This window comes from Ambystoma mexicanum, chromosome 3p, assembly GCF_040938575.1.
Source record: "Ambystoma mexicanum isolate Mex_15411 chromosome 3p, UKY_AmexF1_1, whole genome shotgun sequence".
NCBI classification, from domain to species: domain Eukaryota; kingdom Metazoa; phylum Chordata; class Amphibia; order Caudata; family Ambystomatidae; genus Ambystoma; species Ambystoma mexicanum.
This window is the reverse complement of record NC_090925.1, coordinates 573375775-573447863: the sequence shown is the minus strand read 5'-3', so window position 1 is coordinate 573447863 and position 72089 is coordinate 573375775. Positions and strand designations below refer to the sequence as shown.

The 72089-nt window shown below is 43.9% G+C and overlaps 1 protein-coding gene across 1 annotated transcript; it reads right to left on the bottom strand.

The window, feature by feature from the left end:
- Window positions 1-33087: 33087 nt before the first annotated feature.
- On the bottom strand, window positions 33088-60058 carry LOC138579927 (signal-regulatory protein beta-1-like). Its single transcript, XM_069650149.1, has 3 exons — window positions 59956-60058; window positions 58631-58939; window positions 33088-33449 (listed from the first exon to the last, which is right to left on the bottom strand). Exons 1-3 carry the CDS (start codon window positions 60056-60058, stop codon window positions 33088-33090), a joined length of 774 nt encoding a protein of 257 aa, XP_069506250.1.
- Window positions 60059-72089: the final 12031 nt, after the last annotated feature.

The following is a 72089-nucleotide window of genomic DNA, read 5'->3' as shown; positions in this document are numbered from 1 at the left end:
AGTTTTTCCACAATTTTCTCTATGAACGTTGGCAAAGCAAATGTCAATTTGTTGTTCTCGCCCAAATGCATATGGCTCCACCATTCTTCTGGAATATAAGTGGTACATTTTTCCATTTCTTTCATCATGCATCTCGTTCTAGCTTCTCTTATTTGTGGACAGTATAGAGTCAGATGTTTCAGTGACTCTTCCGCACCATGACAGAACCTGCATAGTTTGTTGGACTCGCAGTTTTGCTTTCTCCGGTACAAGGTTTCCTTTGTTACACATGCCTTTAGTCTGAATTTAAGAAAAATAGATCTCCTTCTTTTGCACGGGAACTGAGACATGTACTTTGGGAGGACATTCCATTTTTTTGCTTCAGGTGGGTTATTTTTCATCCTTGTATGTTGTTTTCTCCTGTCACATGTGTCAATCCAGTTCTGTTCACATTTTTTTTTTACCCATACTGTGTTTTGTAGTAGTGTTTCTTTATCTTCATTTAGTTGCTTAAGGGTTGTCTCACAGGAGGATCTCCAGCTGATTAAGAGATCTTCACTACAAAGCTTCTATTTTTTTTCTCTTAATGTATGAAATTGGGCGATGTTATCTGCTCCAGATATTTTTCTATATAAGGTTAAAGAATTCCATATTACAGTCAGGTTGATAGAAGACAGGCTCATTTCATACCGCTTACAGGCTGTTGGAAAGCCTTTGGCCAATTGGAGTATTCTTCGCCATATCACATTTTCACATCTCAACCATAATTCATGGTTACACCCAAAGAGAGTTTCAGCTCCAAAAGCCAGCGCCAGAATGATTTTAGTTCTATAGAAACGTACCACTGGGATCATTGTGAATTTGCCATTTTTTCTATGTAATTTGGCAGCTTGAGCAGGAAATTGGTTGCATTTCAAAACCAGCTTCTTGCTCATAGGTTCGTCGTTAATACTTGCACTGATCGTAATGCCTAAATATTTAGCCTCTGCAACCACTTTCAAAACATCATTTCCCAGCTTCCAGTCAAATTTCTAGCTGGCTTTTGTCTTGCTGGCCCGCTCCTGTTTTTTTAAGACTCAACTCTCTGTTTTGTTTATATTGATCTCCAGTTTGTTCTTTTCAATATAGACTTTGAGAGCATTAATCTTCCTCTGCAGGCCAATGCCTGTTTGATCTAAAATTGCGATGTCATCTGCATATATGATCGTATTTATGGGTTCAATTTTGCAAACATTAGAGGTAGTTAGCTCATATCAACAGCTTACAGTCAGTATTCATTAAATCAATGCTGTAAATAATACATTTTCAGTCATCTTTTAATATTCAAAAATTTTAGAAAAAATACATTTCAAATTTTAAAAAGTAATGGGTCAAATCAATTTACTTGACACAGTAAAACATTAAAACACTGTCTTAAAAAACAGACAATTTAGTCGTGACACGTACATTTATATAATCTGATAATAAATATCTAGTTGGCTATTGGTGAGTTTAATGATCTTTGCAGGGAATTTATTTTTGCCTTACACTGATCATGAGCCCCTGTTAGGGGGTAGTTATTTCATCTAACTAGTGGATGCTAAACTAGATGGAGAAAACTCGACATGTTTCAGTTCTCTAATCTTTCTCGGAACTTTCTTCAGGAGTAGTGTCACTGTATCTAAATAATTAATTACAGTAAAAACATCAGCAGGAAGTGCTACAGATGCGTGTATCATTCGATAATGATTCCTGTTGGTGGTGTTAAATAGCAAACTTGAATGTTCTTTCTGCAGCTGGTGATATGGAACAGGAAAACAAAAGGAGAGAGGTATAAATACTCTTAGTTCTTTTAAGATAATTTCATTTAATCGGACATGTCTAGGTTGGTTGATTACCTAGTTTTGTCTGGGTGAGTGGCTCTTTAAGAGGTGGATTCCTGAGTATAGCAGGACTTTTATACCCTTGGTCTGTTCATGGCTCTTTAATGAGTTTTAAACAACCTGCAAAAAGAATTTGCATAATTTAGTTTGGCATATTGACACAGGAGTTTGGCTCATATGATGCATTGGATGAAGATAGTGCTATCTTGGCTTACCTCTTGTTGGGAGGCTCTATGTTCTTATGGGGTTGTTCCTTATATGCTCATGATCTAGATTAGTATCGAGCGGTCGGTAGTATGTCTTTTTCTAGATGGGAGGGTGGCTAACCTCCGGGTTAAGCCTAAAAGGAACCATAGGTAAAATCTAGTTTTAGACGGATATACTTAGGCTGTAGATAAACCTTCATATTAAGGTTAGCGTTTTAATTAGCTTACCTTATACAGCATGTCGCTATCGTAGGCTGTCGTCTATCTTTATGGTTTATTTCCCGGTGCCTCTTGGTCATATAGAGGTCTTGTAATGGTCAGCGTAAATTGGTAACTTATGTGGAACTAGAGGGAATACAATAAACGTATATATACATCTTTATAACCTCGGTAAAAGAACGGCATAGTTTGTATTTATCTGCGGTTTTATCCACATCAGTTACGTTTGCTCTACATTTACTGCTGTTAGTTTATCCCGCGATTGGGGGGCTTACCTTCATTTTTAGTCTTTTTGTTTGTGTCCTCCAGCTTCCTTCAACAGTCAGCCTGGCGCCGTACTGATCTAAATCGAGGTCGCCATCTTGAGTGGGGGGTATAATAAAGCATACATAGTCCGTTTTTTGTTGTTATTGGATCTAGCTGGTCGAGCGAGGCTGTTAACTGTACCTGTAGCTAGCACTGAAACATTTCCATAACCATAATCTAGTAGTTTGTCCTTTACTTATGTGGCTATACCATCAATTTTAATGCAATTGAGTTCCACATTAATAAACCACATCTCTTACAAATAGAGGTGGTTTATCAATGCTGTTTATTAATTTTCGATCTATTGAGAGTAGAAAATGCACTTATTAGACTCTAGTCAAGATTTGCTTGTAGAGCGCTATAATAATAGTGCACTCATTTTTCAAGCTTGATTTTTCTTCTCTTGTCTTAAAAGAGCTGTAGAGTGAGGCAGAAGTTAAGAATACATTCTGTCTTCACTAGTTTGCTAGCTGTTCATGGATGTCTTGCACATATCAAGGCTGTAGGGTATAGCTTGATTAAGATGTAGCATAGTGAGAGGCATATTAAAAAAGGGATCTAGTTGACTGTCTGCATGTTTATTCAATAGACCTTCAAGATTAGTATTCATTTTCAGATTTTATGTCACTCAATGGATTCATTTAACCCTCTCTGATCGCTTTTAGTTTGAAAAATCAGTGTCTGTACTTTTTCTGACAATTTGATCTTTTTTGTTATGTCATTGCCTTTTATGATTAGCAGTACTGTCCATTTCAAGTCTTTACTTGAATGGTTCTGTTCTAGAAAGTGTTTCACCATGGGTGCTAGAAGGGTTTTGTTACGTATACAGCTCCTATGTTCTATAATTCAAGTTTTAATTTTTTTAATTGTTTTTCCGATGTAATTAAGACCACATGGACAGGTTATCATATAGATAACGAATTCTGAGTTGCAATTAGAAAATTGCAATTGTTTCCAAGGTGTTGATAGAGCTATTTCGATTTCTTTGGATTGTTTAGTGAATTTACACACTGAACAGAGTCCACAGGGGTAGTGGCCGGAAACCGGACTCAATCCCCAGGTTTTAGTTAAATGTTCGGGCTCTGGTTGTTTGCCTCTAAATTTACTACTACTCACCCTCTTACCTATAGTAGTTGACCTTCTATAGGCAAAGAGCGGGCAAGGAAGTTTGTGGGTAGATTGTTCAAAAATCTTCCATTGTTTTCGCACTATGTTGGTTATGGATAGGCTTAAGTTGGTGAATGTATTCACACTCACTATTCTTGTGTCTGCTTGTTTTTTAGTTTTGTCCTCAATTAAGGCTTCTCGGTTATTATTATATGCTCTTTTGGCTGCCTTTTTTATAAGTTTTTTAGGATATTGTTTTTCTCTTAGCTTTTTGGAGAGTGTTCCTGCTTCTTCCTCATAGGCTTCTCTAGTGCTACTGTTTCTAGTTAGTCGTAAAAATTGGCCATATGGCAAGTTGTCTTTCAGGTGTTTCACGTGGTGGCTGTGATAATGTAGGAGGAAGTTTTTATCTGTGGCCTTATGGTAAGGTCTGACTAGGTCTGACACTCACCCAGACAAGACTAGGTAATTAACCAACCTAGCCCGGTCCGATAAAATGAAATTATCTTAAAAGAATTAAGAGTATTTATACCTCTCTCTTTTTGTTTTTCTGTTCCATATCCACAGCTGCAGAAAGAACATTCAAGTTTGCTATTTAACACCACCAACAGGAATCATTATTGAATGATACTCGCATCTGTAGCACTTCCTGCTGATGTTTTTACTGTAATTAATTATTTAGATACAGTGACACTACTCCTGAAGAAAGTTCAGAGAAAGATTAGAGAACTGAAACATGTCGAGTTTTCTCCATCTAGTTTAGCATCCACTAGTTTGATGAAATAACTATCCCCTAACAGGGGCTCACGATCAGTGTAAGGCAGAAATAAATTCCCTGCAAAGATCATTAAACTCACCAATAGCCAACTAGATATTTGTTATCAGATTATATAAATGTACGTGTCACGACTAAATTGTTTGTTTTTTAAGACAGTGTGTTAACGTTTTACTGTGTCAAGTAAATGGGATTGACCCATTACTTTTTTAAATTTGAAATGTACTTTTTCTAAAATTTTTGAATATTAAAAGATGACTGAAAATGTATTATTTACAGCATTGATTTAATGAATACTGACTGTAAGCTGTTGATATGAGTTAACTACCTCTAATGTTTGCAATATTGAACCCCCCCCGATAAAAGGTAGAGCTACTACCTTGGTAGTACTATTGGGTTTCCTCCATAGATGCGTATTTATGGGTTCTCCATTAATCCTTGCTGGGTATGAGTTTACACTGTCCAGAGCTTCACCAACGTCTGAAAAGAAGAAATTGAAAAGTGTTGCACCCAACAGGCACCCCTGTATGACACAGAGTGAAGTTATAATTGGGTGTGTTGTATGTCTGCACTGATCTAAACGGACTTGAATGGATGTCCCAGAATAGAGAGCCTGCATTGCTGCCAGTAGGCTCGGAGGGCTTCCCTTGTTAATCATTTTTTACCACAACAGCTCCATCGAAGGCATGAGCCAAGTCAATAAATGCCACATAAATAGATGTTTTTTTCTTAATTGCCTCCATTTTCAGGGTGTTCAAGATAAATAAGTTAAGGCTACAACCCACACCTTTTACAAAGCCCATTTGTCTCAGGTCCACCACACCAGCATGTTAAATCTAGCTGTCATGTTTTTCAAAAGCTGTGTGATGAACAATTTTCCTACTACATCTAGTAGTGCAATGGGCTTGTAATTGTTCAGTTCTACTCGCGAACCTCTCTTGAAAATGGGGACTATTATGGCTTGTTTCCAAGTTGTCAGTACTCTTCCTTCCTTCAGTATCATTCGAAGAGTTTGAAGCAGAAGTCAGTCCATTCTTCTGGATTTTGTTTCAGAATGTAATTTGTCAGGCCGTCAGATCCAGGAGCACGGGAGGCACTTAATTTCTTGATGGTACTGTATATTGCATCTCTTTCCATTTTGATGGTCCACGGAGAGTGTTCTTTCATAACTAGATCATTAGAGGATTCAGATTTCTGGAAGAGCATGGTATAATGTGCAGTCCACACATCCTCAGTTACCATGTTGCACATGGTCATGGTCTGTGGTCTTTCCAGCTTATTAAGTGTCACCCAAAAATCTCTTGAGTTTTGCTTTGCTAGACAGGACATCATGTCTTCCGCATCGTGTTGCTCGAGTATATGTCTGTACCACTTTAGCCAATTTTTGCACTGCATTTTTCTTTTCCTTATTTTGTTGTCTTTCTCACCTCTTGTCATGACCGAAGATTCTAGAGTCCTCAGCTCTTTTCGTAGCATCCTTTCCTTTTTTACCACTTCCGGATCATATACATGTTTGTTCACCACATTTTTCTTACTTTGTTGCTTTTGAGTTTTGTATATTTGCAGCATTCCATTATATTCAATCGGCATGTGGTCGTTGGTTAATCCTGGCCTATCTAGTAAAGCTGTTATGTTTATTATTTTGTTTGCATTCATTCTCAGGCAATTTCCACCTGGTTCTACTTCAATCACTTGCTTTCACTTTGTTCTTTCTTTTTGGGGTTCTGTTTTAAAAGTGATTGATACTAGATTACGATCACTTAACGCTGTTTTTGTGACCTTCATTTTGTAGACGTTCAACATAATTTTTTGCGAAATGACTATGTAATCCAAGATGGACTTTTGAATGCCTCGTTCCCATGTCACTTGTGCCGGTATGTCTCCTAACATCCTAACGTCTTTCTGTTCAGGATTTCCATACTTCTAACTTCTAGTTCTTTTTCTATTGTTTTCTTTATGTTCTCCTTTCGTTTGGTCTTTTGCTGCACCTTATCTTGCGTTAGAAGTTCCATGTTGAAATCCCCGCACAATATGATAAGGCATTTTTTTTTTCTGTTATAACGTCCATGAGTTCACATGGGTGGTCAATGAATACCAAATCTCCCACAACTTTGTGATGCAAATATATTTGTATCACATGCATCCGGCTATCTGACATTTCTGTGTTCTCATTCTTAAGGATGGTTGTCATTTGAACAGATGCAGATGGATGAAAATAGTCAATTGTACGCCATCCGCTACTTCTTTTCACCATTGTGAGCATGCCCGACATGGGACGACCACGCTCTTGACAGATGGCCGGGTTGAGGGCTATGTCAAAACCATCTACAAGTGGAAGCTCACCCAACCATGTCTCTTGAAAACAAATTATATCAAGAGATTGTAAGAGTTTATTGGATTTTAAGGTGAGATGAGAAAAGCCTTGCGTGTTCCATGAACCTAGGGAGTTATCACAGGGCTCGGATCAAAGAGTAGGCTTTCTTTTTTTACATGCAGGGCCTCGGCAACCCAGCCCCAGCTATCATCAGGCATTGGTCTTCTTGCCAGATCCTCAGTGGTTTTCGCTATTTTTTTTTTCCGTCTTGAGTCTTTATAGTAATTCTGAAAGGTTTTTATTCCGTCACAATCGCCATCATTTTTTCTGTGATCAAACTCATCCAAATCATCTTTTAGATGGATTTTACTTTCAGATGTTTCCTTCAAAACCTGCATAGAAGCAGGAGAGCATTGTTGGGGGGCGTCAGAGTTGTTTGATACATCTGGGAGGTTTCTTTTAGCGCTATCTTTCACTTTGATCTCTTTTATGGTGAATACAAGAAAGAGTAGTGCTTCAATGTTTTTCACGATAAGCTCATAGACAATTCTCAAAAGTATATGTAAAACTACTCTATCCAAAGTGTGATCTGAAATAAATTTAACTGTTTTAATGTCGATAGATTTGATGGACTTCATTGAAGGTAAGTGATTCAACAGCTGCATAACGTTGTAACGATTTAGAATTAGTCCGTCTTCCTTTGGCACAGTTCTCTCCAGCAGTAGCCTCAATCCTGACTTCAGATGATCTGGTTTCTTACAACCGGCTTTATTGGTGTTTTTTAATCTGTTATCCTGGCATCCAAGTTCTTGGCCTGCACTTGTTTGTGATTTTGTGCAGGATCCGTCATCGGGTACTGGTGTTTTTTAATAGCTGTTTGTTTTATTCTTTGATCACCTTCTTTGCTAAACACATATCTTATTTCATCTTGCTTCAATACTTCAATAGTCCTCTCTCTTTTGTCTTCAATCATCAAAAAATCATCACAAATATTTGGCCTTCCATCTTCCGGATCCCTATCTTTTTGCTTCTTTAGTTCAGATGAGAATTTAGCAACAGTTCTTTTCCATTCTTTGTCGACTCCTCAGAGCCCTTCTTTCTGGGTAGAGGATTCCTCTTCATCATCAGAATCAGAAGTAGAAGCTCTAGTGTCACCATCACTTATGTTATCCTTTTCACTTTCGTCATCACCATCACTTATATCATATGCAGACATGTTTAGTAACTCCTCCATTATTTTCACCTCTGCTTTGTCTTCAGCAGGCAATTTCTTTGAGGTAATCAAACTGACCTTCTTGATCACCTCTATTACAGGCCTGCTATTTGCCACCTTTAGATCTTTTTCCGGCATTATAGAATTCATTGTTTGTATTGTAATGTTTGGAGCTTTCAGGTTTCTCAGGAATTTACAGGAATTCTTCACATTTGGATTTTTCGGTTTGCTCATGTTCTTGGTTTTTTTCTTATTTTTCAAAGGTTCTTTCAATTTCTTTTCACCCACAGAGCTGTTACTGGCATCAGGCATTTTTTTTTCATTTCCAAAAATTGCATAGCTTTCTTTTAGAGCATCTTTTGGTAATTCCTGTGCTTCATGTTCAGCAGTTTTTTTCAATCAGGGACCTGTCGGGTGATTCTGAGTCCACATCAATCTGGGGACAAACAGTCACTTGGCCATTGTTACTTGTAGGTGCCACCTCAAGTAGCTCTGTGACTTTAGCAGGATCATAATACATTCCATCGGGATCTTTGGATGTTGAGGGGACAGCAACGTTGGCTGTGATTTGTGAGGTGACTCTTGGTTTTGGCATCTTGTTGTTGTCTTTCTTAGCTTGCTCAAACAGAGACGCATCAGGGTTCCCGGAACCAACTTGGGTTCTCTCCGGGTGCTTGTCAGCCAGTTTTGCCTGATCTTTAGAGGGTGGGAGGGTTTCTTTGACATCTTCAATCCTCTGTTGTGGATTATGGTCTTTAGTCAAGTCTCCTTGAGGGTCGCCATTAGTTGTATTTCCATTATGATATTTTTTCAGAATTGATAGCGCTTCCTTAGCCACTGCAGCTAATAATTTCCTATATTCTCCTGTTTTTTTTTTTAATGCATCTTTCAGGATATTAGCTGTCAGCTCATCTTTGTTTTTGTCTTTTTGGATTTGAACTTTCAGTTCATTAAGAACCATCTCGAGATTTACCATTTTGGTGTTAAGAAGCGCAATAAGTGTATTTTGATCTCTATAGTTCTCATTAAATTGATCATACATTTTTGTCAAAGGAGTTATGGCAGTGGCCGACAGCAGATTCGGCCATAATTCATTCACTACAGCTTCGGTCACATCTTTAATCAATTTCTTTTGTATCAAGCCTCTAATTCTTTGGGTAGAATTGTAAGAGGGTCTGGCAGGATTAACTTTGAGGAAGAGTTATCCAAAGTTGTGTCCAAGATAGGTTTTCCGGGTTTCAGACCTTGTCTCATATGTATGGCATCATTAGGCTTCTGGCGGCGATGGCCGGTCATCCCAAGGCTTATCCTTGGGGGGCTTCTCAATTCACTCTGGGAATTTTGATCTAATCTTCTTCTTTTATTTGCACAAGATCTTTCAAGAGGCTCGAAGAATTCAGTGCCAACCTCATCTCTCAAGGGCACGTTGGCACCAATTTCGTTGTGCTTTAGCATCTTCATCATCTCAGATGGAGCTATATTGTCAATCCTGCTACTTTTTTCTAGTGACTGGTTTCGAGCAAGTGCTTCTTCATTTTGTGTGTTTACTTTATCAGTCATCTCCATTAAGTCTTTGATCAGTTGATCGGCTAAAGCCAATGAGTTTCTTCTTTCATTGCTAAGGTTAGGGCTAAGGTGTTGCCATGTTTCTGCTTCCAGCTCTGGATGGTTAAAAAGCTGCTTGCCCATCTGCATGCTGCTGACATATATTTTGTTTGTGCAATGTATTCAACGTACTATCATTATTTCGAGAGGGTTTCACTGCGGCCAGTTCATGTTGGGTCTCATAAAATTTGTTTAGTTTCGCATCCAATCGATCCTGGTCACCCGACACAGTATTTTTAGGTGACAGTAGCTGGGGCTGGGGCAAGACAGCGGCCCTAACAAGAGATTCAACAAAGCCTTCTGCACACAAAGGGAGGAGATTTGAGGCGTCTTCACACGCCAGTATGGAAGGACCTGCTGCCGGCCCCGAACCTGCGCCTTACATAGGCAGAGTAGGTAAACCCAGTGGACTGCGGGGTTTGGGGGTGGAAAGTTCCCCTGGTCTATCACGGCTCGAGGGAGCAGAGCAGACAGACTTTCGGGGTTCGACCAGTTAACACTTAAACCGTGTGGGATTCCCGTTTCTCTAGCACATAAACACAGTGCTTTTTTCATTTTTCTGGCAACTCCCACAGTTCTTTCCTTTTGCACCACAGAGCCAGCCCTCTCCCCCTCTCCTTCATCGGATATGAACATGTCAGACAGTTTGGATCCGTTTTCACTTACTTGTGTGTTTAGAGCCAGCACCCTTGAGATCTGCACTGGTGCGGATTCACAGCAAGACAGCTTGGATCGTACACACAGCCGCTGTCTCGTTTCCATAATTAGATTTTTTTTTCTTCTTTTGGTGTTTTGAGCAATGTAAAACTTCTAGTGCAGCTAAGACTCCACAGCTCCACAGCCTCCAGAGACTCCAGTGACTCTGCACCGACTCCGCTCTGCGGGTCAAGGTGCTTTTAAGTCCTGGAACCTCCTCTTCCTCCGGATGAACAAGGAAAAAAGACTTGTTTTTTTCCAAAAACCACTGCAAACAGCAAAGCAAGGTCCCCCACACTCCACTGACACTGCACTGACTCACAGCTTGGAAATGACCACCAATTAGTGTATTCACTAATATGTGTAATTTTGGTTGAAAAATCATTCATGATTAAGCATCAGATGCACATTAGGCCTATGCATTTCGGACTATATCCTGCATGGTTCATCATCAAAATAGAACAGAGCAAAGGAAATTTGGCACATATTAAGTGGGTATATCAATATTATGCACTTTCTATTGAGTTTGCACCCCACTCAGAGATTTAAAGTTTGCATAGTTTAAGCACAACATTAGAACACAAAGGCTGTGCACACTCACTACTTGTGATTCTGTTATGGTTTCTACTATCACCCCTTCTATCCATCAACTTCGGGACCATTTTGAGTTCTTCCCCAATACTAGAGCCTTTGTTTTTTCTACATTATCAAGCTTTTAGCATGGAAATATTCCACAAATGCAGCCAATGACCTAGTAAAGGCCACTTCGGTCCTGGGCAAAATTACGGCATTATCTGACCCACTTGTCGAAAATTCACCCCCACCTTACACAGGCAGGAGTTCAAATCATTAATACATAAGGAAAAAAGCATGGGTGTGAGTAAACACTCTTGTCTCACTCCCCTTTTGACACAAAAGTCTTTGGTGCGCTCTCCCTCATTCCCGTAATGTGTAGTTGTTTAGTTGTGTTAAAAAATAAAAAATGCTCTTCTCCAATTCACCCATACTTGTTCCCTTGTCTACTTTTTTTCCTTTAACACACTTTAACAAACTGCCCTTCTAGCCTGTCTAATCCGTGAGGCACCTCTCTCCACCTCAGCTGTTTCCTAGCTTTTCTGCAATGTTCATCAAGTCAGGGAAACCTCATGTTTAAACTTGATGAAGCCTTAACAATGAATCTACTACATACATTGTAGTAGGAGTATGGCTCAAGTGTGCAAACTAAAGCCACATAGGCTGCCATCGGTATCCAGTCATAGCTTCGAATGCCAAAGCATCGAATGCCTTACCATCTAAAAAAAGAGTCGAAAAAAAAGCATCTAATGCAGTTTTTGTTAAGGTAAATGGTTTATTTTAATTGTGTTGGATTTTTAAAGCTTAAAAAAGGGGGGTTATGGGACCCCCATTATAAAAAAAAAATGCATTAGATGCTTTTTTTAACATTTTGTTTTTTTAGATGGTAAGGCATTCAATGCTTTGGCATTCAATGTTATGACTATAAACCGCTGCCATCACATCGCTAGTGGGAACTTCAGGTTGTAAAATGTGTTCCATGTACCCAGATCCATACATAATGGGTAGCCATCCCTCATTAATAATGCCTCCTACTTCACCCTCCACATTCTATTTGCAATCACTACCTCCTCTGGGTGCTCACTAGATTCCACGAAACATTTATGCTCATGCTAAAATAAAAAAAAACAAGGATCCCATGATCACTCTCCAATAGATCGATGCATAGGAGTCTTTTTACTGGGGGACAAGGGTGTTTGTCCCCCCCAGCTTTTGTGGTACACCATTTTGTCCCACTCATTTGGCAGGGGCCTCTGTCATTTAGATGTCATGTCCCCCCCCCCCCAACGTTTTCAGCAGAGTTACTCTGTGGGATCTATGTTTTCCATATCAAATACCCTATCCCATGAAACCATATCCACCAAGTCAAATCCATTAATGGCTTTACGTTGTGATGCATAGAATGTCCATTTAGAGGGGTGTTCTCTGGGGCAAAGTTAATACATTTTAAAAGGTTAGTAAAGTTTAAAATAGTGTGCCCACTTTAGAGGAAGTAACCTATGCACCTACGGACCTAATTTCCAGTAAATTCAAAGACCTGCAGCAAAATTAGTTGTCAACCTTTACTGTTAAAATGCATCATTTGTGATTTACAGCAACTAACGTTTAGCCATAGACCACCACAGCCAAATGTTGCAACTCGCTGGAAACCAAGCTACATTTGCAAAATGACATCAGTGTTGATAACCGTACTAATCATCTTCATACATAGAAAGCATTGTTGTCTTCCAAGTCTGTGTTTTCCCCTTTATATATGTTTCATATGCTTTGAGTGGACCCTAAGTGAATTACTGTAAGAACATATTTGAAGTATAAGTCTACAAATATAGTACCTTGTACTATAGTATAGTGAATGTTTAGTTCCTGACTGTTACTGGCCTAGATATATCAGTAAAGTAAAAAAGAGGGAGCCAGACATGTGATGTCATCAGTGATGTCATCAATGACATTTGTGTTGTCATCTTTGATGTCATGGGTGTAAGTCTTAGCAGTGTACGGTGATGGTGCGAGTTATGGTTGGTAAGCTTACCATAACTTACGAATTTCAGGGGTTTTTCTGTTTTACTTGGAACCATAACATCCCTTTAGCAAAGTTTTTTTTACTGAATTTCATAGGTTTTTAGTAGCGCAACTTAACCATAACGTCCCTTTAACAAAGTTTTTTTACTGAATTTCATAGGTTTTTAGTAGCACAACTTAACCACAATATCCCTGACTTTATATACATGTAACATAGAACATAGAACCCCCAGCTAGTGATTTTGATGTCCGCGGACTGTGCATATGTCTGCGGACGGACGCGGACAACAGCAACACTACCCAAAAACTCAGGGGGTATCTTGAATTATTATATTGTGCCATATGAACAGCGCATAAGTTCAAAAACCAGCACACAAACAAATTATATGTAGTAATAAATAAGAAATAGAACCTATATATCTAACACATCAACCATCCATTTAAATACCATATGTACTAAATGGAATATACCAAAATAAAAAAAAAGATAGCCTTCAACATAATTACCTCACAGAAACTGCACAACTAGGAGCAACAGCAGATCTACAGACCAGTAAGAACACAATTTACCAGAAGCTCGTAAGTGTACTTTATTTTTCTTATATATTTCTAAAATTTCTGTATTAGATACAATAAAAGTAATATATATATTTTTTTCACAGAAATGTCCAGTACTTTGGAGTGGCTTGACGAGAATTTCCCACGTGAGGAAATGTCTCAAGATAGTGATACTAATGGTAGAGACTTCTCTATATAACCAAATTAATTAGCATTACTTTATGTACACTTAACATATATATATATATATATGTTTTTAACAGACCATACAAACATTGAAAATAGTACACCAAAAGATACATTGGATAAGACTCTCCAGCGCATGGAAGAAAAAATTGACATGCTCATGGCAAATTTCAACCATTCGAAGAACTTTGTAGAGGACCACATAAAATGAAAAATGAAATATCATTGTCCCAATGTACCTGCCCCCCCTCTCCATATCCCAGTCAATTATCCCCAAACCCTCTCCACGAACAAAAACGTTTTGATGAGACTTCCATCCCTTCATCTCCTCCTATCCATCCTCTTGAAACCCCCAATTCCCCTGTGTTTCTATCAGTTTCTGCTTCCCCTTCTCTTTCATAAATTGTACATCCATATATAATAAAACAAAAATATTATGTGTCTTAATTCAGTTCTTTTTTGCGTTTTAAAAAAAAGGCAGTTAGGATGTCTGGGGACAGTGCAAGTGTGCGGGATGTCCGTAAAACCCAAAATGGGGGTGTCCTAAGGACACTATACCTGTCCGTACTGTTCGCAGGCAAGTTACAAATGTTCTAAGAACACAATCAGTGTCCGGGATGTCCGTAAAACCCAAAATGGAGGTGTCATAAGGACACTATACCTGTCCGTACTGTTCGCAGGCAAGTTGAAACTGTTCTAAGAACACAATCAGTGTCCTGGATATCCGTAAAACCCAAATTGGAGGTGTCCTAAAGACACTATACCTGTCTGTACTGTTCGCAGGCAAGTTGAAACTGTTCTAAAAACACACTCAGTGTCCGGGATGTCCGTTAAACCCAAAATGGAGGTGTCCTAAGGACACTATACCTGTCCGTACATTTTCGCAGGCAAGTTGAAACTGTTCTAAGAACACAATCGATGTCCGGGATATCCGTAAAACCCAAAATGGAGGTGTCCTAAGGACACTATACCTGTCCGTACCGTTCGCAAGCAAAATGGAACCGTTCTTAGAACACACGCAGTGTCCGGGATGTCCGTAATTAACCAAAATGGGGTGTCCTAAGGGCACTATACCTGTCCGTATTGTTTGTAGGCAAATGGGAACTGTACTAAGAACACAATTGGTGTCTGGGTTGTCCGCATGTAAAATGGGGGTGTTCTAAGGACACTTTACCTGTCCGTACTTCCTAAAGAACATCTACGCACATGCGCACCACACCCGTAACTTTTCCGAACATTGTGCCTGTACATAACTGTTCGTGTCACTTGTGTCACACTTTTAATTAATTTCAGGACCCGAACACTGTCCGTAGAACACCCGCGCACATGTGCACAACGATTCCCGTGCTTTTGTCCGGGATGTCCGTAATTAACCAAAATGGGGTGTCCTAAGGGCACTATACCTGTCCGTATTGTTTGTAGGCAAATGGGAACTGTACTAAGAACACAATTGGTGTCTGGGTTGTCCGCATGTAAAATGGGGGTGTTCTAAGGACACTTTACCTGTCCGTACTTCCTAAAGAACATCTACGCACATGCGCACCACACCCGTAACTTTTCCGAACATTGTGCCTGTACATAACTGTTCGTGTCACTTGTGTCACACTTTTAATTAATTTCAGGACCCGAACACTGTCCGTAGAACACCCGCGCACATGTGCACAACGATTCCCGTGCTTTTGATGTCCTGCGGACAATAACTACCCTTCGCGGACATGTTCACGATGCCATCATGTGACCGCACTCATGCTGATCGTGTGTTCTGAATTGCGGACACTGTCCGGGTCCCCGAACATATTTAAAGTGCATTTTCAGGCTATCCACAGTATTTTATAGTAAACATTCTCCATAGCACATATCCCAGACAATCACCCTGATTCTCTACATACTTTTTGGTACTTTTTGAGCCTTTTTGGGATGTCCGATCTGTCCGTGGACGGCGCGGGTGTCCGCGGAGCACGCACATGCACCCCTAGAAAAGGCCACACCCCAGAGCTCATCCTCATTGTGCTTTTGGATATTTGACAAAGCATTGTCTACTTTGGCTGGTATTTTGCTGCCAATCTTCAGATTTTTCTGAAACCTGATGGCATCCATGGCTCCTCTACTGCCACCTGGTGCTACATCTGCCTCAGCACCACCCCCACCCCCTCCGCCACCACCACCTCCCCAAGGGCCTGAAGAGGGGAACAGGTGTGAGGATGAAAAGGAAGATGAAGAGGATGACGAGGATGAGGTGGTGGAAGTCCCTACTACCAGAACTCGCCGTGAGTCTTGGGTGTGCCGGTTATTTACCATTCATGGTAACGTACCCAAGGCGCGTGCGTACAAAGTCACCTGCAAACAGTGCAAAATGGTGCTGAGTCGAGGGAGGCTTGGTTCGTACAGCTTTGGTACGACTACTATGAAGCGACACCTAAGGTCGTTCCACGGTGGGGCCGTTCGCAAGGTTGTACCTTGCGTGGAGCATAGTGGGTTGAGTTCCTCTACTTCGTCCTCCGTTTCCACTCCTCTCACCACAAGAGATACTCCTGTGGGAGAGTGCATCCCTCCAGCTGCCTCACAGGCCATTCACAATGCTAATGACCCTTACCTTTTGAGGGTCACAGTTTTGTGTATGTACTGCGGCACAGTACTCTGCACGGGGGATAGACTTCAAAGTGCTTTCAAGACTACAGTCTCGGAACACGAGAAGACCTGCCGACTACCTAAGTAAGGCCCACCCTACATCTTCCTCTTTCCACCCACCCTTTCTTATCCCCGTGATTGGTGTCCCCCCTTTCCCTCCTTTCCCCTCCTCTCCTAGTGTGTCGTGTATAAAAAAGCAAAAAAAAATTCAAACAACAAAAACAAAAAAAAGGCTCTTTTCAGAGCGGCCTTTCACAGTCAAAAAATAGAAGTGGCAAATAAATTGAGCAGGCTCCTGTGCATTTTTTTAGAAGTCTGCAGACAGTTCGCGAACATCAAAAAGTTTGTGGTGCTGCCCTATCAAAATTATTGCACTTTTCTCTGGGAGGAAGTGGTGACAAAAGAGCCTTTTGGTGGGTTTTTTTGTATTTGAAAAACTTATCAACACCTACTGCAAAAAAGATGGATGTAATTCCACAAAAGGACACAATGCATTTTGTACATTTCTCAGAAAAATCTGATTACCAGCATAAGTAAGATGGACTCCATCTCTACGAAAAATGTATGTGCTATGAAACATAATATTTTCATTGTTAAAAGAGGACATGTCAACATCTCTTATAAAGGCACAAGCAGCCTTATTGACATTGCGCCTCGCTTTCTCCATTTGTGGACCAAATGAAGAAGAACGCAGCCACATTTGTCTCTGCGCAATACGAGAAAATATTACTTGGGAATTTGGAAACATGTCACTGACCTTCCCAAGTCCTTCTTTTATCGCAAATTGCAAAGAAATTCCTGACACATGTCCCAAACTGTTCCCTCCACAATGAATTATAATATGTGTGGATGATGCTCTGTCTGCAAACTAGCACAGAGAGGTAGCAAGTCTAGCCACTTCATTCCGCGCACTCCATGCCAGTGCACTTCCACATGAGGCAATCCAAGATCTGCAGCTACTCCACTGTGTTGTGCATGTACCTCCAACCAAGGTATCCATGAGTCTCCCAAAATCCACACAATCTGTTTTCTGAAACACACAGCCATAGCTAACTGTTCTTCACTTTACTAACCAATCAATTACTCTCCTCACTCTCATTTACATGCCTCTCCACCCCAGAATCCCTGTATGTAATACGCAATGTACGCGGACTACCGCCATGTCTGCGGACATATTGTAACTTGGACAGTCCTTCTCCCATTTCCACTTCACTATCTGTGCATTCCCTCATTGGATACAGCTAACCAGTCACACAACCATCCACCAATCACATCCATGAACTCTACATCTAACTCCATCATCAGAGTTAAGCACTTCAAATGTACTGTTGATCACTCTGAGTACAAGTCTCATATCATTGGAAAGCACCTACAACAAAAAATGCTCTACAAGTCTCCAAGATTTCTACTTGCAGCTGCATGCATATTCACATGCATGAATACAAACTACAGGTATGCATATTTTCTGCACAGTACATGTACAACTCTTATAAATGCATATAAACAGAGAAACTGACACTTAAACTGTATAACCTATAAAATGAACTTACTGTCATTTTTCCCATCTGATATAATCAACTGTCACTTCCAAACCTGTCTACTATCTAATTTTTTTTAAACAAACACCTATCTAAAAAATTATAATATTAGAAGATGGGAGAAATAACAATATAATAGTGGAAAAACACTTAGTAGTGTATTATAAAATTATACACAGCCAGTAAAAGGTCATGCATCTTCATACATTCACACACATACACACTATAATTGAAAAGCTCCCAGCTGCAATAACTCCAATACCTGTAAATCACATCCTTCTGCTTTATTACCCACACCTTCACAAATGCATACATTCCATGCTTTTCTATACAGTTTCTGCCATTTACCTTATAAAGATTGCAAAATAAATATATCATTATTTCTTCTTTCTCCTAACATCCTATAACACAGTTTAAAAAAAACAAGTGAGTTTCATACACTTAATATTCTACTCATTTGCAAAGCATGTTGAACTAACATATTGTAAATGAAATATGAAGGCTGAACATAGTCAAATGAAACTGCATGCGTACACTATGTTCAGATATCAAACAAGAATACAATACTACTATAAATATGAATCTCTCAATTAACATCACTTCTATAAACACACACAATTACTAACTTCTTTCTTTTACAATTGCAGTGAAGACCACTCTCTTGGAAAACAACAACATTTGAACTACAAACACCAACTACAAAGAAACCTGCTCATTCCACAAAAAAAGAGTAAGTACAATACTACCATACTTTCTCTGCCTAGCCTTTAAATCTCACCACAATCTTGCTCTCCCGTATCTCTCCTCTCTCCTCTCTTTCTACACTCCCTCCCACTCCCTTCACTCTGCTGGCCACTTTCTTCTCACTGTTCCTCTTTCCCCTTATACCACACCCCATTTCCGCTCCTTTCATCTCCTAGCCCTCCTGAACTGGAACTCCTTACCTCTCTCACTCCGCTCTATTTCTACCTTTTCCTCATTCTAAACTTTACTGAAATCTTTCCTTCTCCATTCCCCAACATGAAACCCCTCCCACCTTCTTCACCCTCCCCCCTTGCCTTATCTCCTTCATCATCTTCCTCCCCTTCCCTCTCCCCCCATTCTCACCTTTAACCCCATCCGTTTCCCTCCTCCTCCTCTTCGCCACCCTTCCCTCTCACTTCTACTGCACTACTCGCCTTCTTCCCTTCACTTTAATTGGCCTACTTACTGTTTTCTTGGTCTGATTCTCAATTTTAAATTGTTTCCACTGTTACTGTTATGATTTAACTTTTTATATTTATCATCTTGTTATTAAAATCTATTACTCAAACACACTGTGCGAGTGATTGATGTAATTTGAGCACTAAAAAAACTAACATTTGTGTACCATTCTACCCACAAATCACCATTTAATAAACAGGGACTAGCACCCAAATCTCCATTGTTCAGAGCACAAATAACATAACTCAGCCCCTGAATATTAGTATTACAAAACAGAGAATAGTTTTCATTTTATACCATTTGATTTACTATTAGTGCTTATCCTCACCACTAGCTCAATTTTTACTATCATCTGAACCACAGTATAGTAACACACAAATAGAAGAGTAGCCTTCCCAACTAATTGTAGCTGCCCAATGCACAATCACACACCACCAGATACATCTTTACAATCATACTCAAACACTCATGTATACAGCATACATACATTGCACAACAGCCCAACCCATGCCTTCTATTTTTTTGTTTCAACAGACCCCACAGAATGCCTACCAGAAAGCAAGTCCATAGAAAGCGACACAGAAATAGAGCAAATGAAAATAAAAATGTCCAAAATAAGCATCCATATCTAGCAGAGTTTGTACAAAAAGTTCAAACAAAACAGCTAACACAGTCATTTAACAAAACTAAACAATCTTCCAGTACAGAAACTTTGCCTCCTCTATCAAAATGTAAAAGAAAACAGGAAATGATTAACAGAAATACAGGTACCACTACTGCTAAAACTGCTCCTATAAATATGGATTTAGCAAGAACTAACCATACCAAAAAAAGTATATTAACAAAAATGTTCTGCCACAGAGTCCTTCAGAATCTTATAAAATCAGAAGACAAATCATGCACAACCCTTAAAAACTACCGTAGATAATTGATCTTAGAAGCTTTGATAGACAGTGCAATCCTTCTCAAAAGAAAGTTATTTATTTTAGTGTTAAATAGAATGAAACCACTAACAAAACTAACTACTAAATTACAAAAAAGCTTCTCAATAAACGGAATGTCAACAAAAATAACTTCTTAAATATCTGTGGAGGTGAATGGAGTCACACCACAAGCACAGAACCATATAAACAAAATCAAACAAACAAAATTGTCATCCATAGCAGTGGACGAGGTTATGAAAAACGTAATAATACCATAATGGAACAAGAAATACTGCTTACAAAAATATCTCCAAAGAACTCAGAATCAATTCTCCATTTGACTGATCCAGAACATCCAGTATACAAATGGCCATGCACGTCAATGTGTAACATTGGCAAAAAATCTTTCAAATCTTTACGCCAGTTCCTCAATCAATATGTGAAAGGCAAAGACAAAATCAAAGTAAAACTGCTGCAAAATATGGATACTTGTCCAGTGCGCAAATACACAGGACTGCAAGGACATTCATTGGCCTGCATTTCAGGACCTATTTGCAAAAGCAGCTTCCATCATATCAACACATCATTCAACTATAAGAAATCTAGTCTATAAACTGTACTATGCTAAAAGTCCTGCTTTAGCACTAGCCAATTTAAATAACAATCTTCTACACTGTACAGCCAAAGACCTACTCGGAGAAATCAACCATATCCAGAGTAAATATTTTGGAAGTGGAAACCACTTACAAAATGCAATATCTTTACAACAGACTAGCAACAATTCTGCACATGGCAACCTTCTACTACACACATACAAAAAAGAAATACTACAAATTCAAAAGTACATCCGCTGAAATACCAAACCATGTGTGTGTTTGTTGCTGCAGAACCTTTTATAAAAATAACAAAAAAACTATAGACATAACATACAAAATAGAAGACAATGAAGATTAAAATGGTTTGAATTAGCTCTCTACCTTATAGCAGAAAACAAATACGAAATAACTGACCCCTTAACAGTTTGCATTTACTGCACTACAAAACTTGACAACAATCAAACTCCTTCACGTGATATCACAAATAATTTGGAATTATTCCCTCTACCAAAACCCCTGCAACAACTCAATTTATATGAGAGCATTATAATTCAAACAGTACACCCATTCCAAGCAATAATACGCCTTCAGCCACAAAAACAGCAAAATGTCCTCCCTCTGCATTGGTGAAAGGCATTCGGAGCCAAGTAGTATATTTACCATTAGATCTAAAAGAAAATGTACACACTCTGGGAGTGCAACGTCCAATAGAACAATCTTACATTTTCATAGTAAATGGTGTACCTACAAAAGACAAAAAGATTTGGCAACAACTGGTAGATTTACATAAGGTTAGACAAGCCTGGAAATATCTAAAAGACAATAATGAATACAACAAAGAAATAAATATTGAAGAAAACTTAAGAGAAACAATTGAAATAATACAAGAGTCGCCAGAAACTGGTCAATTTGAACTTCTAGATCCTGCTACAATATCCAATATTTTAGACCATTATACAATTCATCCATTATACTCTAAAGACACCATAGATGATGCATTAGAAACGTACCAAATGCGACAAACAAAAGGATCACCAATCAGCATATGGGAAAAAAGTATAGAAGCACATGCTTTTCCTTTACTCTTTCCTACTGGCAAAGGAGGAAGGTACGATGATAGACCCACTCAGATAACAGCATCAGAATACCGCTCATTACGAATTATGAAGATCACAGATTTAGACAAAATGTGGAATACATATTCCACCTACTCTTTGAAAGTGAACTAGCAACTCTATGTTACGGAGTTGCACACACATTAAAATCAGGAACCCACTTATGTCAGCTACGCGATTACTACAAAAAGTGCAAGAAAAAGATGAAGTTTTACAATCAAGCATTACAAATCTGTTAGCAAACATGCGTTGTACGAAAGAGTACTGGTTCCGACGTCACAGAGATGTACGTTGCATGATAAGAAACCTTGGCCCACCAACTTGGTTTGTTACATTAAGTTGTGCAGAATATGCATGGGAAGATCTACATGATTTCCTACGCATATCAAACAAAAACAAAAAAAACATAGATATACTAACACCTGGAGAACTTTGCTGTCTAGATCCTGTTAATGTTTCAAGATATTTCCATCACCGCTTCATTGCTATGCTACACTTTATTTGTAACAAAACTGTTCCTCCCCTCGGAGAAGTGCAACACTTCTTTTGGAGAAAAGAATACAAAGCCAGAGGAGCACCACATATCCACATGCTTTTATGGATTAAAGATGCTCCTAAATTTGGTCAAGACAGTGATGCCACTGTGTTACACTTTATCGAAAAATATACCACTTGTGAAATTCCATCAGAAGCAACAAATAGTGATCTTCATGCACAAATTGTACAATTTCAAAGACACAAATGTGGCAAAAATTGTCGTCGCAAATACAAAAACAAAGGGAAATACTTCACCAAATGCCGTTTTGATTTCCCTAGACCGGTTACAGAAACAGGTAAAGTGAACAACTTCATGTCTTCAGTTAGACAGTGTTAAAGGTAAATCGCCTAAAAATACATATTACATAAAAAGAACAGAACAAGCAAAATATATCAATGATTACAATGCAATCATTGCCCTATTGTGGAATGCAAACATAGATGTGCAGTATATTGCAGACAATGCAGTTGCACGATATGTTACAGCCTATTTAACAAAAGCAGAAAAAACAGAGCTTCAAGGACTCTGGAATGACCTATCATCAGACAAAACACTGTCTCAGAAATTGTACAGCTTGGGCATAAAAATGCTCTCCCATAGAGAATGTGGCTGCTATGAAGCTGCAGATCGTTTAACCGGTACTGCTTTGTATGGAAAATCTGCAAATATAGTATGGCTAAGTCTTGGTCCTGCTAAATCTAGAAAAAGAGTTCTCAAATCATACGACGACATAGAAACAATAGCCAAAAATGATCCGACCAGCCAAGACATTTTAAAAAACAATTTAATAGACACATACTACCCAAACAGAAGTACCACTTTGGAAACCATTTGTCTATACCACATAGCTCAAAACTTCACATACAAAAATAATATAAAACCAGATGAAAAAAAAAGGTAGATACAGAGTGACAAATTGTGAAGGCAGCTTAGTAAAACTTACCAAACCAAGTTTAATTAATCATATCAAATTGTCATTAAAAACTCCTCAACATCAAGAACTATATTACATGTCCCTGCTACAACTCTTTAAACCATGGAGAAAAGAACAAGAGTTACTAGATAACTATGACTCCTATGAAGACGCTTTCAAAGCAAATCAAAGCACTATCACTGATGTAAACTTTACTCAGTACAAAACAATGTTTCACAATGAACAGCAATACGAAGAACTCCAGGCTCAACTAGATAAGGACACTCCTGACAGTAGTCAACCTTCTGTAACAGGAAGCCAAGAACCACTGGGACAGCCACTAACAGCAAATGAGGCAGAATTAGCTATGACAGAAGTAGAAAACGCCATGTGTCCGTATGAAGATACAGAAGACTTAAGTATACTACAAACAAAACTAAACAATGAGCAGCATAGCATTTTTCAAGAAGTAACAAAAGAAATTGCACATGGTGTACGACATGAAAATAAAGAATGTACCTGTCAAAATTACAAACCTATACTATTATACGTTAGTGGTGAAGCTGGTTCAGGCAAAACATTCTTAATCAAAATCATCAGCAAGTTCCTTCAACAATTGACAAACAACAAACTGTCAGCTGTTGTAACTGCCCCCACAGGTTTAGCTGCCTACAACATAGGGGGTGTAACTTTACATTGATTACTACTCCTACCAGTAGAACACCAAAACAAATTAGAATATTACAAACATTCTACAGAAGCTGCAATGGAACTATGCAGAGTGTTAAAACAAACGAAAATGCTACTAATAGATGAAGTGAGCATGGTCTCCAACCTAATGTTGGCTTTGATTCAACTCAGATTACAAGAAGTACTTAAAACAAACTATGAATAGCTCTTTGCAGGAAAACACATTATTGTTTTTTGGAGATCTTCTTCAATTGACACCAGTGAAAGGTGAACCAATTATTAAAACCTTAGGACACAAACTCTGCCGGAAAACTATTGGTAGCATAGGAAATGTCAACCTTTGGCAACATTTCCAATACAGAGAATTAACAGAAAACATGTGACAGTCTACAGACCTCACCTACGCCAACATTTTAAAAAGTATTAGAGTTGGTGTACTATTTCAAGAAGCACAAGCAATATTAAAAACCTGGCACATCCATGCACTTTATGGGCATAACTCATGTGCTACTGATGTTATGGAACAATTAGCACACAATAATATCAATTGTATGGCCTTAAAGCCAACTCTTGTAAGCTGTTCCAAATTCAATGAAACACTGTTGAAAAAAGAAATGCAACCAATAATTGAAATTTCCGCAACAGACAAACTAGACAGTACATGGTATGACACTACCCATGTGTGAACAAGCCACAACAAGACTAAATACCTTAGAAAATTCTATCTCCAACAGAGCTGGTTTGGAAAAAATATTAAAATTATCCTTAAACTGTAGAGTAATGCTTAAACGTAACCTTGACGTGGAGCAAGGACTAGTTAATGGAGCACTGGGTACAGTTGTTGGCTTTCAAACATACCCACGTGACAATAACGTTCAGTTTGTCAATATTCTCTTTGACAAACTTTTAGAAATAAAAAGGATAGGCCGCTCAACAGCTCGATTCCTCCTCTTCAAAGACATGTATGTACACAGAGAACAATTTTCTCTAACTCTAGCATACGCAGTCACCATTCATAAATCACAAGGTCTTACCCTCGACAAAGCATTGATAGATATTGGTAACACCGTCTTTAAAGAAGGCATGAGCTACGTAGCACTATACGGTCTATTTCGAATCAACTTTGATGCAAATAAAGTAAATGCTGATATTCCTTGCATTTTAGAATACAATAGACTACGTTCTCTATGCACCCCCGATCTAAAAACACATCCTGTTCCACAAAAAAGGAAACGTTGTAAAAGAAAAATAATTCAAACAGAAATGCAACAGGATCTCACTGCAAATCCCCCAAAGAGACAAAAAGAAATGAATACTTTATCATTTACCACAACCAAAGAAGAACCTATTACTCAAAGTAACTCAGGTACTTCTTCAAAGAAGCAACAAACACTCCGAAAAAATTACTTGGACACAGACCTATCTGGTCCATTAAAATTTTCAAAAATAACTGGTGTAAGTTGATACGCAAATGTACCAATGAATATTCTATTTCAATTACCACCAATTGTTGAGAACATTTACTTACACAGTACAGACCAATTGTGTTTGCAAATGTTAGTACTTCATAGAAACGCAACAAACAATCCTGACAACACGTATAGTGTTCATGGAATAAGACAAGAATTAGACTACTGTGCTGGAATGGTGAAATTCACTATAAACTCACAAGAAGATCCAAAAGAATTTCTAATGTACTTACTACAAGTACTGGAAAAGAAAAACATATCTATAAATGAAATGTTCCAGATTTCATACATGTGGAAACATACATGCACTCTCTACAACAATGTGACACAGGAACAAATCCCTAGTGAACGCTTTGTGTATGTATCCATGCCTAATTGTGAATCCGTTCCATTTCAGCAACTTGTACAAAATGCAAACCATGGTAGATTATGTACTACCTGCAATTCAGATAATCGCTCCACCATACTAATACAAACACATAGTAAATACATAATACTAATGCTTCTACGTTACAATGCAGATGGTACCAAAAACACCTGCAAACTGACTGGATTCACACCTGGTCAAGTATCACTTAGTAAGAAAACCTTCACAACAATAGGTATAATCTACCACGCAGGAGCCACAACCAATGCAGGTCACTACAATGCATATATTAAAAAGAAATGTGGTTGGTTCGAATGTAATGACCGTAACATTACTCTAAAGCAAAGATTACCAGCAAATCTTACAAACGCTTATTTAATATTCTTAAAACCAAAATTTAATAACTAATCTGTACTTAAACATTAACAAAACTTCAATTAAAAAACTATAAACAGTTAGAATACGCCAACAGGTATCTAACTGCCCCAATATTTTGCAACAACCAAACAGATAAATCAATACCACTAAATTATAACACAAAATAGAGAGTTAGACTATGCCAACAGGCCTCTAACTGCTCCAAAAATGTGCACCAAGCCAACAGATAGAACATTAGTCAAAAACAAGTGAACAGTAAAAACAAACAAACAAATACACTGTAGCATAACAAAAAAGGGTTTTTATGTACCACACAGGAGGCACAACTGATGCAGGTCACTACACTGCATATATCAAAAAGAAATTTGGATGGTTTGAATGTAATATTAGTACCATTATTCTAAATCAGAGATTACCAGCAAATCTTACAAACACTTCTTTAATCTTCTTAAAACCAAAATTTTATAACTAATTTGTACTTAAACATTAAAAAAACTTCAATTAAAAACTATAAACTGTTAGAATACGTCAACAGATATCTAACTGCCCCAAGATTCTATAACAACCAAACAGATAAATAAATACCACTAAATTATAACAAAAAAATTAAGTTACAATACGCCAACAGGTATCTAACTGCTCCAAAAATATGTAACAAACCAACAGATAGAACATTAGCCAGAAACAACAAGTGAACTCTGAAAACAAACAAACAAATAGACTGTAGCATAATGAAAAAAGACTTGTTTTAATCCGACATGGATTTTTTTTCCCACAGTCCCAATGATTAGAAAAATAAACACAGTAACTGAGCAAATAGCACAGTACACTGGTTTGTAATTTACTAAATATGAGGGTCAAAATGAATAAACAATGTCTATTATTCAATGCCATAAGTCCTTACAAACTACCAATCCTAACATGATCTTTTCTTTTATCACATAAATTGACAAAGGATATATGTACTGCAGTTACCAAACCAAACAGTAAGTATACTACAATAAGTATAACTCATAAATACTGCTCAATAACACAACCACCGCAACATATCACACCCATGAAAGCTTATAACTTCTGTACTTCTAACTTTGGTCTTGCGTAGACCCTGACCACAACCACCACATGCACCCAGGACTCTAGTCCCTCACCACAACCACCATATGCACCCAAGACTCTAGGCCTTCACCACAACCTCCAAATGCACCCAAGACTCTAGGCCTTCCCACAACCACCCCAGCAAATCATAACCATAGATCACAACTATGTTTGATTCTATGGGTGTGATCTATGGGTGTGATATGCTGCGGTGGTTGTGGCCAGGGCCTAGAGTCTTGGGTGCAAGGCCTATGCCTTCGGCCATGCACCCAAGACTCTAGGCCCTGGCCACAACCACCGCAGCATATCACACCCATAGATCACACCCATAGAATCAAACATTTTAACCATGCAATATAGCCTTTTTAATGTCCGTAGACACCATCCGTGTTTCTAGAACAGTTTCAACTTGCCTACGAACAGTACGGACAGGTACAGTGTCCTTAGAACACCTCCATATTATTATTTTTTTTTTTACGGACAACCTGGTCACCCTGTGTGTTCTTAGAACAGTTTCAACTTGCCTACGAACAGTACGGACAGGTACAGTGTCCATAGGACACCTCCATATTTGTTTTTTTATGGACAACCCGGGCACCATGTGTGTTCTTAGAACAGTTTCAACTTGCCTGCGAACAGTACGGACAGGTATAGTGTCCTTAGGACATATCCATTTTCATTTAATTACGGACATCCCAGACACTGTGTATAATCGTAGAACATTATCACCTTGCCTGGGAACAGTACGGACAGGTATAGTGTCATTAGGATATCCCCATATGCGTCGATTACGGACCACAGACACAACTAACAAAACAGCGGTGCCTACCACCTAAATAGATACAATATTTGAACCATCTCTTACCCCCCACTATCCCCAAACAGTCTTACAGACCAACACACTTGCCAAAATTGTATTTTCCCACCATTTGTCACCGCGCTGTCTGCGGACGTCCGCGGATGCAAGATGGCGGGTGTTTCCAAAAATCTGCCGCACGCAACGCTCTCCACCATCCAATCGGCGAACACGCCGCATGTCCGCGGACATGACTTAAGTTGATTAGCCAATCAGGACACTGTCCGCGCAGCGAACATGGAAGTGTGTTCGCAGACCGAAAATAGATATCACTATTTTTTTTTACCTACTTTTTTGTCATTTTTAAAAAAAACTACTTGACGGATTTTCACCAAATTTACAAAATCACGCTTTCGGGACCAAGCCGGTGCTCCTGCTGCAAATTTGCTGAAACTCTGTCCAGCGGTTTGAGCTGTAGGGTGAGCAAAGTGTTTTCCCCATTCAGTCTATGGGAAAATAAGACATTTTGGGACCCCCCTATAACTTTGCCCCCCTATACCAAACCTCACCAAACTTTGCAAAAAAATATCAGAGTGCACCATATACTTTTTTTGCAAAGTTTGGTGAGGATTCGTCCAGGTGCTCTTCCTATGGAAACAGCAACTTTACCATAACTACACGGCCACTTCCGTGGGCGTGTAATATATATATATATTACATATATATATATATATGAAAATGTGTGGGTTTCCTATACAATTCCACACCGTTTCACCATTCTGCATCAAATTTTGCACATTCACCTGTTAGGACCCTCCGGACTTACTGGCTACATGATATCTGGAAACCCCACCCCTTTCCCTGGATGTCAGCAAAAGTGCAAATTTGGGTGTGGGTGTGTGGGTTTGTAGCTTTGTGTATGGTCCCTATACACCTCCACACTATTTCACCTATCTGCATCACATATTCCACAGTCACCTATTAGGACCCTCCGGACATCACTAGCTACATGACATCTGGACAACCCACCCCTTTCCCCTGATTTTAGTAAAAGTACAAATTTGGGTGTGGGTTTGTGAGTTTGTGGTTTTGCATATGCTCCCTATACAATTCCTCACAGTTTCACCAATTTGCACCGAAAATTGCACAGTCACCCATTAGGAACCTCCAGACATTACTGGCTACATGACATTTGGACACCACAGCCCTTCCCCGGATTTCCACAACACTCTCTGGGTTTTTGGCTTTGTGTATGTTCCCTATACAATGCCACACCATTTCACCAATTTGCACCACATTTTTCACAGTCATCTGTTAGGACCCTTCTGGACAATACTGGCTACATGAAATCTGGACACACCACCCCTTTCGCTGGATTTCAGCAAAAGTCTCTGGGTTTGAGGGATTTTGTCTTTGCGTATGTTCCCTATACAGTTTCACACTGTTTCACCAATCAGCACAATCACCCATGAGGGCCCTCCAGACATTACTGGCTACATGACATTTGGACACCCCACCCCTTTCCCTGGATTTCAGCAAAAGTCTCTGGGTTTGAGGGATTTTGTCTTTGCGTATGTTTCCTATACAGTTTCACACTGTTTCACCAATCAGCACAATCACCCATGAGGGCCCTCCAGACATTACTGGCTACATGACATTTGGACACCCCACCCCTTTCCCTGGATTTCTGCAAAACTCAAAATGTGTTTGTGGCTTGGAGAAGCATTGTTCCTTATACAATTCCACACCGTTTCACCAATCTACACCACATTTTGCACTGTTACCTGTACCTATAAGGGAATGAAAGCCTGTGCAGCACCATGTACATCAGCTAGTTCTGATATGCAAATGAAAAGTCTAAGGAAATGAATGGTCTACGTATGGTGTCTAGAAGACATGCCAGGGGTGGGTTGGCTGGTGAACAAAGGGGCGATTCTAGGCTGAGATGGTATTTCTCCTGGAGCTGATTTTTAAAGTAAACCCGTGGCCATCCGAGCCACAAACGCCCAGTTTAGCAGAGTGCAAATCATCCCTGGAGTCTTTTAAGAATAACAATCGAAGTGAAAAAATATCCGGTGAAATTCTGGTGAGCTACCCATGGCAAGAGATCAGTTTCCCCCTACGCCTGTATGAGGGGATGTTCTGCTGACATGAAATTTCTAAAATAGGGGAACCTTCTGATAGGTTCCTCGAAAAGCCCTGATGGCAAGTCAGTAAAGGAACAATATGCCGAAGGTAAAGGTTGCTTAAAACAAAGTTCCGTATTTTTTCAATTTGAGGCTGTTTTCTTTATCAGAGCAAAGAAACACCTCTCTTTCCAAATTCGTGTTCAAACCATCTTGATCACAACTCTATGGATGGGGCTGTGGGTACCCAAGTCGGGCTTCAGCACTTTGTTAACCTTCTTTTCTGCTTTTTCATTTTAGTTACACACTCCCATTGCAACAAAAGGATGCTAAATGTTATCTGCATCCAGCCAGATCAAGCATTCTATTCTGGTTAGCTTCTTCTGCAGGGGTACAACTGGCCCATGGCTGATGCCTTATGCAGATGAGCGCTCGTCTTTGCCACCGATTTCACCCCCACCGGCCCCCACACAAATGCACATTCTCAACATCCTCCTTCTATCCTTCTCTGGTAAATGCTTTCCGGTACTGAACAAATCCCCAGTTTGAGGTCACCTTCCTTATATGCCAATGCCACTGTGTACATTCCAGAACAACAAGGGTACATTTGCCCCAGATACCACAACAGCCATCTGTATCACTGTCTCAACACTGAACTTTCCTGGCCCCTTCTGATTCCTCCTTCAAGTCACAAACCACACTCTCTTGTGTGGACAGACCCAACACCAGCCTGGGGCCAACAGAGACTCCCCTGGTAGCATCAGACACCAGCCCACAGGTTACCACCATTGATCCAGGCAATTTTCCATGACAGTCCTTATGCCATTACAATGGCAACTAGACTGTGGTGGAGATCTCTGGAGATTGACCTCCTGTTTGCACATGTACTCAATATTGTCATCCATCTAGGAACTTAATATCCTTTATGGTTTTCAGCACAGTTTCATTAGTTTCGTGGGAGAGCAATGAATGGACAATCAATCATCCCATCGAAAATTTGAAAAGACATTGCATGTCACTTTTTTAGAGCCTCTGCTAGGGGGATGTGAGCAGTTTTAAGCCATACCAGTGGTGCAGATATACACAGACCCTTCTTAGGCCAAATGTTTATATTTGCACCATACGGAGAATGTATGTAAAAAAGAACGCCTTCTATCTGGGTTATGGAGGACAATTATTATACGATTGTACACACCAATAGCATTTTTAACCATTCCGGTACCACAAAAGTCTTTGGACGGTGATCCATGGTTGTCTGACTGAGACGACCAAGCTGCACCGGGTGTTATGAGTAGAATTGCAAAAGGCTGGCTACTAATTGTTGTAGGTCTCCTAATACCGGGGTAGTCGAACACGCGATATTGGCAACTCGCGTTCAGGTTGAGGGGAAGGATAGCATGTTACTCTTCCTCTAGGTGGACTTCAATTCTATGGAACAGTGGGGAGCCATTCCATTTCACCCATGTGATGGTCTTGTGTTACTTTACATCTTGAGTTACTATCCATCTCTGTGATGGCACCAGAAATGTGGATATTCATTTACATAACAATAGAGCTGGTTTAAATGATATTACTCTGTGTCTAGCAAGATCAAGAAATACCTGCAGGGTCTGCGTCTTCAGCTGGTCAGTGCTGCCAAATGGTAAGTGCATGACATTTGGAGTTTAGTCTGTGTCCACATATCGCGTTGTGGAGGTGCTGTCCTTTCTTGTATGTGGCCTGTCGCCCTACATAGTCACCTTTTTTTACATTGATACTCAATTTTAGATTCAACAGAAAGAACACTTAAAAAAAGTGGGAGTAAAAAATTGCCACGAAGTTTGCCACCTTACCAGAGAAAACAAATTAATTTGCATCCTGGTCCCAGTGACAAGGCCAGCCCATCACCAAAATTCTTGGCAATTCTCTGCTGGACAAGAGTTCCACCAGCATCCGCAGACATGTGTTTCAGCCAGACCTCACTGATGATGCCCAATAAGGCAGAAACACCTGTGTGGAATTGTTAGTGGTACTCTTTTTCAGATGAGAATTGCATGACATTTCAGTGCTGTCCTTGTGGGCGAGAACATACTGATGCATTAAAAGATATGACTCCTCCTTGAAAGCATTGTAAGTTAAAGACTCTTCTGAGTAGGCACCAGCCCAGAGCAAGGGTTATTTGGTGGGTTCGCTCTCAGCAGAGAGGCTGTCACTTTTTGGGAAAGCCCTTTCTTATGACACTGTTGAATTGATAATACTCAGGACAGGACGCCTTGAATTGGTGTCAATGGAAAAGATGCAGGGTCGGACTGGGCCATAACATTGTCTCGGGGACCAATGAACAAGTGGCCCACAGTGGTAAATGGCAATTTATTACTTTTGTGACACTGTTTGACTAATAACCAAGGGGGAGCTATTTCATAAAATGTGATGCAAATTGTGCATTTTAAAGAATATTTATTCAGCAACACTGGTCAAAACTACTAGCCGCAGAGTGAATTAACTTATCAAAATGCCCCAAATTGTCCAAAAAAGTGGCCTACTTTGACCAAAAAAACTGGGCCACACCTGCATGTTGTGTTTTTGGTTTGGCCACGGGCCTATTGCCCTCTAGAGAAATAGATCTGTAGGATAGCACATACGTGTTTGCGATTGAACAAGTGAATCAAGCAGCCACAACCATAATGTTTCACTGATTTCAAGACCATTTGCAACGAGTTAGCACACAGTATTTTGATTTAGTCATGTTTCCTCCTAGCTCTCAATTATATCTCACAAACAACTGTAGCACCCACTGTTGGAAAAGAATTAACAACGTTGCATAGCCCCACTCTTCTTTGAAACCCCATTTCAAGACAAAGGAGTTAATAAATACATTTTGGTCAGCTAGGGTGGACAATGTCGGTGCATGCCAGCATACACGTCTATGTCAAAGGGGGCTAGGAGCCACTCCAGCAGGGCTAAAAGTTTGGTGAACCACCCCCACTCCCAGAGAATACCTTAAATAAAAATGACAAATGGTTCAATGAGAGGTGTCCATCTCTAAAAGCCACCCAATCCTTTAATAAGCTATTCCTTTGTGATGCAAAATGGAACATCCAATAACAATGCAATTTCACATTTTCATAAATAAGATGACATGAACTGACACAGTGCACTTACTGAAAAGCTGCAGGGTATATGACCTCTCTTCACATGTTTTCGAAGCAACATGCTCTACCTTGCACACAAACATGCTCAGGTGATCATCTCTGTCTGGCAGACACTTTAGAACACTCCACATGGAGTGCAGACCATTGGCACTGACAGCTGAGGAGGAATTGCAGGTTCCGTGGTGCAGTATCTGCTCATTTCTTAACCATTTAACTGAGATGTTTTCTGGGGAATAGTTGTTTATTCTGCAGCTCAACCTCAGCTCCTTTCCCAGCTGAGGTGGATCGGGATCAGCCGTGATCCAAAGAACTTCAGGGGGTGTGCCTGTTCAATAAAAAAAAACATTATTCAGTGACTACTAAATTCAACTGTTTTCAGATATGCCCAGGGGTGTTGCTAGGTCTGGAAAATATCCGGGGCTATGCTAATGTCGGGACTGTCGGGACTAGGGGCTAGCTAGCCTTTTGCTTGAAGCTCCTGAGCTTCAATCCGGGGCTACACGCAAAAGGTCCGGGGCTATAGCCCCCTCAGCAACCCCCTAATGCATACAATGTAAAACGTGTTCTGTATTATGGAGGTTAGAGGGTGGAACTGGAGTGCTCTTGGGGGCAGCGACCACTAACTGATGCAGGCCCCAGGGCCCCAGAGGAGATAGATGGAGGGATGCCTCATGTCCCCCATCCCAACACAAGCTTTTTATGGGCGAGATCTCCCACCTCGAGTCTTTCGGGGACCTAACCTGTGCATCTCTGGGGACATATTGACCCCAAAGGAAAATGTTTATGGACAAAGCCGGTGGCGAATGCTCAAGTGCCTGCTTCCCTCCGTTTGTGGGGGACAAATGAGCTCAGAAAAGTAGAACAAGTCATACCAATGAGAGGATTTGATGAGAGGGCCTGCCAGAGTTAACAAAGAGATTTCTGATGGAAAGTGATGGTATTACAAGCTTCTAAATGTCAGACGGCCCCCTTGTTAGATTGGTTTGTTGAGACATTGAAGAAAACAAGACATCTGGTGATTTAGTAGTTTGCGGCACCATCAAAAGACACCTTTACATGCTGCGTGCACTCGAACTAGTCAAACAATTGTTCGACCCATCCCCACCTCTGTAACTTTTTATAATGGGGAACCAGCAGATGCGTGTGGTGGCAGTTAGGAGTTGGTGTGGGCAGTGCCAAGTGCAGGAAAGAGTGAGGGGGTTGAGAGAGGAGCATGAGGAGGGGCGGGGGAAGTAGAGCAGAGAGAGAATGAGAGGTGCAGAGTAGGTACACAGAGGAGTGGGGAAGTGGCGAGAGGGGAGACAGGTGCAGAATGGAAGCAAAGAAGAGAGAGGAGTACAGGAGCGGATAGAAAGGAGTGGAGAGCGAAGCACATGAAGATGAGAGAAAGAAAAGTGGAGGCGGTGGAGAAGAGAGAAAAAATAGACCAAGAGGTGAGGAGGAGAAGAGAGAGAGTGAGAGCCAGAGTAGAGCGATAGGAAAACAGGAGTCTGGAAGAGTAAAACAAAAGAGGGGAAGAAGTGAACTGGCAGAGAATGGAGGCGAGAAAAAGAGAGAGAAAGGGAGAGGAGGAAGGTAGAAGGAAGAACGAAAAAGTATGAACTGAGAGTAGGACTAGAAAGAAAATAGCAGAGGTGGAAAAGACAGGCAAGGGTGAGTGTAGTGTAAACGAGATGAGAGGTGGAAATCAGCTACAAGAAAAAGGAGGGGAGATTAAGTGAGGCCCCAGAACATTGTCCCTACAAAGGATTGTTCAGTGATGGAGAGTGCAGCCAGTCAAGGCCTCCTGTTATGGACCAGATGAAGCCTGATAACCCTTGGGTCCAACAGCACTAAAGGAATCTGATGCCTGGCCCACATCAGGGAGGCCCGAGGTCACTAAGGGTGGTGGTGATGCAGATATAGTACGAGTACAGGAGGACCAACGTACAATCCTGAAAAGTCCAGAGACAACCACAAAAGAGCCTCACAAAGGCCAAGAAAAAACTCTGAGACATTATTTATATAATTTATTTGTGTAGGTTTGAAGAAACCTTTACAAAGTTAAAACAACATACAAATACAAACATAATACCACATTACATGCTTTTAGATATTCGGCTAAAATAGTTTACAAACATTAAGCAAGAAACTCAGCACTGCTAGCTTTAAGGAAACTGCTTTCCCATGCAACATAGACATCCATAAAAGTTCCCACTGAACATGTTCCTTTGACCTTACACATTTTTCGAAATACTCAGTTCTCTGGAGCCACACAGCATTGCAATACAGCAGTAGATTCGGTAAGATTTCTCTTTCTAATGCTTGTTTACAAAATCGGCAAAAACATTGCGTCTCTGATTACGCTTTTTAAAATTTCGTTCTAAAACGCATACAATTATAATGAAGCGTTTTGCTTGGGAAATTACAAAGCTATAGTTCAGCATGTCTTCATGCTTTCTCGGGAGATACAATATTCTTGCAAAGACCGCATTTCATAGCCATGTCAATAGTATTAGACCAATCATTACGAACAATAATTCCCAGTGCTTTGTTTGGGTTCGTTAATAGGGTTTCAAGTGAAATATTCAAATCAGCTAACCCAGACATACATTCATTAATATAATCAGAAAGGAATCCATTTTCAACATGTCCTTCTCATACTTTGCTAGTCATTATAGAGCAAAGACTTCCTGTAGGGTTAGTGTAGAATTCCGAAAGGAGCGCCAATCTGCGCCAGACAACCCAACTCTGCAGCGATTGTAATCCCAATTCGTTTCTAATGGCACTATAATGGGGATACATTTAGGTAAATGATATAAAACTGATCTCCATAATAAAGCTTCCAAAACATGAAGCTCTATCAATATCCATACTAGGAAAAGTTCCAAGCCATATTTCAGTCTAGGTAGGATGTTTGTAATATAAAACTTTCGCATTGGAAGGGCAGAAAACTTGCCACATTTCATGTCTACTTTTTTCATTTGTCTGATCAAAACCAATGTTTTCTCCCTCACACAGCTCCTATAAAAGAATTTCCTGTGATTGAAGATAATAGGAAATCCCAAATAAATCATAGAGGATTTCGTTTGCAATTTGTTTTGCCAATCGTCCAGGAAAAGGATTTGCCTGCCATTGTTTTGCCCCTATGCAGGATAACAGACATGAGAGGATTAATGGTCAGGTTGTTTTTGCCCATTTAACATTCAAATGCAGCTAATACATTTGCTGTAATCCAATGGGGGTTTGGTCAAAGAGGAGGAAGTTATCCACATATGGTGTCCATATGATTTTGTTCCCCACCTACTCTCGGAGGAACAAAGGAATCGATTGTCATAGTCTCACCTATATCAGCCACTTGTATATTAAAGAGACAGGGTGCAAAGTGCATCAATGCCGTAAAACATACTCAGTGGTTGTAAACAGGGATAGCAAACCCTCTCTATTCAGCCTCACTTGAATACAGGAGTGTTTATGCAGATGTATTATCATACTGAAAAGGCCATCTGGTACTGCAAGTTTGACTAATTTCCTCCACAGAGTAGGACGGTCAACTTTATCAAATGCCATAGATAAATTCATGGATGCCATATAAACAAGCTGACCACCCCCCTTCATAGCAGATTGCTGTAGACTTGTGAGCAATACCCCACTACAGTCTATTTGATATGGACTAAGAATGTTATTAGTACTACACCACTCATCAATTTGTTGCAGTATCAGTGCTGAAAAGATTTTTGAATCTGCATCCACTATTGATATCGGGCGGTAATTACTAGCAATTCTTTTATTCCCCTTTTTAAATATTGGAATTACATGCAATGTCTTCCATGAGATAGGAGTTGTCCCAGTTTTAATATTATCTAAAATAAAAACAGTATTTTGGACAACAGTGCTGAATTCTGTTTGAACAATACATTTGCCATGGTGTTCCTGGACGATTTAGACTTTACTATCACTTGTTCAATATCCACTACAAAATAAGATGCCAATATGTATTTAATAAGGAGCCTTGATTGTCAGTTAAGGATTGGTTAGTCTTATACCATTGCATGAAATGAGTACCCCAAGATTTTTCAGATATTGTGTTAGTTTGTCTCACCAAATGTGCTGAATCAAGTACAAAAATTGAAATTCCGATGTTTAAATAGGGCGGCCAGCATATCCTCACCATCCTGTTGGCACAATTGGTGACAGAGTTGCTTTAACCTATTTTTCAAATACTGTTTACATGACTTAATAGCCTTAAAGACATCAAGCATGTTTTTGTGGAGGCCTTCAACATACAAATTTCTTTACGCCATGCCTTCTTCAGATTTTGGACCTGTGGTTCATATTCATGTCGATGTTTCTTAACATTTTTCTGTGACCCTTTAATACAAGGCAGTGAATTCAACACAGATTTTTCGTATGGGCCAAAGTTGAAGCTTTATAGATGTTCAATTTAAATTCATACGGTGTGTTTTTTCAAAATCTTCAAGTAACAATAAATTAATTGTATTAATATTATCCTTATGCCACTTTATGTGATTGCCTTTGATATTAACCACTACAGGTGTAGAGTAATATTGACTATTGAGTAGTAGTGAGTTCAGCTCAAAGGACACCGTAAGCATTCCATGATCACTATATGGGTTATATTGAACATCGAACTCAGAAGCTACTGCACACAGATTGTTAAAAATAAGTAATCAATGGTCGATACCGACTTTCCACTCCCCCCATGTAGGTGCTTGGGTATGCCCATTGTCTGTTTTAATTAACGTTTGCAGTCCCCAACGTTCTATCTTATGATGCCACGTTTGACCTTCAATATGCTTCCTCCGCAAGGAATTAATAGTTATATTCTGTTCCCCCTTGGTGTTCACCTCACCGGCCCCCAATTAATCAGTCCTTGTTTAAATCAATCCTCTGGGCAGCGCCACCTGCAACAGCAAACAGGCACTCAGGAGACTGTGAGTGACTGTTTATGCCAAGAGAGTGCATCTGCTTTAGGGAAGGCAGAGAGGACTGGGGCCCACAGTCCAGGAGATTGGTTTACTTTTTCCCTTTGCTCCTATTATGGATGCGGAGAGAGCACTATCTCTTCTCCTCAGATGTCACTTCCTCTTTAAGTTCTGGATAGCAGATTACAAAATGTAGGACAAGAGTGGCAAGAAAAATGCTTACAATAATGTTGAAAACAAAGATAGATTGGAAAGATTTGTACCTGAGAATTAGCTAGAGCATTAATCTGTAACAGAACGGAGCAACTGATTTTATTTTTGTTAAAACCTAGCTGCCCCCGTTAAGATAAAATGTCCCTTGTAAGATAAAAGAAACATTTAACTATACATAAGCAAGGCTTAAGAATACCAAGGAACAAACGGGCAGGAGAATAGAAAACAAAAACATTCCAAATGTCCATCCATCACATTTTTAAACAATACATTTTGGACACACGATCTCAAGTACTGATTGGACCAATTGACCTTTGAGCTCATATGATAGTGTCTCCAACCTTGCTTGCTTTAAGAAATACTCAATCCACAGATCAACTTTCGATTTAGAAGTACGTTTCCAGTTTTCAACACCTCTCTCTTCACAATAACTGTTCTTTCAGGAAAATATTTGTTCACATTTTTCAACTGATCCAAGGACCTAATGTGTCACCATCATTTTCTGCAAAAGCTTTGCTATCTCATACCAAGTTAGAGAACTACTTTCTAAATAGCAATGTTAGCATCTGCAATCCGTTTTGAAGCTTGATTTATGTGTCTGCCCAGTCCAGCATGTGCAAAGCACTTCCTTCTTAAGCAATAACACCCACCCAAAGCAGTGTGCCTCAGATCGTAATGGTCTGCTAGTGAGAATGTGCCACCTTTCCCTTTCAGTCATGGCAGAGAGGAATCATAAAAAGAAGGAAACAGGAGGAGTAGAGGACCAGAGCAATTCCACAGAGAAATGCAAGACGCACAGGGAAAGCTGACAAAAGATAAATGACAGGACACTGTATTGGACAGATTGGAGCACCGGATTTTATCAGCATATACAGTCTACATTCTGAGCTTTCTAATTGTTTGTCACACACAAGCCATGCGCTAATGTTGAATAAACAACAATTTCACAGTGAGTGATTTAAAATTGTACATTATCCTCTTTCATAGATCATTTAAAATGTGATCAATCCAGCCATTTCTTACTCTACAAACCTCAACGTCTTCTTAAAAAAGATCTTAAACACAAAGGAACTGTTTTCAAAGCCAAGTTATCCTAAGCAATAATTAAGCAAGGAATCCTTTACCTTAGCAGATACTCTGTTAATAAATCCTATGAAGTTCAAAAGCACCTTAATGTTTGAAATGGGGTAATTGACCTTTTCCATACATGCACAATGTTCCATAACTCTTTATTTCACCATTCATATAGAAATAGCTTCCTCTTACCTATTATATGCAAAGGTTTACACCACAAATATGTGCTGGATCAACAAGAACCATGAGATACGAGAAGTGGATTTCATCTCTATTTTGTCACACAGGATATTAGGATGCATGCCTATCAGGACTAGGGCTTTATCTAGTGCATACGATGAACACCTTTCCTGGGTTTGATCTACATAAGTAGAATCAGGATAGCACACATAATAAAGTGTGTACTGTGTGGACACTGATCTCACCTAAGCTTTCAAGGCTTTGGTGGCCAGTTGCTTCTTGTCTCAAACCCACAGTCTCTGTGATTTAGGGCACAGACACTTTTTTGCCCCAAATCCTCTTTGCAGGGATAGCACTCCGCTTGCTATTTATAAGCCACCAAAAAGGAGAGTGTCAGGCACACTGCTCCATTATCCAAGGATAGAATGGCCAAGGCTCACTATGAGGACTAGGGTTATATTGGGTAAAGGATACAGGGCCTCATATCCATCAATCATCCATGTACATGTCCTATCCATGAATGGTCCCAGGTCAATAATCTATATCACTTAAAACTCCATCTGTTCAATTTGAACTATACAGTGCTTGAACATCTGTTGCAATGCACCTGATCATTTAGCCAGAACATGTTTCTGTTTGAAACATGATGTTCTCAATGAATAAACATGCAAATACATAAGAAAAATCAGTTGAGTCAACCGGCATCTGTATTTCAATCTCATGCAGTTTTCTCAAGGAGATGAGATCATGTTTATTTCCGCCATCTTAGATGTAATTTCCTTTGCACTTTTGTTCTCATGTGGTTGGTAAACGGTAAAACTGGAAGGATGATTTCTCCAGGTCTCTTTGTTCGTGGACTCATGAATGAATATGTATCCAGCCATTCAAGCTGTCTTCTCAAAGAGAGTGGCCATCCCAGATGTTGACTGCATGGCTCTGGGATGGAATGAGCTTGCTACAGTAGAGCGGGCGTAGTACTTGCCATCACTTCAATCTCAGTACTACTGACGCCGAATCAAGCAGGCATGCTGATTGTTTTCTCAAATTCTGAATGCTATGTTTTCCAGCAGCTAAAATAGCAGAACACATGTTTTTAGAGTGGTCAGCTTGCTACCAATGGGCTAGACTGCTTCTAAGGTTGTTCTTTCGGCTGAGGGCTATCTGTTATGCGAAGTATATTACAATACACTCCGCGTCTCATGTTTTGCCGAGCTATTATTCAGTCATGTAGCTGCATCCCTGAGCATAACCTTCCATTTCCTTTTCAGTCAAACCATGGGCACGTCATTTGATATTTGTTTTATTTATTTATAATTGTTATAAAGTGCATGTAAAGAGATGACATATAACACACTTCTGCTAGTGCTGAAGGGATGACTAGAATTCTTTTTTGCAGGATACAAATGACCTAATTTGGCACTAGCAGAAGGAGGCAAGGGAAAGAAACACATATGTAGGCCCAATAGTGTAGTTAAGAAGGTCAGATCTTTAAGGTGCAAAGAAAAGTGGCTCCAACAGTGCTATACATTGGCAATGATGTAACATATTAGCCCATCCCCCTCTGTATTTGCTCCTTGTTTCCTGAATCTCTAACCCATCAGTGGCAGATGCTCAGTGGCCATGCCAAACTGCTGAAGGATTTCACTGAGAATTATCCAAGAACATGTTTGAGCCAGAGTGATGTGGATGTTTTACACCTATTCAAGTTCCGACTACTTGCCCCATTTATTCTCTGAGTTTCAGGTGAGATTGTCGAGGTCTAAGTGATACATATCAATGTGCTGCAGTCATGCCAAGGGTTTCCCGATTCAGGCATCTCCTTGGATCACGCTCTCTCAGATTTCCTGAGATTAGATCATGAGACTATGCCCGTAAATCAATGCATTCATTTTATTTATTTATGCATGCATTGCTTGGAGCAATCCATGCCACAGAAGATGTCAGATTAAATGTCAATAGACCTCAAAGAGATAACGAAAATGGTCTTTGGTGGAGCTATTGTTTGTCTCTGTACTGATGCCAATGCATTGCGAATGCGTAGTCTGACTGCATTATCTTCTTGTATTGTGTAAATGTTTGCAGTAACACTTGGCTTCAAGGTCCATAGCACAGGATACCACCTTGACTGTAACTCAAAGGGACATTAGGAATGGGGCAATTGAGGACCTTACATTACTTGTATGGCATCAGTGATCTAATGTGCTGGGTAGATGGAGGAGAGTTGGAGTGTTTGTGGATTGATATCATTATGCATTACATTACATGGTTGGCCTGACACAGGATGTCATAGAAAAGAATGAGAAGAGTACACCACCCACACATCGCTGCTTCATGGGAAAGTGACAGAAAAGTGAGGGGCAGCATCAACAAAGCCAGCTAAGTGTAAAGGAATAACTCCAACAAAACAGCTTAACGGAAGACTAAGGAAGCACTTTAACATAGGCAGAACACAAAAGTTGGAGTGCTATGGTGTCTTAGATGAGCTAAGTATGTAGCAGCGATTCCCCACAACACAGATTAGCTTTCTCAGATGTATTCAGCCTAGCTCAGAGTGGTATTAATGGTCTATACTATATAAAGCTTCAGGTAAGACTACTTGCTGTGCCCACTACATTTAAATATTTCACCACTTTCTTTCGGAGGGAACAGGCCAATTTGTATTTATTCATTGAACATGTGTATGGCGCCTTTAAAGCAGAACGTGTTTCCAGGTGCCACAAAACTAAGGGGGGAAGAGAACAGAGGAGGATACATACAACATTAAACGGTCCTACTAGGCCTTGTGACGTTCAGATCATGCAAGTGCAACAAATGAAGTGCACAGGGTGGGTGAAGGGGCAGGGAGAGGGGAAGGTATGGGGAGGGGAAGGAGTGATGCACGAGGGAAGGGGAACAAGGGCTGTGTAAGTGCTATGGGGGACTGGGTGGGCACATGCTGGGTGAGGCCAGGAGTGCAAGTGCTAAGGGGGATGGGGAGAGAGTAAGGTAGTCAGTCAGAGGATGGTGAGGGAGGTGGACCAGACTTGCTAGTCTGATCAAGAACGGGGGCCTGAAGGCAAGTGTGGGGTGCTGAGGAAGACTGGTCAAGGGGGGACTTAGCCCCTGTATGACTCAGAAGGGACCAAGCACCCAGTCGAGTCAGCAGAAGGAATTAGCAAGGAAGGGGGTGAGAGGCGGAGGAGGAGAAGAGGAAGTTATTGGGAAACTTCTTGAACTTAAGAATATCCTGCTCAAGTAGGAGAGGGGCAGGGAGGCCATTCCAGAGAGAGGCTCCTGCTGAAGAAAGAGTTCTATCCTGCACTTTCTGCTTGGAGAAGCATCTGATTTGCAGAGAGTTAGAGCTAGAGGACAGAAGTATTTAGTGATAGAGAGTTGAATGTAGCATGACCCCAGGCACCGGAAAGCCCTGTGGATGATGCAAAGGGGTTTGGATTTAATCCTTGCAGTCACCGGGAGCCAGTGGGGTACTTTTAGGGCTGGAGAGATGCAGTCCCTCCGTTTGAGGCAAAGGATAAGTAGTCCAGTCCTATTCTGGATAAGTTGAAGAGGGCAAAGCGAGGAAAAAGGCAGATTAAGGAAGAGGATGTTACAGTAGTCCAGCCTGGAGAGAAACAGCTCTGGAGACATTGATTTTCTGGGGAAAGGTGAGAAAAGGGAGAATGCTTCTGAGGAGGTGAAGCTGAAAGTGAGCCTTATTGGCAAGGTCAGCATGAGGAGAGCAGGAGAGAGAGAGGTGTTGAAGATGACCCCCAGGTTTTTTGCCCCACAAGAGGGTGAGGGAAGGGGGCCCACAGAGGGGGGGCACAAATTGGGGAGGGGGAGTTTGGGGTGCCAGTAAAAAGAATCTCAGTCTTGCTGGTGTTAAGACAGAGATCATTAGCAGCTCACCATGCCTGAATAGCAGTCAGACAATTGGGAATGAGAGAGGAAGGAGAGGAGGTAGAGGAGGCAACTTTGAAGGAGAACTGTCATCCGCATAACACTGGAAGTGAGAGAAGGGAAAGATCAGACAGGCAAGAGGAGCAAGGTAAATGTTAAAAAGCCAGGGCGATAGGGTAGAACCCTGAGGGACGCCGCAGTTAGAGAGTGAGGTAGCAGAGAGAAAAGGGCCCATTTGAACCTGGAAGGGCCAATTTGAGAGGAACGAGGTCATCCAAGCCAGCGCCCCGTCTGTGATGCCCAGAGTATCACAGAGTTGATTAATGAGTGTGGCATGATTGACTGTGTTGAAGGCAGAGTAAAGATCAAGGAGGATGAGAGCAGAGGGAGAGTTGGGGTCGAGATTTGAGAGCACTTCTTCATGGGTGTTTAGGAGAGCCGTCTCCGTGCATCTGGCTGCTCTGAAGCCAGACTGGTGGTCATGAAGAAAGCCAACCAGTTCAGTGTGGCGTATTAGTTACGAGATGGTCAACTTCTCCAAATGTTTGCCCAAGAAGGGGGTTGTGGAGATAGGGCGTTTGTTCGCCGGGCAGGAAGGGTCTGCAGACATCTATTTTAGATGGGGATGCACACGGGAGTGCTTAAGAGGTGAAGGGAAGGAGTCAGTGGCAAACAAGTGATTGCCAAACTCAGAGAGAGGGGGGGCAAGGGTGGCAATATTGTCCATGATAGTTCTAGAGGAGCAGGGTAGTACCTGTTTGGAGGAGACTTTCATAGAGCAAACAGTCTTGGTGAACTCATCCGGTGCTATGGGTGAGAAGGGGAAGAGTAGGAAGGATGGTGACAGAGGGTCCAAGGAAGGCCTTGGTTCAGGTGGAAGAGGCAGGGGAGTAGAGGAGATAAAGGACTGGATGTCTTGAGCTTTTGTTGAGAAGTGGGAGGCCCGGGCCGTGCAGAGGGCCTCGGAAGGAAGAGGAGAAGTAGAGACTGCAGAAAGACTGGCAAGTTCCTTGCAGATTTTGAAATGTTCTGCTGTGTTATTGGTGGCCTGAGAGATGCAGGCTTGGCTATGGGCCCGCTTCTTGGACCGGATGTAAAGTCTATAATGCCTTTGGAGCAGGCGACAGGCCAGTTTGTCAGAGGATGTGCGCGAGACAAGCCACTTCGGTTCCGCAACTCTGCACTTGCATTTCAGCGAGGCTAGTGTTGGAATCATGCAAACTGTTGCACTTGGAGGGAGGCTTCATGCAGATCCTCATGGTATGGGCAAGGATGTCAAGGGTGACGGAGATGGAGAGGTGAAGGTTAGCAAGGACTGAGTCATAGTGGGAATCCGTAGCAGGGGTCAAAGAGGGAATAAAAGAGGCTGCAAAGGCGACAACTAACTCTCTCTTCATCGGTCAGGTGACGGAAAAGGAGGCTGGCAGTACAGGCAGAGGTTTAGCCGGGGAGCCCGGGAGCTTCAGATAAGAGGAGAGGAGAGAATCATCAGACCAGGATAGAGGTGTGCTGAGAGGGTTAGAGAGAGAGAGGTCAGAAGAGATGAGTGCATCAAAGGTGTGCCCGGCTGAGTGAATAAGGCCAGATGGAAGGAAGAATGGTGAGGGAGAAGAAGTCGCAGAGGTTGTGGAAGGGTAAGGCAGCATCAGGAGAGTCAAGATGGATATTAAAGTCTCCCGAGGAGGAGAAGCTTAGAGGTAAAGGTCAGGAGAGAGGATGTGAGGTCGACCCATTCGGATAGGAAGAGAGGGACCGGCCAGGGGTCCTGTAGATAGTAGCAAGAGTGATAGACAGAGTAGGAGACAGGGACGTCATTTCACCAAAATGCCTGGGGTAGCGGAAGTGACATTACACAACCCTTGATCACTGATGACATCACAGGAAGTGATGCCATTTGACCCCACCCCGAAGTGATATCGCGGGAAGCGATGAACACAACCTTTCACCCGTTGACAAAACAGGAAGTGGCATCACAGAGCATTGTACACTACGAAAAATATAGTTACGATTTCGCTATAATGTGATGTACATTTCATGCAAGAATGGATTGCCATATGTAGCATTAAGATCAGTGTGTATAGGCCCATATTATCAAATTACTGTGAATGCAAGCAGACGTCCATGACCAAATGATAATGATGTGTTATTATATAGCACTTACGCTTAAGCGCTTTATATTGAAAAACTATACACCCGATTTCATCCAATTTGTGTCGGTACTCATTTATCGACCTCAGAAGGATGAAAGGCTGAGTTGAGGTGTTTAAGAACAGATTAAATCAGTGACTCACCTCCCGAAGTGTGCTTGAAATAAACCTTTAATGAGTCTAGCATTTATTGTATAGAATTCCAGAAAGAAACATTATTTGGTATTCCTATTCTTTCTTATTTAGGGTCCGTGCTGAAAGTGTTAGACTTGTGGCACTCCTGTTCTTATTTTTCTTCTTTATTTTAAAGGGCCTGAACAAGAAAGCCAGCCACTCCAGAAGTAAAGAGCCCAGGAGCTTGCATTACAATTTTTTTTTTTTACAGAGGTCGCAAGGGAGAACATAGAGGTCGCAAGGGAGACCACAGAGGTCGCACTTGCGACCTCTGGCAACCCCTAAATGATGTCCCTGGTAGGTGAGATGGAACAAGTTACATACCTGTAACTATTGTTCTCCAGTATGGGTCTGGCATGGATTGACATGCTCAAGAATATACCCTATCATCAGGCTAGGAATCCTTGGTAAAAAGAAAACCGTTTCAATAACACTTACAAACTGTATTTCTCCCAGAAACCAATCTCTGTCCTCTGGGTCATACTGCCCCCAGCCAATGACAGCTGTCTCCCTAAGCCCGCCCTCTGGCAGCCATCTTGAGATTTGGTAAGCACGTAAAGTGGCAGAATGACCAAGAAGAGCCTCAGAGGGGAAGGAGGGAGGGTTTGCATGTGAATCCATGCCAGACCCATGCTGGAGAACAATAGTTACAGATAAGTAACTTGTTCCTTCTCCAGCGCGGTGTCTGGCATGGATTCATATGCCCATGAGTAACTAATACACAGCAGTACAACATTACACAACCACGGGTGGCTCAACAGAAGCAATTCACTATTACCTCTGGAACAGACTCACCTCAAGCTAACAGGTTGCGTAGCATTGCTTGGCCGACTCTGGACTTCTCCCTGGAATCCCTGTCGATGCAGTAGAACTTCGTGAAGGTGTGTGTGGACCTCCACGTAGCAGCCCTGCAGATGTCCAGCAGGGGTACTACAGCCAGGAATGCCGTCATTGCAGCGATCGCTCTGGTGGAGTGGGCTCTCGGACGGATGGCATTGGTCGGTTCACCAACCGATGACAGTGTATCATGCAGCCAAAGAGCCACTTTGAGATGGAAGGCTTGGACAAGGCCTTCCCATGGTTCACAGGACCAAAGTTCAAGAACAGTTGTGAAGTCTTTCGGAAAACTCTTTGTGCGTGCCACGAGCAACGTCCAGTGAGTGCAAGGCCCTCTCAGCCAGAGACAAAGGTTTCGGAAAAAAACATGTAACATCAAAGGTTCATTGAGGTGGAATTCTGACAGAACGTTTGGCATGAAAAAGGGGCGTGTCCGCAGCACCACCCTCGATTCCAGTCAGGTATGGCTGTTTGCAGGATAGGGCCTGTATCTCACCCACCCTCCTGGCAGAGGTGATGGCCACAAGGAAAGCTGTTTTCCACGAGAGGAACTTGAGAGGGGCCTGATGGATATACTCGAAGGGGGCCCCCATGAGCCCTGTCAGAACCCTGTTGAGTTCTCACGCCGGGGCAGGAGCCTTCACCAGTGGGAACTTTCAAAAAAGTTGAGGAACTCCTTGATGAGTCGATGAGACCAGAGCAAAGACCTTCCTGGAGACCTAGTGCAGCGGGCGATAGCCACCAGATGTACTTTGATCAAGGCGTACGCCAGCCCAGCCTTGGCCAAGAATAGCAAGTATGGAAGAACCTGCGGGCTGTGACCTTCAGAGGGGTAATCTTCTGTATTCGGCACCACACAGCGAACCGCTTCCACTTGTGTCTGTAGCATTTTAAAGTTGAGAATCCTCTAGCCTTGGCAAGGACCTCCCTTCAGTCCACCGGCAACTCATATCCTCCAAAATCTAGGGCTGCAGCAGCCAAGCCCTTAGGTTGAGCGATCTTGAGTCGTGATGCAGGATTGTGCCTCCTTCTCTCGTGAGAAGATCCGAGACCACTGGTAGCTTGACTGGCGATGACGGTGACAGGCTGAGAGGTTTTGGGTACCAAATCTGTCTCGGCCACGCCGGGGGCATGAGCATCATCCTGCACTATATGAGTGTGTTGATGACTCGTAGCAGGAGAGGCAACGGGGGAAAAGCGTACAGAAACCTCCCTTTCCACGGGAAGGAGAACACATCTCCCAGGTTCCTCCTCTGGTGGAATCTGCTAATGAACTTCGGGGAATTTGGAATTTGCCACTGTCGCAAACAGATCTATCTGGGACCTGCCCCACTTGGCAAAAATGTGGTCCACCTGGTCCTGCCAAAGTTCCCACTCGTGGCAGGAGAGAAACTCTCTGCTGAGGGAGTCAGCAATGGTGTTCTTGACTCCCACTAGGTGAAGGGGGATGAGGAAAATTTCTTGTCCGACTGCCTAGCGCCACAATTCCTGTGCTTCCTTGGAGAGCGCCGGGGATCGTGTGCCCCCTACTTCCTGATATAGAACATCATGGTGGTGTTTTCCATGAAGATCCTCACCACCTTGCCCTTCAAAGACTGAAGGAATGATTTGAGGGCCAAGAACACTGCCCGTAGCTCCAGGCTGTTGATATGGAAATCCTTCTCTTCCGGCACCCTTAGGCTTCTGGTGTGCAGAAGTCTGGTGTGGGCTCCCCAGCCTTCCAGGGAAGCATCAGTTGTGACCGTCTCCTGGAATGGAGGGTTCTGAAACCCTGTGCCACGAGTGATGTTTTAGCGGTCGCCCCACCACCTTTCCGGACTCTTGTACCCAGCGAGCGTCCAGGAACTCCTGAAGAGGTTGCATTAGTAACATGCAGAATTGAATGAGGTAGATGCAGGACAACATCATGCCGAGCAACAACTTGATGGTCCGCACCGTGGTCGCTTTCATCGACAACAGCCGCTGCACCTTCCCCTGAATGGCCACTGCCTCTCCTACGAGGGTGATGCAAGGCAGGACACTGTTACGTGCTTGGCCCCAGCAACAGCGTATTCTGTGATGGCGTCAAGCAGGACTTTGGATAGTTGATGGAGAATCCCAGATCTGACAGCAGCTTGATGGCTGCCTCCATGTTTTCGATGGCCTACTCTCGCGAGCATTCCCGTATGAGCCAGTCATCAAGGTACAGGCTAACGTGAAACCCCCATAGATGCAGATGGGCCGCCACAGGCGCCAGGCACTTCGTGAACACGCTGGGGGCAGACTTGAAGTCGAAGGTTAGGGCCTTGATCTGGTAGTCCTATCCATGCACTACGAAGCATAGTAACTTCCAGTGTTACTTGTGAATGGGGACATGGAAGTCGGCGTGCTCCAGGTCCAGCTGCGTCAAGAAATCTCCTTTGTCCAGTTGACTGAGCACGTGTTGCAACGTGACCATCCTGAATTTCTGAGACTTGAGGTACTTGTTTAGATGTTGCAGGTCTAGAATGGGCCTCCAGGCCCCCGTCTTCTTCCTTACCAAGAAGTATCTGGAGTAGACTCCGGAGTCCCGGAATCGCTGGTGAATCAGCTCTATTGCCCCTTTTCGTAGCATGGCCCACACTTCCTCCAAGGGTAGAGGGATGTGCAGCTCCTGATGGGTATCCAGCGGGATCCGAGGACACCTGTGCTGAAAATCCAGGATATGTCCTTGCGAGGGCGTCTAGCACCCATCTGTCAGTGGTGATCTTTTCCAACTCGCTGATGAACCTTGTCAGCCAGCCTCCCACCAGAGTGCACAGGTGGGGGCCTCATGTCTTGGCCGGTTCAGATTTGCTTTGGCGGCTGCGCCCTGCTCTGCCCTGCTGGCAATGACAACGCTGTCCTTTTCCCTCCTGGGTCGTGGATCTGGAAGGCTGATGGTATGAGGATGAGAAATCTTTCAAAGACCTGCCCGACTTTCCTAGGAGGAACAAAAGGAAGAGTGGTGTGGTTGGAGGGTGCCCAAGCTAAGGGCCGTCTCCGTATCTGCCTTGATGGCCTGCAAGGACACATTGACGACCTTCCTGAAAAGGATGTCTCAGTCGAGAGGCATGTCCAGTACTTTCGTTTGGACCACCTGGCAGAAATTTCTGGCCTTCAACCAGCCTTGGCGACAAAGTCAGACACCATTCCCCATCTGCTAGAACCCCATGTATGCAACGTCCAGAGCCACTGTAATGGCATGATCCAATGCTACCTCTCCCTCCTCGAAGAATGTTATTGCCTCCATCCCCTTGTCATCAGCGAGGAACTCGAGTATTGGACCCAGCTTGTACCACAGCTCCCTGTCATACCTGGCTAGGATCACAAGTGCTTTGGCTGCCTTGATGGTGGATGCTGCGGTGTAAATCACCTTTCTCCCCATGGCATCCAACTTCTTCCACTTGCTGTCTGGAGGGACTGAAGATGGCGAGGATGGTTGAATGACCGTTTCCTTGCGAATCCGGTGATGGTTGCAACCTCAGGCACTTGGGTGCAAACTCTGGTACCCGCTACTTCTTCTCCAGCCTCTCCTGCTTGGCTGGAGCCATGCAAGCGTTCATCAAGAGGGCTAGGCCCTCCTCCCACATGTCGTCCAGGAGGGGCACCGCCATGATCGCCTTCCTCTTAGCCTTCTGCCCCTGGTACAGGAAACCCTCCTTCCTGGTTTCTTTGGGCACGATCATAGAGTGGAACGATCCCACCTCGTCAGGTGGGGATGGCCTAGGCTGTGGGGACCCACTGCCTGCTCCGACGATATCTTTGTTGTCATATGTCATCGTGGCCACATCCGTCCCCGTACCCATGTCTGGGTATGCTAGGGAGATAGGACCCAACATGGGTATGGAGGCTTAAATGGGGGCGTCAGACGTCGCTTTTGTCCCTGCGTCTATGGTTGGTTGGGCGCTTTCAGGACCGTTGGAACAGCCCCTTGCAGCATCCTCTTCTAGATCTCTGACACCAAGTTGTGGAGGGTTGATAGGATGTCCAGAGACACATCACACAGTGGAACTGGCTTGATCAGAACACTAGGCCCTGTGCCGTTGTTGCCATCGCCGTTGCTGCTGCCATTGTCCTCCTCTTCCACGTCCTTGTGGAGCGTGTGTAGGGACTCAGAGTCCTCGTCATCCGTGGACAAAATTTCCATGGCCTGATCCACGACCTGACACTGATCTCTGGCCTCCTTGACCCTCCCTTTTATCCACCCTGAGGGGCTGGAACCGGGTTCTGAGGTGGTGCCCCTATTCTCTGGTGTGCCGGCAGACCTTATCAAAGTCACGATGGAGGCCTCGCACCTCAGAAGGAAGGATACCTTCAGGGCTGTGGGAGCTACCTTTTCAAAGTCAGTCCCTTTAGCTTTCAAGAGAGCAGCCACCGCCAGCTCTATCGTCGACGATGTCTTTTCCTGAGCCATCAGGCCTTCTTGGGCAGCTCGGCCTTTCTTGGAGAATCCTCGGCAGAGCTCACAATCTCTTTCCTTGTGGTCCAGATGCAGGCAGCAGAGGCATTGCAGGTGTTTGTCCTCCACAAACACATTTCGGAGCCCACACATGGGGTAGGGCTTGAAGAGGGATCTTCCTTCTCTTTCATCATGGTCAGAGGGCGCGAAGTAGGCCCGAAGGCCTTCTGGAAACTTTGACGAATCTCGCCCTTGATGGACACTGAACTTCACCGACAATGGATCCCTGCTGTCGCGAGATGGAGAGAAGAGCACATGGGCTATTTTGGAACAAAAATTGAACCTTTTTCTGAGACAAAACACAAAGGAAATGTAGAAGTAGCTTGCAGAGCAAACTTCGAGGACTCCCAAAACTGAAGCGTGCAGTCAAAATCTAAAGATGGCTGCTAGAGGAGGGGCTTAGGCCGACGACTGTCATTGGCTAGGGGCAGTATGACCCAGAGGATAGTGATTGGTTTATGTAAGAAATATAGTTTGAAAGTGAAACTGTTTTCTTTTTACCAAGGATTCCCAACCTGATGATGGGGAATATTCATGAGCATGTGAATCCATGCCAGACCCCATGCTGGAGAAGCAAAAATTGCAGGCAGGAAAGAAGTTAATGAGAGAAGGAAGACAACTGTAAATGAGGGGAAGGTTGGGCTGAGTACCCTGGGCTATGATAGTGCAATTCAAGTAGACATTGATGATGCACCTGGAAGATGGGAAGCGTGTCAAGAGCACTTCCCATCTGGTTCCGCCATTATTGGGAGAGCAAGAGAAAGGGAGAAGGACGGTAACCATATGAGGAGTTTAGCGGTCAGGAGAAGGAACAAAAAAAGAGAATGTCAGTAATAGTCTGCCTGGAAAGAGCATTGATATAGGTGTCAGCAATGGGCAGACCTGGATTTGAGACCTGAAGACCTTTCTTAAAAGTCTTCCTTCCAGGATTCGAAAGAGAGGGAGGATAGGTAATAGAGTAGCAGTTACAATAGATAGGAGAGATGGAGAGAACCATAGAGATAGGGGGATGGACGATGCCCAGAGGAGGGAGTGAGAGGGGAGCTGCATGGTGCATGAGGAACTCACAAGGTGGCCTAGCAGCCAAGAAGTCACAGATGAAGGAGGTGCACAGTGCAGCAGAAAGCAGTTTAAAGGCTGTACTTTCAGTATGCAAACATTAGGCTGAAGCGGTGGGTGAAGAGATAAGCAGGTTGCAAGTCGCATTCAAGACAAGGCTGAATACAGCAATTAGATTACAAAAGAAAATCTTGCACAGCCAGATTCGATTTTTAAAAAAACAAGCAACCAAATAGCAGCACATTGATGAGGCCAAAGCAAGAATAGCAACATTTACAAATGAGTTGAACTTGAATTAAAATGGGATAATCAAGCTAATGTAAAAAGGCACAACCATTAACATGCAAAAAAAACAGAAGGAAATTGATTAAATGTGTGACTAGAAAGACAACCAAAGCTTAGAGCAGCCTGAGGAGTTTGGGCATTAGAATTGGCAGGGTGTAGAAATTGTATTTAGGCTAGCACAATTAAAAACAACTACCTTCAAGTTACAGGAGAAGCCCTCAGACTACAGATGTATAGTCAGAATGCAGGTTTAGCTCATCAAAAGACGAACTTCAGGCACAGCATTCAAAGCAGCAAGAAACAAAGATAATGCAAGTTTGAAAGACGTATCCAGATTCGAGTATCATGCCATACAATAGTTGCAGTAGACACATGGTGCAGCATGAAGCAACCTGAAACTCAAAATATACAAGAGATCATAGTCAGGAAATTAGCTTAAGAGGAAAGTGAGGCCTACAAGTGAACATGGGATTGGTGGGGGAGGAGTGTCATGCACCGCAGATTCTGGCGCTTGTGAGATCACTGGCGCGTGAGCGGCCATTGTTCCACCACGTTCTTTTCTATCTTGCATCCGCGGTCTAGTGGTTTGCAACATGGACGCCACCGGGAGGTATTTCCTTTCACTCCTCCCGGCAGTCGGCGCATTGTAACCCAGTGCGCAGGTTGCTCTTTTGGTTTAGATGCTAGTTTTACTATTTACCGTGAGTCTCTCAAGGTTTCCTCCTGAGTGTTGTTCTCTCTCTGTGTCGTTCTAAGCGACTCCCTCTCTTGTCTCCCTCTGTCTCTATCTCTCGCCCTCTGCCTCCTCCGCAGTACGGCTCTCTTCCCTTCTCTCTGTTGTTCTCTGTCTTCTACGGTTCTGGCACGGCTTCCCGTGTTGCAGGCTTTCCCCCGCCTTACTCACCTAGTCGTTCTCCTGTTTTGCTTTGGCTCTCCTCTCCTTCAATCCCCCGCTACAGCTTCTCTACCCCTCTCGCAGTTTGCTCCCTTCGCTCCCAATACCTGGTTGTGTCCTCCGGAGCCCTGGGCATTCTCCATTTGGTTCTGTGTGGATTCTGATGCACTCCACCCTCCGAACTCCGCTTACCACGGCAACTCAGTACTGTGGCTGAAGACTCTTTAAGATCACACAGGGGTTTTTTGCGCCATCAGGCTTTTTCCCCTGCCTGGGTCGTCCCGGAGAGGGGCCACCGGACCGCTATCTACATTAGCGGCCACAGTGGCTTCCTCCCGTGGCAGGCCTTACTTACACAAAAAAAAGGAACCCTCTGGAAGAAGAAGGGAAAACTCCAGGAAGTTGTCAGTTCAGGTGAGGAGGAGGGGGATTTGACGGATCACGAAAAGAGAAAGACCCCTCTCTCTGTTGACAGGGGGAGGGGGCAATACACATGTAGCGCGTACTTCAGAAGACAAGTAGGTAACCAGAGAGGGCTGTTCAAGCACACACACATTTTCTTCCAAACAACAGACTGACAGGAGTTGTTTGTGCTGATAAGCCTAACTAGGACATCAATGGTGCTGGTCAATTTTGAACTGTTTTCTCATAATGCCTTCAGCTATGTTTTGAAATAAACAACCAGCATAATATTGCACTAAAAATGCTGCATACTTTAGTCAAAATGCAAAACGAACCACTATCCTATGTATAAAATTCTCTAAGGACGTTGGTGGATTGGGGACTGGGCATACAGGCACGGCATCTTTACCCTGAGACCCAGCTTTCCATCTCTGCCAGTCTGTGCTCTTCTAAAATTGAGTTAGGCTCTGGATGTTGGCCGTGAAAATATTACCGCCCAAAAAAGGAAGGACGACAGACAGAGTGACAGGTGATGCATTGATTTATCCTCGAATCCAACGGCTTGAGGCTGTTCAAGAGCATATATGGCTAATGATATCAAGCACTTTAATATTAGGTTGAGTGCTGTGAAACAATGAAATGAGCACCAAGTCTAGCCTGCATTGTGTACTTATTGATTCAGCAAACAATGCTTTTATCACAGACATATTTGACAAATATGAATATCTGTGCTCTTTCTTATTATCCAAAAATACTGCTCGATGTAATGCAAAGCAGCCAGAGACCCTCATTGGTGCTATTGGTCCCCTGCAAAAGGGTAATAAAATATATGGCTATTCTAGGTTTTGAAAATGTACTTTGCATAGCAAGACAGGTGCACGTTCGTATTGTAACTACAATATATACTGGACAGATCCCCAGGGATATTGCAGCATTGATTTCCATATTTTGCAGCAAGCAAAATGAAATATTGCAGCACAAATATCTAAACTGTAAGTTATTGATGCTTACATAAAATAGTTACATATTGTCACTGAACTTACAGAATTATACTGCCCTTATTATGCCCCAAAAGGAATAAAAATATCTTCCACAAAGGGAGTTTCTTGATGTAACTGATGTGTGGAGCTATGTGCCACTGGTAGTGTTGGCCATAGATATCAGTAATTGACATGGCTTTGTTGATCAGTCAAATTGTATTAAGCGATAGATGGGTAAAATACTATATTCTGCACATTTGTCATGGCATTTTCAAAACATATGTGGCACATTTAAAAATGAAAGTTGATGTGCTTTTTTGTTGTAAGTGCAAAATCACTATCAGCTGTATGGACTGACTGAAGTGATCATTAGTAATGAACTTGTCAAATTTTAAAAAGTGCCACTTTACAACATTAGTACAATTACACAATGTCCTTTTATTATACGTTCTCTTACTGAGAATGTCCGCCTTTCTTGCAAAGGAGCACCCTGAAAATAAATCAAATGACCTGTTTCTTTTGTGAACACAAAGGCAGTGTTACATCTTGTTTGCTGGCCACTGGTTGGTTAGTACTACTGCTGAACCCGTGCATTTGTTTCTGTAGGCGCGAACACTTATAATTAATACAAATAGCATGTGACAAAGGCATTTGTATACCCTGCAATCTGAGCCTTTGGTCCCTTACATGGTCAGTCAGAATCCTAAAACCCCCCACAGTGGCTCCCCCACCTTCATCACTTCCCCCCATATGGACAATACGCCCTCAGTGTGATGGCGGCATTCCTGCAGGATACACATGATAAAAATGTATATTTTCAAATACATGGCCGGGCCCCACATCAGGGATTCCTCTGTCACGGCTGCTCTCCTTCTTTTAACCACAGAGAGACAGCAGCCCCTTTCAGTATATCTGTTTTGTGTTTTGTTAAGCTACTAGCAACAGCAACAGGGACAGCTCTAACAAACAAAGAACAAACAGATTGTTAGGGGAGGTAGGTGGATAAATAGGGCAGAGAGTCTAAATTAACTATCCCTTCCCAACATGAAACCCTGATAAGAACAGCCATCCACCACTGCAGATTACTGCATTGAGTGACCCTGTCCCTGCACAACTCCCTTAATATCAGGACAAAGTTCACATTAAATTGAATGAAATCATGTGTTAAAGGCATGACTTGCAATTGGCTAAATAATTTTTCGAATGCAGATGATCACTGACTAAATTATAGAATTACAAACTAGAAAACACCATATGCCCAACCTCACCCCTGTCCCTTACCTACGTTACTGGTATGTCGTCCTACCTTTATGTTGACAGTCATTGTCAAATTCTAGTGCTACTTTTGTGTTGGTGGCATGTACCAGGTTTTGACTTTGAAAATCTGGTCACCCTACATAAACAGCCATGGCCCCTCCGCTGAGCCCATCTTTTCTAGAAAGGCTCCTTACCTCCCATCCCACAACACAAAGTATTACTAAAATACATAAAGGTTCTCGTGTCACCTACACCCTGGGTCCCTCCATAACCCCTCATTCCTTCACATGTTAGGGTGCCTTCAGGGGTGGTGTAGGAGCTCAGCGATACCTTCACACTAAGCACAGAAAAAAAGAGGAAGTGATAAGGTTGGAGAGAGACAGAGAGAGTGAGAGAGAGAGTGATCGGTGTCTGATGCACCATTTACAGCAAATGTTTTCAGAAAGTATTCTACTTTTCACTTGGCTTTTAATGGAAAATCTAATTTTGGGTTTCTCACCCATGAAATGGTGCTAAAGGCAATAATTCCATCGCAAGTTCATCACTATATGGACTTATCATGCACCCTAGACTCATTTGTGTTTCCTTAATTATAAGGAAATATGAATGTTCAAAGTGGTGCTTATGTGATATAGAGAACTCTAGCTGCCATGTTATGGAATGTCTTACAGACCATTGATTGTGAAAGGTGATTTCTAATTTTCTGAAAAGTATGTAATTCATTCAATATGCTGGCCTACTCTAAGTACCTGGCTGAAACAATGTCTTCCAAATGAATGTGTCAAAACACACAATAAAGTTCTATATTTTTTGCTTGAATTTTAAAAAAACATTATATCCAGCGACAGGGTGCTAAGCGCTCCTGTCAATGTGTAATGCACCCATCAAATCCCCCTCTGTAACAATGTGATCTAGCAAGGAGTGGAGTACAAGCCATAGCAAGAACCTGTGGGACACATCTGGAACTGTCAGACTGCCTGCATTAGGCTTCAGCAGTCTGAGGACAGGTGCTTTGGTGTACACGAAGCAGACCATGAGCGCACCATTCATGAAGAGCAGAAGAGCTTCAGGCGGAGATCGGTGAGAAGGGAGAAGGGCAGTGGGATGCAAGTAGGCCCCGCTTCCTTCTACACGACGTTCCCACAAATAGACCAGTGGCATCTTCAACCAAGTGCCTGCCTGATTTCCCTTCCCCATCTATAATACTCTCCTCCGATTGGATAAGGGCCTCTGTCTGCGAAAAAGATGTGGATATGTCCAAATAGTATGCCAATATCTGGCATAATATTGGGAACCATTAATTCGCAGAACATATGTGCTGAAACCAATATTATACTCAATGGAATGCTCAGAACAGATACATTCATTTAAGCCCGCCTATCAGAAGGATGATATTGGGATCAATAGATATTTTTATTAGCCCATATAGTAAGATTTTTATTGTTTTTCATTTGTTATTATACATTGAGTAAGGAAGTGAAGTTTGATAAGACATGCTACCAAAAAACCTCTTAGTCCGAGAACTCAGCTAGGCTGCTGGACAGCTGTCACAACAGTGTGGCAAGGAGCAAGAGCGGAGAGCATATGAACAGAGAATAGGCAAACCTGAGAGTGAATGGGGAGCAAGTGTTAGGCAAGAAGACGGTACATGGCAGACAGTAAGTGAGGAGGATATTGGGTATACAAGGTGGTGTAGATGCCCAGAAAGGCAAAAGGGATGTGGCGATGTGTGGGACACGAGGGCACAAGGTGTTGGAAGTGCACCACTTTCATGAGCTAATCACATGATTTCACCAATTCATAACGATAGGGAAATGATGTCACCCGCCATTGGCCCTCTGATGACAACACAGGAAATGATATCACATGTACATTCACGCTGATTACAAGATGTAATACCACGCAGCGTTTGACCCTGCTAAACTTACAGAAGTCGGAAAACAAATCCTACAATTGAAACCATTTCCTAGTGACAACTAAACAAGTCTGCTTACCAATGACTTAGAATGCCTAAACACCTATGTGTTGCTGGTTCATGACAGTGATCAGATGGTGGACAGGCGCACCTGAATCACTTGCCGCCTCGCTGCTATAGACTCATCAGATGGTTTATTTGAAAGCTGGGATTTTCAAGTACATAGGGGAGACTTTCATTGTAGCTGAACCTTTTCTCTTTCATTGAACTATCAATTCCAATATCAACATGCAGCGCAAGCAAGGTTAGATGTATCCTTTATGGATGGACGTGAAGTGGTGCCTGTCAGCAATAAACCTGAAGGCATACTTTTTGAGAAATTGAGTACAAGTGTAGGAATCCCAGTAAGGAGACTGTCATAGGATGTTATGGGGTAGTGTGATAATTGAAAGCTGGTAAGATAGCTCAGCAACATAAATAGCTGTGGGAAAGATATGTGTCTAACCTGCATTCACAAGTTCGAATTCTGGCAAGCCAAATTCCAACCTTCATTGTTCCCAGGTCGATAGCCCCAGTCCTTGGACTTGAGAGGAATCTGATACTTGACTGTTATATCCTTTCACTAGTTCACTGGTATACCTACCTTGGAGGAATAAGGATAGCTCTGGGGCAACACAGGTTCGAATCCCGATCCTGCACGTAGAAACCACTCACTGGTATTAAGCTTGTTATAAATGAACAATAAAATAAATACATAAAATTGGGAACGGATGCACCCCCAACTATGAGAACCAGAGTGTCCCTCAACCAATTGCCTTTGCTTACCTTTCAGGTTGATTTCGTAGGAGAGCTCTTTGATCTTTCTGAAGCTGCTGTGGTTGATTTGACAGGTGTACACATGCCCTTCATCATCTTTGGTCAGCGGGAAGGACATCTGACTCCACACACTGAAGAAGGATCGCTCACAAGAAAACGGTCCAAACTGGGTTGATCTCTGAATGGGGAGGCCGTTTTTCAGCCATGTTAAAGTAATGTCCTTTGGGTAGAATTTTTCAACCATGCAGGTCAGGGTAAGATTTTCTCCTATAGCTGGAACACGTGGCCAGCATGTAATGAGATGGGATGATGGTTGAGCTGGAAAAAAGTGAAATACACCATATGAAAGCAGTTCAGCAAACACTAACTCTTGGTGCCTAGAAACACTGTTGGCTCTTAGAAACACTTTTTGATGTACAGTGTGCCTTATGAATGCTCAATAAATAAATACACACTATTGATATTTTTCTGAACAGTGACTGCAGCAATCTCAGGAAAGGGTGCCACACAACAGAACAGTTGGATAATGAGAGAGTTTTGACCAGGTGACAGAGGAATGAATCATTATGGTAACATTGAATGGGGATGGCACAGACATATGCAAAATACTGAAACATATGTGTAAACGATGCATAGAAGATTGTGATAATTGAGATTCAGGAAATAAATTATGCACAGCCTCAAATCGAGAAAGTTACTATACAGACAAGTCAATTAGTATGTACAAGAAAGTGGGCACACGGAGTCTGGAAAACATACTATACACAGGTCAATATCATTGGATTTACAATATAAGTAGAGCAATGTTGAAAAAGAAATATGGTGTTGAGGTATTGACAAGAAGCATATACATTAACTCCAATGTTAGTAACTACCTGCCCCAACGCCCTTCGTTTTACAAAAACCCAAACGAAATGACCTGCTATTTACCTACGACTGGTTTAGTGAAGGGGGAAAATGTAATAATTTTCAAATTCGTTTTTGAATCTAATACTGCTATTATAAGAGGGAACAGTATCGGAAGCAACCTCTCTAGTCTACAGTCTATGTGTGTGAGGTGTGTTTTGAAACAATTTTGTACTTTCAGAGGTGCTTTCCTCTGAAGTATGCAGTCTGCTGCGAGGTTTTGGTGCTGGACCGCTGCAACCCTCCGGAGTTGCAGTAGTGCGGTGCGGTGTGGAGACAGAAGGCAGCAGTCAAACGAGTCGTCCTTCCTCTCCCTTCTCGACATGCCAGATGGTGACATGTGGTTTATGGTGAAGGTCTTTCATTTATCTTGCCAGCGGCAGTAAGGCGACAACACTTATTGGAATTTCATCTCTACAAATGTTTACTTTCCTGAGCTGGTGGGAATTGGTTTAAGGATACTGTAACAGATCCTAATAACACTGTGCACGGCGGAGGAGAGCATGGAGGCGGGTTGATTGAGATAGCCATCTGGGGCCTTTCGCCAGCACCAGTACCCCGCCCTGAGTATGTTAATCAATTTACTGCTGCAGTCGCCCTTTTGCTTTTTGGGCACTGAGGAGAGAGTGGCTGATTACAGGGCCATGGACCCCATACATAAGCTCGGGAGGGACAGATCTCAGATTAAGACATGGGAGTGAGGGGTAAACGGCAACAAAGTCCTCTCACAAATAAGATGGCTCTTACAATGGTGCCCAAAAGTTTAAAAAAAACACTTTTATTGACTACCACATCTACTGCTGCACCTACTTTTCAATGTAAAATATACACCTACTTCCCAACCATGCCAGCAACCCGCAATGGACCCCTAGGAGTGCCTCAGTTAGATTGCATTTGTACAAATGAAGATAAAGATGTACCAGATGATAACTTTTCAATTGATAACAATGGTTTGCTTTTAAAACTTTGCCATACTATCAAAAGAAACTCCATGGCTCCGGCTGATTTTGAAATTGATAATGTCTTACCCTCCAACCTTTCCCAAACCATGGACCTGGAAACCCTAATGACAACCTCGGACTCTCTTACGAGTGAGAGTGATTCTGAGGAGGATTATGGGGTGGAAGACGACCCCCACTTCAAAAAAAATCTCAAACTGCACCTAAAGAAATTAGGGGAAGAAAGCAACTAGATGCAAAAATGGAAGCCCTGCTTGTTTTATGTGCAAATATGGTGCAAGAACAGCTGGTCCTTAGAGTGGGGGGGCAAAAGATCCTTGATTTTCTTCACAGCTCTGGAGGAGAGCTTGATTCTAATAAACCCCTGAGGACTCCTAATGTGACAAGAGAGCAAACTTCATCTATCAGGAGATCTGAAAACCGTTCTAAGGTAACAGCGAATAAATCCCAAGATTCCAGCGAAATTGGGGAAGAGGACGATGCAAAGGTGGCCTTGTCATCAATTTAGATTGACGGTCGGGATTCGATGGCTTATGTAGTGGCAGAATCTAAGAGCGGTGCCTTGGAAGATATTTGTGCTGAACTCTCTTTTAAACAACTCGTTCCCCTTCCCCTCGCCACGAAATTACAATCAATATGTGAAAAAGGTGAAATCAACAAAGAAGGGTTCCACAAGTAGAGTAAAGCCCAAGCATTTAAAAACGGATGGCCAAATTGTAACGCTCCCACGGGAGATGGTGAAGTGAGGCGTGCCTACCTTCCGGGCCCAATTGATGGATGATTAGGAAGAACGCAAATAGGACTGATACAGCAACCAAGGAAAATCTGGCCCGTCCATCATCCTTCTCACGTGGAGTCAGCGAACAGGTCTGCTTCTCCCCCTCAGCCCTGAACAGCTTCTACCCCCCGACCTTGACCTGGACCTCAAATAAGGAGTTATTTCTCTCCAGGGATGATCAGGGTTTTTCTAAGAGGTTGAGAGAGCCGGGGAGCAACGATGTTAATTGGCCGTCTCGTCATACCCAAAAGATTCAGGGGAGAGAGGATGGAGTACCAGGTGGACCCATCAAATCGACTCAAATGGTGGGGTTGATTCCATTGGGCCCGGACCATAGAGAGAGTTTTCCAAAACCACAAAAACAAGTTTCCTGGTTGGATCAGGTGGAGCAGTTTAGACCTAAGGCACCTACCAACCAGGAGACAAAAAAGAATTCGGCATGGTTCAAGGATCTACTCCACATTAAATTTGTGGAGACTAACACAACTGCATACAGTCCTTTTTTGAACCGGACTTGGTTATTGGAACTTCTCCATCTAATCCCCAACCTTTGTAAAATCTTCACCAAAGATTTTTCTATGACTGAGTACCCCTATTTGAAAGAAAGGCCTATTGGGCACTGCTCACCTTTATTTCTCCTTTGGTGGTCGAACACATCTGTAATAATGAGAGGGGTCTTCAGCAAATTGTTGTGTTCCATGTAACAGCCAAAAAGGTGATACAAAATATGCCATCTCATTCTAGTTATGCTCTAATGGGTGTCGGGGAAACGTGCCAAGATCCAAGGACCACCTAGGCAAAAAGGCAGTTGGACTCAGGTTACACAAAAGTGTTGACTCCTTACACAAAATGAGCAGGGATCAATTCAACTGCTTTTATGGAACTATAGGGGTCATGGGTGCTTTATTAACAACCCCCAGGCATTGAAAATGATCAGAAATGTTGATTGGGTTTGCCTTCAGGACACCTGGTTAAGTTCAACTTTTGAGGTAGATGGGTGTAATTTATTATTTTGGTTATCCCCCAACCCACTAAAGGATAGACCCAAAGAGGGACTGTGTATTGGAATCAATGTTGCATGTAATGCCCTGGAGTATCACATTGGTAGAGTGCATTTGACCCTTTTGGCTGTTCACATTGAGGGGGTAATTCATAGAAGTCGGCGCACAAGTGGCACACGCGGGTGGCGCAAAGAGTGCGCGTGCGGCAGTCTGTGTTTGCCAAAACCCATTCAGGTGCACAGCGTATTCATGGATTTCAACATCATAACCAGCTGTGGCGCAGAGTGGCGCAGCGACCCTGCAGCAGCACCAGTTACGCCCCCAACCCCGCCCTGTGCGCCATGAACAGCGCCCAAATCGAGTACATGGCGCAAAGGCCAGTGGACCAGCATACAGCCCCCCAACCACGAAAACGCGTATAAAACTCCCCGCGCACGCCCCAGAATACACGTACCCCTCTCGCGCCAGCGAAAACGCGTGTAAATCTCCCTGCGCACCCCTCTGAATACACGTACCCCGCGCGCACCAGCGAAAACCCATGTAAAACTCCCTGCGCACGCCCCAGAATACACGTACCCCGCTCGCGCCAGGTAAATTGCACAGAAAAAGCAACCCCCTCTGGCGTGGGCTGCCTGTGGGGCATGGCCAGGGCGGATGGGGTGCCTGCGTGTATTTGGGGGGTGCGCGGGAAGTTACACATGCGATAGGCCCTGTGCGAGCGGGGTACGTGTATTTGGTGGATGCGTGGGACGTTACACACGCGATAGGCCCTGTGCGAGTGGGGTATGTGTATTTCGGGGGTGCGCGGAAGTTACACACACGATAGGCCCTGTGCAAGTGGGGTACATGTATTTGGGGGGTGCGTGGGAAGTTTCACACGCGATAGGGCTTGTGGGAGCAGGGTATGTGTATTTGGGGGGTACGTGGGAAGTTTCACACGCGATAGGCCTTGTGGGAGCGGGCTACATGTATTTGGGGGATGTGCGAGAAGTATCACACGCGATAGGCCCTGTGCGAGCGGGGTAGGTGTATTTGGGGGGTGCATGGAAAGTTTTGCACGCGATAGACCCTGTGCGAGCGGGGTACGTGTATTTGGGGGGTGCACGGGAAGTTCCAGGCGCAATTTGGCTTCGTGGGCCCTCCCGGGTGTGCGGTTTCCCCCTCCCCATGCCCTGCAGGCAGCCCACACCACAGGGGACTACACTACAACCCTCACCATGCCCTGCAGGCAGCCCACATAGCACCATGCACTTGTGAGCACACTTGTGAGCCCTGACTCATGTCCCCTGCACCCCCACCCACCCAGCAGTGACAGACACCTGCCAGCAGGCCCCGACTCATGTCCCCCCACCCACTCACCCACCCAGCAGTGACGGGCACCTGCCAGCAGGCCTCGACTCATGTCCCCCTGAACCCCACTCACCCAGCAGTGATGGGCACCGGCCAGCAGGCCCCGACTCATGTCCCCACCCCAACACGTCATCACGATCCACACTCATGGCCCTTATGGCCACCCAAATCCCACCCCACGCCACCCCAGTCCAAACACCCAAACAAATATTCCATCCACCCCACATTGAAATCCCCATGTCATGATAGATCCCAAATGGCAAGTATGCACATCAATACATGTCCGTCACACACACACAATGGGTGCAAGTGAATGAGAAAACCCACATCGTGACATGCATGAAACCAATGACAGAATACCACACAAATGAAGTATGAAACCGAAATGTATTAAATACAAAAGAAAGGGAATGAAAGAAAATCACACTTAGTAGAAATAATAAACCAAAGGCTGCATGTCTAATATAAATGAAATAAAATATATGAATGCTGCATCAAAATAAATCCAAATGAAAATGTCTCCAAAGGGTTTGTCCATCAAACAAAATCCAAATGAAAGAATAAATCCATAGCTCCATGGAAAAAAATGAAAAAAATGAAGTCCAATCCAGTCTTCAACTATATACAATTTCCAAATCCAGGGTCCATGAGCCCAAAAATCCAAATGAAACCTACCAAAAAACCCTACCTAATAAACAACTATATACAAAAAGGTGGGGCATAGTCCATGCGCCCCAAATGAAATGAAAATACAAAGGAAAGCTAACACTAATTAACTATATACAATGGTGGCGGGCAAGTCCTACGGCTCACTTGTTGATTTCCCGGCCAGGGCATCATCGACTCCTGTTCTAAGTACTGGAGGTGGCCCCGAGGTCTCGCAGGGATAATTCCATGTCCAGCTCCAACTCCCTGCGAATCCCCTCGAGGCACTCAGCCCGCCTCAGCGCCCTGCGCATGGAGTTCTCTGCCCTGACCATAGTGAGCCGTGTCTCTTCCACCTGCCGCCACTCGGCATATATTTTCTGGCCCAAACGGTCCCACAAGGAAGACACTCGCAATCCAGGGTCCTCCTGCCCTCCGGCCGATGCCTGCCCCTCTGATGTTGATGGCTCCAAGCCATCATTGCTCCCACCGTGAGCCTGATGCAGCCGTGCACGTGCCCTGCCTGTTGCTGCCTGCACGTCTTCCTCCTGCTGGGGTCCAGTTGTTGTGGTGGCCACCCCTGCTGGACCTCTGACTCCCGACTGTGGGAGGGATGTGCCCTCCACCAGCCTGGCCGCTGCATCAGGGGCAGCTCCACGGGGTGGCCAGATGATACATGGCCAGGAAGATGGCACGGAGGACGACTGGCGCATAGGGGGTGCAGTTGAGGAGGGGGACAGTACAAGGTCCAGCACACGGAGGAACCCAGCAGCGGTGATCCCTCCTAGCCAGTCGATGCGGTCAACGAGGCATCTGAAATAACGTGCAGTGTCCTCACGAGAACCCTGCACATTATACCGGATACCAAATTGACGCAACGCCACCCCAGCCAGGACAGGCTCAACAGGCTCCCGGATTGCCACGTCCACAGGGAGAGGAAGGCCATTTGTTGTTCGCGCATCCCCTTCCTGAAAATGGGTCTGGACGAAGGCATCCCTGCTGGTGCGGGATGATGCAGTCACAGGATCGGGGACAGGATTACACACAGGCACCTCCGTGGCCACCTGTGCTGCTCCTGTCCCTGCTCCTGGACTGCATCACTAGCACCAGGGGAATACCCCCCTCCACACCCCATGTGTGGGTCTTCCACGGCCTCCTCCTCAACCGAACCCTCCACCAACCTAGATGACTCGGTGCCATCTTAGTCCATAGGCCCCTGTGGGGTCTCAGCTGCCCCTTCTGCTGCCAACGTGTCCACCTCTGACCTCCGCCTCTTGGACCTACCCTCGGCAGCTGTGGCCGTAGATGCGGCACCAGACCCCTCACTCCCTGACGAGATGACAGCATGGGAGGGGAGCTGGGCCTTGCGTCTCCGGCTGGCGGTGGGATCCCTGCCGCTGTGCTCCACAGCACCCTCTCCACCCTCTTCATCAGTTGACGCTGCAGATAGGGAGAGACAGAACACAGGCATCATGGCACTGTACAATGGTCTGATACACACATGACAGTTGCACATGAGGGCAGTGTCAAACTTCACACATGGCATCACAATCCCCAACACACCTATCATTTGAACCCACACACATGTGCAAATTAATAGGAATGTTGCAGCAGGCAATACCATCCATACACATACAACAGCATGAGCATCTGAAGGTTAGCCTGACATCACATGCAACACGGGGAGTGTCAAACACATGCACACACGCCACCAGACATACATGACTCTGTACATCTCCACCACCTGTTGCAGTGAAATCATCGGCATCCATGTCACATCTGCCAATCAGCCTCCTACATGTCGGTGTCCCATGCATCCATGGTGTATCACAGTGGCACACATGTCAAATACACACACATGCACATGTACATTGTGCACATACATGAAGGTGGAACCAGCATCCATGTGTCACACCACAACCATGCCACAGTACATACACATAATTCCAAACATGTGTGTGCTGACACATGTATTTGGCCACCTTGCATTTGAACACATACACCATTGATGTGCCTCACACATGACTGGACTCACATGTGGCAGGCACATGTCCCTGTACATACACATCCAACATGGGCCTCCCAAGACATATGTCCAACCTGCACACTCCTGCCACACCTCGACATGTACAGCGTCCAATCAGTACGCATGTACACTTACCGCTCGACTCCGGACGGGTCTGCCTCAGAAGGATCTGGTGGTGGAGTGCTGGGTTTATGGATTCCAGGACCCTCATCTGGATGTTGCTAAGGCGCCCCCCGGCAGCCCTCTGCATCCATTGCCTTCAAGAGGCGCCGGGCCTTGCTGTGGGTCCTGGACCTGAAGTCCTCCCAGCGCTTCTGGAAGTGTTGCATGTCGCGGGCTGCCATCTCCTCCACGTAGATGGCAGCCACAATGTCCTTCCTGATCCCCTTTCCGTCCTTCATTGTCGGCGCGTAAACTTCCAAAGAGGGCATCATAATGCCCCAGGACTTACTCCACCAGGATGCCAACTTCTTTGGCACTGAAGCTGGCAGCCCTCTGCCTCGCTGCTGTGGGGTTGCTACTGGTGCCAGATGGTGTTGTGTCGGACATGGCAACACCCGAGGCAGGTGTGGGTGGGCAACTGGGTCCTGGGGCTGGGCTGTGGAGTGATGGAATACCAGTCGAGAGTCTTCTGTTCCAGCAGGGGTGGTCACAGCAACTGGACCCCTGCAGATGGCTGACGTGCAGGCACCAAATCGCAGGGCACGTGTCCAGCAGGCAGGCAGGCAGCAGCAGATGGCAGGTGGCAGCGTGCTCGGGGCTCTGGGGGGCAGGAAAATAGCCTTCAGGGCAGGAGCATGGTCTTCCGCGTGTTGTCGCGTGGCCAGCTTGATACGGAGTGACTTGGCACGTGAAAAAAGTGCACATCAGCATGTAATTCGAGGAAAGGCCCTTAGCGCGTAAGCGCATCTGTGACGTTACGCGCACAGGCGTTTCCCTCGTGATGGGTGCATAGTGATTCAGCACGTGAAAAAACAGCACGTCCGCGTGTTAATGCGTGTAATCCAAGGAAAGGGCCTAAGCGCGTAAGTGACATGACGCGCGCGGGCGTTTCCCTCAGCACGGGTTAAAGGTGAGCGGGGCCAGCAGTTCGCTGTACATGCCTTTCGTGTAGACTGACGTGTGTGTTGCTACTTCGTGTTGTTTCGCGCACCATCACAACTTCACAGCGGATCAAGGACGTATCTCTTCTTTTGGCGTGGGTATTGGCTACGCGTGTTTTTCATTATCACGCTAGTCTGACAGTGAGTCGCGCACGCTATTTTTCCCACTGCAGGTGCCCCTGTGTATCACGTACCCGTTTTTGAGGTCATAGTAGCCTGCATGTTTCTCGTGTCCCTGGGTGCCAACGCGTACTGCGGGAGGTTAATTCCACACACGTGGGCTACCGGGGTTTGCGTGCACAGTTTTACTGCAGTTATGGGGTGCCTGAGCATTGCGTGAGCCGTCACTTCATCACCGGGGTCACATACAGCCTTGCAGGTGCAGGGGTGCTGTTAACATCTTGTATCCCACCCCCTTCACCCCAATTGCCCAGGACAATTGTCGTGTACACCTCCCATTGGTACTACTACATCTGTGCCAGCACTACTCCATCTGTGCCATGGCTGGGAGGCCACGAAAGGTGAGGGGCGCCTCAGCTGGGCGTACTCCACGTGGTGGGCGTGGTCAGGGATGTGGCCAGGGTGACCAGGGAGTAGGGGGACTCCAGGGTGTCCAGGGTGGCTGCAGAGGGGGAAGAGGCAGGGGTGCGCCAGCTCGGGACGATATTGTGCCACATGTTGGTGCAGTCATGCCACCACCCCTTGCGTCTCCGGGAAATGCAGTTCTTGCATCTGGCACAGGTGCCCATGTGACCCGGCAGTCCGTTTCATCGACTGCGATGGGCCCAAGGGTAGTGGTAGCTGCAGGTGCAGCTGTGGACACCACCACCCAGGCTCTGGGTCTGCCAATGCAAGCTGCGTTGGCACTTGAAGAGTCCATGGAAGATTTCCAGGAAGTCAGGAGGCACACCGTAGGTGCACGCAGGGCTGCCCTGACCGAGGCACGTGTCCCTGGGGCAGTAATGTCATCTGCTGCCCTGACCAGCTGGGTGTTGGCAGGGGCAGTTGCAGCCAACAACACCCCGGTTGTGAGTCAACCAACCAGGACAGTCCCGGTCAATGACCCTGGCACAGCGGATGTTGCTGCGCAGTGTCCATTCCAAGGCACCCAGCAGCCACTGACTCAAGTCAGGGCTTCACTCCATGTTGGACCTGCCACTCCCTCGGCTCATTCCACCAGTGCCACTGCCCATACTGATCAGGGCGGCATATGTCAGCCAGGGTCCGGACCAGCGTCCAAGAGGAGGAAGGTTGCACTTGCAGCACAGGTTGGGACCCCAGACACAGCTACGGCCTCCAGCACATCAAGGAAGAAGCCTTTCTGTGCGCAGGAACTGGACTTCCTTGTGGACTACGTGCGGGACCACAACAGTGACATGCTAGTGGGGCTGAATTATCAAACTACGGCTGTCCAGCGTAATACCCACTGGAAGCATGTTGCGGATGATGTGAGTGCATTCGGCCATGAGGTGCGCACAGCTGCAGAGTGCAAGAAGCGTTGGGATGACCTCAAACGCAGCACTAAGTCGAAGCGTGCCTCTAATTACAACATGACTCTGGTGACTGGCAGTGGGCCAGCACCTGAGGAGGAAGACCTCACTCCGCACAAGTCAGTCGTTGCGGGGTTCATACCACCAGGAATGGTCGGAGGAGTGGGAGAGATGCAGGACATTGATGGCCCGTCCAGTGAGTGTTGTTTCGTGTTTGTCGAGGCCATGTGTGTTTTACTTGTGTGATGTGTTGTGCATGACTACCACTACATGGCATGTGTATATGGTTCTCATATGGTTCTCATGTGCAAGTCATGCAATGCTTCACTGATGCGTGCCTGCTGTGCAGGATGGTGGACATGTAGAGCAGACAGGGACTGTCCTCATCACCACACTTGCACCCTACTCACATGCTAGTCACCCGGGTGCCCCTCCGGTCCATGTTCCAGCTCACTGGCCCTTCTGCATGTAGCCTGGGGTGTCCTTCCTCTCAGCACTGGGACTATGTCATTGCATGACTGACGTGCACTTGTCCTCTGCCTGCATGCGGGTACTCCACGTAGACATGCTCCCTTGCCCCTCCACCCCCCTGCACCCCAATTTCACCATTGCACTGGTGTGCATCATTTTGCTGTACTGCAATGGCCTGTTCAAGCCTCCTGTGTACATGCAAACTTCCACCAGCCAACCTGCCAGACACATGCAGTGGGGTATATCCTCTGTCCTTCATGCAGGGTGTCTCACTTGGACTGTGCAGATGGCAGATGCTCCACAGGGACATGAGTGCCCATTCATGCTCCATGTGCATTCCATGCATGCCCCTATGTGTCCTTGACTGGATTATCATTGTAGTGTGTGTCTAGGGTGACCAACATTTCATGGCATTTCATCAGCCATCCCATGCCTACTCTGGCTCAGTCCTGCATCACACACATGTTTAGGGTGTCAGTCTGTGTGGGGCACAGGCCTCCCCCTGTTTCAGGCCCACTGACTCTGTCCAACTGGTGTAGTGGCTTCTGCACACATAGGTGTACTACTGAGGGTTCATCATGTGTCCTGTTACTGTCCCATCATCATCTGCTGTGTTGTCAGTTGACTCAGGACTCAGATGATGCAATTGATGCTAGTCAACACTGTCTTGCAATACACAGGTCTCTGGTCACCCTTTTGCTACCATGCAAGGCATCCCTGCATTTTCACTTGGGGGGCGGGGTGGAGGGTTGCGTTTGCTTGTAGCCATGCAACCCATTGCATGCACATTGCACGTGATGCCTGAACTTGCCCTTGCACTGCCTTCATTTTTTTTTATACACATCATGGTGTACTTGTTCATGTAGATAGTGGGTAACGTACACATGTACTGCACTGCATCAACCCACTTCTGAGCCGTGTTAAACCATTCTACATGCCTACTCACTGATGCAATGTCAAAATGACCTGGCATGCATGGCAGGTTCTCATTTGTGTGTGACATGTCTGCTTCATGTGTTGGCTGTCTGTGTGATGTCTATGTGTGTGTGTGTGTGTGTTATGTTCTTCTGACATGTGTACTAATGTTATTTTTTCTCCACTTTTCAGATGATGACGCAATGGAGCCAGAGGATGGTGTTGTCATGCCAGGCACAGGGTTGTTATCACAACAGCAACCCGGCACAAGTGGGGGTCGTGGGGTGGTAGGCCACGAGAACCCACACGTGTTACAGACCATCTTGTCTATGGCTGGCAATGAGTCCAGTCCAGATTACCACTCTGACGTCCATGTCGAGTTGGATGTGCATCAGGTCCATTTGTCAGGGGTGAGCGATTCTGATGTGGACGCTCCTCTGTCTGTGACACCTGCACTGAGGGACCAGACGTTGGTGGGACCTCCACCTGTTGTGAATCGGGATGCAGGGTCACCCTCCACACCAGTCGCTGATGTGCCTGGGCCATCACATCGACGGGGAATGTAGTCCTGCAGCCGGCAGCGGTGCCAACCCAACAAGGATGGCCAGTCCCTGGGCCCCGCAGGTGTCAAGCCCAGCAACACAGTGGCCACAGCCACACGCCACCGAGGTATACTGAGTGGGAGCAAGACATGGCTGCCAATTCAGAACGCCAGGGGGCAGCAATTGATAACATCGCTGGGAGCATGGAACGTGTGGCCCAATCCGTGCTCCCCCCTGCTAGGCAGGTGCTTCTCCAGCGGCGGGCGGCAAGGTCCATGGCCCGCTCGCTCAGGCTGGGCATGGCGGCCTCAGACAGGGCACGCAAGGCTGAAATGGTGTCTTTGCATCAAGCTATTGCTGCTCACGCAGAGGCACACATGGAGGCCCTGATGGTTGAGTATGATTCCCTCAGATCCACTCTGGGTGTGCTCTTGATGTCCCAGAGGGAGCGGTCAGAAGAGAGGTTTGCGCAGCTTGAGCGTACCATCTCGGCTGAGCTACGTGCTTGCCGGGAGGTGCATCAGTTGTCCAGCCAGGCCACGCAGGAAGAACTCTGTGTTACACGTGTTACCTTGCAAGAGGAAGCACACGTATCACGGGAGGTTCTGCATGCTGACCTACGTGTCATCGCCGTACAGAACCAGGCTCACCCATCCGGCAGACTTGCTGCCGACGAGGGGCAAGCTGCGCCTAGGCATGGTCAGGCTCCTGTGCCACGTCAACATTTTCAGGAAGAGGCTGACTCGGACGACGAGATATCTCCCACCCAGGTAGGGCTGTGCAGGCGTTGAGCCCATGGAGGTTTTTTTTTGTCTCAACATCATCGCATGTGGGTGTTGAGGTGCACCCTGTACCTCCCCCCTCCAGGGTGCCTCTGTCCCCCCGCCCCGGGTCATATGTGCCCATGTTTTCTTTTTCTTTTTAGTTTAGTTAGTTAATATTGCTTTTGATAGTTAGTTGAATTAGGTTGTATAGGTTTTTCATTGTTAGTTTAATTAGTTAATATAGTTTAAAATTTCTTGTCTATTGTGCATTCATGTGATGGTGTGGTGCTTTGTGGCTTTTGAAAGCATCCACTATCTGTTCCAGCTGGGCCCTTCAAGCTTGTCTAGTGTATGTGTTTGCAGCTTGGTGTCCTGACTCACATAGGACACTCCTGCTTCCCTTATCCATGGGCTCGCTAGGATGGTTCGGTGTAACAAACATTTACACAAGGGCTTTGGACTTTCGTCATAACTGTGGCCTGTCTGCTGCTGTACTACTTGTGTTAACACCCCTAGTG

What these genes read in the sequence shown, in the direction of transcription:
- LOC138579927 (XM_069650149.1), bottom strand. Translation starts at nt 60,058, where the DNA reads ATGGCTATCTCAATCAACCCGCCTCCATGCTCTCCTCCGCCGTGCACA. An exon ending in ATTCCCACCAGCTCAGGAAA is followed by an intron (nt 58,940 to 59,955) that starts GTAAACATTTGT and finishes ACTTTTTTCCAG; the next exon opens with CTCAACCATCATCCCATCTC. An exon ending in CTACGAAATCAACCTGAAAG is followed by an intron (nt 33,450 to 58,630) that starts GTAAGCAAAGGC and finishes TTTATTGAACAG; the next exon opens with GCACACCCCCTGAAGTTCTT.